This window comes from Populus trichocarpa, chromosome 5 (assembly GCF_000002775.5).
Source record: "Populus trichocarpa isolate Nisqually-1 chromosome 5, P.trichocarpa_v4.1, whole genome shotgun sequence".
NCBI lineage: Eukaryota > Viridiplantae > Streptophyta > Magnoliopsida > Malpighiales > Salicaceae > Populus > Populus trichocarpa.
This window is the reverse complement of record NC_037289.2, coordinates 11304712-11376800: the sequence shown is the minus strand read 5'-3', so window position 1 is coordinate 11376800 and position 72089 is coordinate 11304712. Positions and strand designations below refer to the sequence as shown.

The 72089-nt window shown below is 31.6% G+C and overlaps 5 protein-coding genes across 6 annotated transcripts; 3 read left to right on the top strand and 2 right to left on the bottom strand.

The window, feature by feature from the left end:
- Nucleotides 1-12491: 12491 nt before the first annotated feature.
- LOC7476400 (F-box protein SKIP2) lies at nucleotides 12492-14442 on the top strand. Its single transcript, XM_002307246.4, has one exon. It carries the CDS (start codon nucleotides 12690-12692, stop codon nucleotides 14262-14264), a length of 1575 nt encoding a protein of 524 aa, XP_002307282.4. The 5' UTR covers nucleotides 12492-12689; the 3' UTR covers nucleotides 14265-14442.
- Nucleotides 14443-30908: 16466 nt separating this feature from the next.
- Nucleotides 30909-32387, top strand: LOC7489750 (protein RER1A). The gene is made up of 4 exons (XM_002307245.4): nucleotides 30909-31405; nucleotides 31618-31798; nucleotides 31902-31967; nucleotides 32065-32387. The coding sequence occupies exons 1-3, from the start codon at nucleotides 31029-31031 to the stop codon at nucleotides 31956-31958; spliced, it is 615 nt and encodes a 204-aa protein (XP_002307281.1). The 5' UTR covers nucleotides 30909-31028; the 3' UTR covers nucleotides 31959-31967; nucleotides 32065-32387.
- Nucleotides 32388-34607: 2220 nt separating this feature from the next.
- Nucleotides 34608-36996, bottom strand: LOC7489749 (cysteine proteinase COT44). The gene is made up of 4 exons (XM_024601662.2): nucleotides 36382-36996; nucleotides 35564-35799; nucleotides 35319-35459; nucleotides 34608-35212 (listed from the first exon to the last, which is right to left on the bottom strand). The coding sequence occupies exons 1-4, from the start codon at nucleotides 36854-36856 to the stop codon at nucleotides 34916-34918; spliced, it is 1149 nt and encodes a 382-aa protein (XP_024457430.1). The 5' UTR covers nucleotides 36857-36996; the 3' UTR covers nucleotides 34608-34915.
- Nucleotides 36997-37570: 574 nt separating this feature from the next.
- Nucleotides 37571-41994, bottom strand: LOC7476399 (probable beta-1,4-xylosyltransferase IRX14H). Its single transcript, XM_002306449.4, has 3 exons — nucleotides 41113-41994; nucleotides 40407-40967; nucleotides 37571-38313 (listed from the first exon to the last, which is right to left on the bottom strand). The coding sequence occupies exons 1-3, from the start codon at nucleotides 41835-41837 to the stop codon at nucleotides 38085-38087; spliced, it is 1515 nt and encodes a 504-aa protein (XP_002306485.4). The 5' UTR covers nucleotides 41838-41994; the 3' UTR covers nucleotides 37571-38084.
- A 20578-nt stretch (nucleotides 41995-62572) lies between these two features.
- LOC18099553 (probable WRKY transcription factor 7) lies at nucleotides 62573-64459 on the top strand. Of its 2 annotated transcripts, none has more exons than XM_024600511.2 (3): nucleotides 62573-63536; nucleotides 63624-63752; nucleotides 64018-64459. In XM_024600511.2, exons 1-3 carry the CDS (start codon nucleotides 62827-62829, stop codon nucleotides 64175-64177), a joined length of 999 nt encoding a protein of 332 aa, XP_024456279.2. In that variant the 5' UTR covers nucleotides 62573-62826; the 3' UTR covers nucleotides 64178-64459. The 2 variants fall into 2 exon arrangements, with proteins under 2 accessions (XP_024456279.2, XP_006383530.2); XM_006383468.3 differs by having other exon boundaries at nucleotides 62582-63536; nucleotides 63627-63752.
- The last annotated feature ends 7630 nt before the right edge of the window (nucleotides 64460-72089 follow it).

Here is a 72089-nt window from a genome sequence, read left to right as displayed (position 1 = left end):
ATTTTTTTTTACAACCCGTCTTAATCATTTTTTTAAAATTTAATTCAATTGATTTACTGTGATCATTTATTTTTGTTATCAAACAATTAAATAAAAAATAATTTGAAAAGCAAACATGAGTTGCAGGTTTGATAGATTGACTTTGATCGCTTAAATATATAACCACCTCAGTATTAAAAAAAAATATTATCTTAAAATATTTTTAGTCAAACCATATTTTTTTACCCGTCTTTTGCATTTTCTTTTAACCTTTCAAGTTGATCGGGTCACGTCAGGTCAACCTCATGGTTTAATTTAAAACCTAGGCTAAACAAAGATTTGGATCGAAAAGTTTCAAGATTGACAAATTAAAATTGGTTTGATGATACTTTCAAAGAGTTTCTGACGATAACACATACAGGTGTTGTATTACTCTTATGTTTTTTTAATACATCTACATTTAAATTATTAGGGTTTTACCTTTTTAGAATTAATATTTGCTTTTGAAATAGTAATAGAATGTTTTCTAAGAAACAAATATTTCAATGAAAAATGAGATAAAGAGGTTTTAGTTTGAGAGGTATCTTTTTATCTTTTTTTTTTATTTTTTTTTATGTCTTATGAATATTTTTGGTTTTTGTCAAATGAATGACATATAAAGAATATTAGATCTTCATGTTTATATTAAAGATATTAATAAGAATATCTAGTGATGAACAATTATCTAGTGAAAAATAAGAATATCATTTTGTCTTATGAACAATTATCTAGTGATGAACAATTTCAAGTGGCCATATGCAGCTAAGATAGCTACCTCATGGCTGATACAGCCTGCCTCTTAGTGAAGTGATGAATGAAGATGTATGACTGTGTTTAATGTCGCTCTGAATATATGAAGAGTCGAAGTGCATGTTCATACTAACCAACCAAGTGATCCTAAGAAAAAGAAATCATATGCTATAGAAAAACAATAACTTTTTCAGGTAATATTTCAACTCTAGGGGAAGGATTACTAATTTACAAGCACTAATTTGAGAAGAGAAAACAATAATAGTGCTCTGTTTTTTTTTTTTTTAATTTTTTAAAAAATTTATCTTTTAATATTAGATTTATTGGGGAATGAACTTTATAATTTATTTCGGTTTATTTTTTTTGAGGTTATCACGGTCTCATGATCCGGGCCACAAGTTTTGCGGAACCTGATTGACTTTGTTTTTTTAGTTCTTTTTTATAATTGAATTTTATTTTTCAATTTCATCCTTCATCATTTGAATTGATTGAGAATTAAGCTTCATAATTTGTTTTAGCTTGCTTTCTTTGAGGTTATCTCAGTTTCATGACCTAAGTAAAGAGTTTGACAAGTTAATATGGGTTGACTTGAGTTTTTTTTTCTCGATCTTATCCTAGAATGTTGGACTTGAGAATTGAGTTTCATAATTTTTTTTGATTTGCTTTCTACTGAGTTATAATGGTCTTGTGATTTAGGTTTGATAAATTAACCCGGGTTGACTCATTTTTTTTATTCTTTTTAATTGATTTTTTTTTAATTTCATTTTTCAAACATGCAGTTGATTAAGAATTGGTTTTCAACATGTTTTTTTATTTGTTTTGTATGAGGATATCATAATCTCATGAGATGGGTCATAAATTTTACTTCTTAACATGGATTGACCCGGGTCGATCTAATATATTGTCGTCCTGAATTTTTTTAGTCAAACTATTTTTTTTTCTTATTATCTAGGTTATCTTTTGACTTGCTAAGTTGACCACATTGGATCAATTTCTACATGGTTTTTTTCCTTCTTGGAAACACATCATCAATGTCTAGATATTTTTTTTATTTTTTTAATCAATCAAATCTACACTGTAACACGGGTGGCCACAAGATTTCAACTCTAAAGGATAATCATAACCCACTAATTTAAAGTCATGTTTGACATTGCAGTCTAATAATTTAAAGTCATTTTTAAATTATTTTAATAAATTAATATTAAAAATAAATTTTAAAAAATAAAATAAATTATCTTAACATATTTTCAAACCAAAAATAAAAAGTAATCACGTGACATACAATCAGTTAAGCATTAGGTAAAACTGTTGCCTCATCACCGTTAATTCAAACAAAAGCAACAAAAAAAGGTCACCTCATAAAACTCTCGGCTGGGCCTCCGAATCCTGCATAGAAGTGAAAAAAGCAAAAGCCGAAACTATTATTCTTTCTTTATTTAATTTCGTGTTATAGTATTATCATCACTTTTCAGGTTAAAGAGAGATTATTTCTACACTTTCCGTCGTTTCCAATGTCTTTTTAGTATTCATGGGAGCCTGCTTGGATTCGAAAAAGAACCTGTCTACGAGAATACTTCTCTCTCTGATCTTTTTCCAGCTTGATGTTTGTATCAACTTGTTTCGCACTGTGTTTTACTCTTCCAATATTGTATTGCACGTTAAATTGACTATGTTTGCCAGCCACTACGTCAAGAAAGACAGTAAAAACTTGTTTCTTCTTTGCCAGAGAGAGGCTCTTTTAGGAGACTGCATGCACCCAATTATTTTTGAGCCTCCTGGCCCTCTTTCTCTTCTTTATCTTTTCTCACTTTCATGGCTCGAGCTGCGAGGTAGAGAAAGAGAGAGAGAGATAGATGCAGGGAATCAATGGAAGTTGGATGCAAAAGAGGAGTGTGATCCAGCGAATACCAACTCCCAACCTACTGTTTAATTTATTTACTGTGAATTCTTTTTTGGCATGCCTTTTTCTCTTCTTGAATTCCTAAAAACTAACACCAGCAACAAATTACGTGCATCATTTCAGTCAAATGTCAAATATTTTCATTCATTAAACTAATTAGCTTGTACAGTTAGCTGTACATACAGCTTAAGGGCATACACTTTGAAGTCTACAGAACTCTTCGTGAAAATCAATCCATGGATCCTGCAATCTCAACCTAGTGGTTTCGACGACTCCATTCTTATCAGACTTACCGTATGTGTTGCGCGCGCAATACTTCATGCTGAAACAGCAATATTGCCTTTCCCGTCGTTAACTCATCGAATTTAGCAGATTAAAAGAGTGTTCTAGCTAGAAAAATCTACGCAATTGATGACAAAACACTGGGATATAAATGGCCATTGATTATTTCCCACTCCACTAGCTATTGTGTTGATCAGTAATTACATACCTGTTATTTTCACAATGCCCACGATGCAGAATCAATGACAAAAAACACACCATGAGAATGTTTTACCTTGCCATCCACTCTAGCAACACAAACACTTATTCGAAAAAACAAAAATCCTTACAAATCATGGCATCCATGGCTTTGACTAATCTTGAGAAAAAAGCACACCGCAAACATGAATCGGTGCCCGGTATGACCCTTCCAATCCACGCCTCACTTTAGTGATCAATCGATTTGGAAAAAGGTTAGAATCATTGCGAGGGTGGTAGCTAGTGGGACATCCACTCCATTGTTGTTCGATTACACTATTACGAAGCCTATATATATATATATATATATATATAGCTGACCATCTCAAGACAATATGATCAACACCCATGTATGTACACATAATAATTATGCATGTGCTCGGCATGAAGCTGGCACTCAAGGCTTGGAAATCATGCAAACAAAAGATCGATGGTCAATTGGGAATCGCATTTAAGAACAAACAAGGCTGCTAAAATTAAGGAGAGATGTAAGAGAGGGAAAAAATCATCATGGTAGGAAGAAACGAGATGGTGTGTTAGCTAGCTATAGGAAGGATGGCTAATTGCGTTGCAACAAGGTGAAAATTAAAAATAATCTGAAGACAGAGGCTTGTTTATTGGGCGAACAGTTTCTCTTTTATTTGGGTCATTGACCCACATCGATCGAGCCCTTTTCATACTTTAATTCGAGCCTGACCACATGCCATCAAGATCTTAAAAGGAAAGAAAAGCCCAATTTCCACCAGTAGTGTTCAAAAGGGGCAGAGAAAATGGAAATGGAAATGCCACAAGACCATTGACGGGGTTCAAAAAATGGTCCAGTCAGTCGAGTCGAAGGTGGCAGGAGCTTCTTCTTCTTCTTCTTTCTGGCAGTTGAATCTGCTCATATATAGAAAGTTGGAATCCTGCTGAATTATTAGTTGCTCTAACGTATATGACCTAGGATTGAATTAAATGTTGACCGCTGACTTTGATTTGTTGTCTATGAAAATACTCCACTTAATCTGACTTTTTCTCAGCGATTGAATTATTGATATGAGGGTTTTGCTGATGAATGCTTTTCAAATCTCTCTCTCTCTCTCAAAAAAGTACTGCCAAATTGTAGCAAAAAAAAAGCATTGAGTAAATGACTGGACTTCACATCCAAAGCCCACTCACGCCTCATCATTTCCCCCCAAAAACAACGTGCTTTAATTATTACAATTATAAATTGCATCACAGTTACAAATTAAAAAAAAAAAAACCTAAAACTTATGGCAAAAAAACTGTGGACTCTGAACTGGAACACTGCTTTATTTTTTTCTTGTTCTTTTGGGATCACTGACCGCAGAACTTTTTTTCTTGTTCTTTTGGGATTATTTTTTTCAATCACAACTTTATTTATTTTTTAATTATATTTTTCAATATTATCTGATATTAAAAATTAAAATGCATACTTTATTTTAGTTTACTTTATTTGAGAGTATTCTAATTTTATTACATGGGTTACGAGTTTGACAAATTAAATTAGGTTGACCAAGGTTATTTTTTGTTCCTTTTAAATTGAAATTTTTTATCCAATTTTATCCTTCAATATTGAAAATTAAACTTTATAATTTGTTTTGATTTTTTTTTCTATAGGATTATCACAGATTAATGATATGGATCGTGAGTATGACAAGTTAACTCGAGTTGAGTGAGTCATTTTTTTTTTAAAAAAAAAATGTCATCTTGAATTTTTTTTAGTTAAACTGTGTTTTTTTTTTTTTTATCTTCCAAGTTAGTTTTAGACCTGCCAAGTTAACAAAGTCACATCAAGTTAACTCTTACACAATTTAAATTTTTTTCTATTAGAAAACATGTTAGCAATGTCTATATATATTTTTTGTATGTTCAAAATAATTTTGATTTGACCTGCAACATAACATGGGCCTATGATCTAGTACAAACTAAGAATAATACTCAACAATAAGATTTCCCTTAGTTAATTGTCTAAATAAAATGATTTTAAGGCTATTTTTGCTTTAAGAAATGGATAATTACAAAAAACCTTTTATAGTTTGATTGTGTTTTCACTTTCTCTTTATACTTTTAAAAATTACATTTTACATCTTGGGTTTTACATGTTAAATAATAGTTTACATCCTTAACCTTGCATGCCAAAATAAAAAAGTACAAAAAAAATTGTTTAAATATTTACAAGTTTGTTATTATATTTCTTTTAATGACTAAAGGCTATTGGAACCTCAAAATAATGAAAGTGTCATCCCTTGAGCAAAGATAGACTATAATTTTTAATATATTGTTTATAATTTATATGAGTTACATTATACTCATGCATCAAATTTGAATTCTTCAATCTTTATATGATGTGTTTCTATACTAGTTTTATGTGTTATAATGAATTAAATCAGATTTATTTTCTAGATCTCAATCCCTAATTCTTTGTACCAATCTAATTATAACTGAATTGGATAGGTAGGCAAATCATTAGCAAGATCTTCAAGCCTCCTCTCCTAGTAAATTCTCCAAAAAAAAAATATTAAAACATGTAGCAATACACAAACCTTCAACAAAGAAACTTTAGAACTCTCTGTTCTTAACCAATACCACCATAAACAAAAGAAACCCAATGAAAAATAAAAGCACCCAAAAAAGGAGGTTTAGATAAGAGTTGGTCATATGGTGTTAAACCTTTAAGCTTTGTAGCTATTTCAATGTGGTGTGGGAACAATGGATTTGAGAAAAAGAATGGTTAACAAACAAGAAGGAGAATGGAATAAAAAAAGAAAAAAAAAGCATGCGAACCGTAGAGAAGGAAACAAAATTATATTTCTCTTTTTTCGTATCTTTTGTTCTGTTACAACTGCCTTTATATATAGGCACAAGTAGAAGATGGAAGTAAGTTATCGTGTCATTTTAATTTTAATTATTAAAATGGTGCGTATTAAAGATGGGTTAAACGATGTGTGTTGCTTGCAACGGTAACTTCTACTTTAATTGATTTCCCTCTATTGAAACCTTCAAACAGAGCTCACCTATGACAATTCTCCTCCCTTCATAACCACCTTGTCCTCAAGGTTGAAAGTCAAAAATCTAAGTTTTTCTTCATCCATGAACTCCCATGTAGCCTCCGTAGGAGACAACCCTTGCCAGTGGACTAAGACATATGTAGCAGCTTATTGACCTCTTTTGACCATCCTTCGATCCATGATCTTTTAGGGTTGTAACAAGGGTTTTTTTGGGCCGTCAGGTAAGCTTTTATGCACCACCCTATTTCTCACGCTCCTTTTCAATAGGGATATGAAAAATCAAATGGATGGTGGGCGAGGATGGAAGATTTAACTTGTATGTGACTTCCCCTATCCTCTTGATCACGGTGTACGAACCATAGTATTTAGCTGCTAGCTTGTGGTGGTGTTGAAGCATTGATCTCTGTTTGTAAGACTGTAATTTTAAGTAAACCGAATCGCCCACTTTCAGGACCCTGTCGCTTCTTTTTTTCTTAGCCAATTGCCTCATTCTATTCTGGGATTTGACTAAGTTTTGCCGAACCGTCTGCAGCATTTGCTCCCATGTGTTGAGTTAATGATCGACTGCCTCAATTGGTGAATCTTTGGGAAAATATGAAATGTGTATGGGAGGTGAAAAACCATATAGTATTTCGTAGGGAGTAGATTTGGTAGCGGTGTGAAAGCTTGTATTGTACCACCATTGCTACGCATGAAATTTTGATGCCAATAAAGTGTCATGTCATCCAGACAATAGGATGCTCACTTGAGTTTTTCAGCTTCTTGGACCTCTTCTATCTCAAAGTATTGGTTGCATTTATACAACCATTTGTGGACGTCTTCCCCTTCAAATGATGGAAAATCACGCATAGGCTTATAGTACTCATAATGTCCACCGTAATGCCAGTCGCTCTTTATGGTCCTTCATGGCTGGAGTGTTGTTGATCATGGTTAGAGCTGGTCTCCCCTATAGGTAACTGCAGTTTCTACACCAATGTCTTTTGCTAAAGGGAAATGCCAGAGATGAGCTCCTCCGGCCTCAAGAGTCTATTGTCGCCGGCCAACCGTTGTTGTCCTTATTGTTCCAACATTCTTGCCATTTTATCATTCCATTGAGCTTGTTCCTTATTAGATGTTTCTATCACCCATTCTAATTTCTTAATATTTTAGGACTTAGTGTCAGGAGCCATTGTTAAGGTCTGAAGATACTACCTTTGATACCACTTGGTATGGGAACAATGGATTTGAGAAAAAGAATGGCTAACAAACAAGAATGAGAATGGAATAAAACAAGGAATTGAGAAAAACATGCGAACCGCAGAGAGGGAAACAAAATTATATTTCTCTTTTTTTGTATCCCTTGTTCTGTTACAACTGCCTTCATATATAGGCATAAGTAGAAGGTGAGAGTAAGTTCTCGTGCCTTCTTTATTACAATTATTAAAACGGTTTGTATTGCTTGCAACAATAACTTCTACTTTATTTGATTTTTTTATGTTGAAACATTCAAATAGAGCTCACCTGTAACACAATGTCATGACCAAACACAATACCCTACTTTTTTAAATGTGTGATCTTGAAAAAATAAGGCTTTGTTTGTTTGACGTAAAGTGGTTTTTTGAAAATCACTTTCCAAACTTTCCCGTGTTTGTTTGTTATTGGAAAATTGGTCAACGGAAAACACTTTTCAATCAAAGGAAAATTTAGCTTAGTTTTCAGAAAAGTGTTTTCCTTTTATTTTGGGCAGAAAACACTTTCCGGAAGTTGTGAAAAATTTAGAAATGTCATATTATTTGCTGATTATATTAAATTTGATCCTCAAACTTTTGATTGCTATATATATATATATATTGAATATTCTTTTTCAATTTCATCCCTTAGAATTTGATTTTTATATTAACCTTGGTCCTCATTTTTATAATTGTTATTTACTTTTCCTTTATCATTTTTTAATTGAAATTTTTTTTATCTATCAAATTTGGTCATCTTTCTTTTGATTGTTACTTATTTTATTTGAAATAATTTATGAAATGGTAATTATTATTATTTTAATTTCTTCATCTTTCAATTTTTTTTATTTGTTAGATATGATCTCTATTATTTTGATTATTATTTATTTTATTTGAGATAATTTATGAAATTATATTTTTTCACAATTTTATTCTCATTCAACTTCTTAATTTGTAAGATTTGTTCTTCATTATTTTAATAAACTTGAAAAAAAATAAAAAATTAATAAGTTATTTTTCAACTCATTTTCCATGACATAAGCAAACACTGAAAAATGTTTTCTAATTTATTTTTCATTACACTACCAAACATCGAAAAATAATTCACTTTCCTGAAATTCATTTTTCCGGAATTCACTTTCCAAAAAGAATCAACCAAAAATGAAAAGGGCAAATGAATCCTTTCTAAATTTTTTGTTTGAGCAATAATATAAAATATAATTTTTTAAAGTATAAAAAGAAAGTAAAAACACAATCAAAGAATTTTTTTTTTTTTTTGATAATTATCCTTAAAAAAATGTACTCCATGATTTCCGAAAGGTGGATAAGCTAGCAAATTATATCGTTACATGCTCATGAAGACTATTATTTGATAGACAAAAAAACTGGATCATTTCATGTTCCTAAGAGAATATGATTTATCATATTTCAAGCCTCATCATTAGTTTTGAATTCAATATTTTAAATTAAAGGAAACAATAAAGATAAATACATAGTTAATTTATTTTCATTTTTTATTGTATAATAGTACATTCAATTTAAATTTAATATATAGTTTATATTTGAAGAACATAAATGAATAGAAAAGGATCTCAATTTGAAAAAGATATATATGTGATTTTATATAGTAATCAAATAAAATGAAAGCGATTAAATCTCTTATGTTCTCTTCCATCATCTTTTGTCATGTTCAATACATTCAAATTAAATATAGATGATTTGATGTATGATAAAATTTGAAAAAAAAATTTAACTTTTATTATTGTATTTCTCATATCAAATCCAAATTACTGAATTTTAAGTCAATGATAAAGATTTTAGAATCATAGGATCCAAATCAAAACAATACTAAATAGTTAAATAGTTAAATCTTCCATCATCTTTCTAAAAGTTACGAAAAATTAAAAAATATTTTTTTATTTTTTTATTATACCAAATTTGATCCTAAATCTTGTAACAGTTATATATTTTATTTTGAATTTTATTTTTATTTTCTTTTCAATTTGAACCCTTAGAATTTTATTTAATTTTATTTTTATATCAACTTCGGTATTCATTTTTTTTATTGTTATTTTTTTTCTCTTATCCTTTTCTTAATTGAAATTTTTTTATCTATCAAAATTGATCCTCATTCTTTTGATTGCAATTTATTTTATTTAAAATAACTTATGAAATTAAAATTTTATTTTTAATTTCATCATCTTTCAAACTTTTTATCTGTCAGATTTGATTTTTTTTTAATTGCTATTTATTTTATTTAAAATAATTTTTTAAATTTAATTTTTTTAATCTTATTCTTCTTCAATTTTTTTTATCTGTCAGATTTGGTTTCTATTCTTTTAATAAAACTTGAAAAAAATATTAATAAGCTATTTTCCAATTTGTTTTTCATAATATAGCAAAACATTGAAAAATACTTGTCAATTTATTTTTTATAACACTATAAAATATCAAAAAAAATAATTTAATTTTTAAAAATTTATTTTTCATGAAAACTATTTTTTTTTTAAAAAAACAACTTTCTCTGTAAACAAGCATGTCCTATGTATATTTGTTGATGGGCGTATAATTACTTATATTGGCGCACAAACTTTAAAACCTATCGTTTTCCTGGCCAAAATCATAAGAAAGTACAACTCCTTGCTAATTTCTCAATTTTGATACCACCAAGTTGCTTTTATAATACTCTCTACTTGCAACACAAAAACAATTATCAAATATATCTTTACCTTTTCATTCTTATTTTAACTTCTTTTTTTATAATTTCAATTATTAACACCGATTCTCGATATTTTTCCGAGCCCCCATGTTGTGACTTCAACTTTAAAGGTATTTGAAATAGTTTTTACTTCTATATTTAGATATATTTTTTAAAAAAATTATTAAGTTAATGTTTTTTAGTGTATTTTGATGATTTTAATATGTTAATATTAAAAATAAAAAAAAATAAAAAAAAAATTTATTTTGATATATTCTCAAACAAAAAAACTATTTCAAAAAATTTCGTATATCATTATCTTAAACACTTCCTTTACAAAAAGATGAAGGAGAAAGATCTTTTTTATATATAAATCCCTTTATATACAACTAAAAAATTAATATATATTTTATATTAAAAGGAATGAAGCAGCAACAAGAAAAAAACTCATAAAAATAGAGAAGATTTATAGTATTAAAAGCTCTACTCTAATAATGGTTATATTGAACTCATTTGAATACTAATTAAAAAAATAGATAGAATTGCCTATATTAATTATTTTTTATTAAAAAAATATTTTTTTTCAAGATATTAATCTAATTAAATTTGAATTGAATTTGACTAGATAAAAATTTACAAAGAAACACAACAAATCAACTAAAAAACCTTGTATGAATTAGGCTTCAAATATCAAATTTTCCGAGGTAACTTGTTTGGTCGGATTGAATCTAGAAATAATGAACCTAACTAAAAAAACCAAGCGGTCTTCAAATAGCAGAAGACCGGTTCACGGGTTGATCGTGTAAAAAGGTGGTCCTGGCTTTATCCCTCCTCCGACTAGTGCGCTGACGGCCTTCAATTTCTGCTGTTCAAAGCAAGCTCTTGGGGTCAAAGACAACGTGCCCTTTTTCTTTTCTGCTGCCTTTCTTAAAAAAATAAAATAAAAATAAAAGGGCCTAAATTATGATTATAGTGCTTCAAACAAAACAAACAGCACCTTCCTTCCTTCAAGTTGTTCCACTCATCCATGTCCCTTATAATATAATATTAATCCCTTCTCCAAATTTCATCCATTTTTGAAAATTAACAATTAAAAAATAATTGATAAAATAACATAATTTAATTTTTTTTAGCATAATATCACAATTGTAAATCTCGAGATTGTGAAATGCAATATTTAACCTTGTTGCTATTAGAAATTATGAAATAAATTGCACAAATTATGATAAGAAAAAAAAAAGAAATAAAGAAATAAAGAAAGAGATTTTGAAGGCATACCAAAATTTTGATTATGACACCACTGATACAATAAAAAAATCTCGATGAGACGAATCCAACTATATTAAATAAGATCACTAATAGTGATCGGAGTGAGCCACACTTGTCACCCAAAGATGACAGGTGGCTCACTTGTTCTTGAAGGCAAGTGTGACCAATTCCAGTCATCATTGATGACATTTTTTGATGTTGTTAAATTCATCTTGTCGAGATTTTTCTGATGATAATAGTAATGTCGTAATATGAGCTTTGATGTGCCTTCAATGTCTTTTTCTTTTCTTTTCTCTCTCTCCTATTCTCATTGTAATTTGTGAAGCGAAAGATCTCAGAGGCACAAAGAAATTTCGATTACAACACCACTAGCACTATAAAAAAATTTCGACGAGATGAATCCAATGACATCAAAAAAGGTTACCAACAGTGACCGGACTGGGTTATATTTGACGCTCAAAGATGGCAAGTGGCTTATTTGTTTTTGGTGACAAGTATAACCTACTCCAGTCACTGTTGGTGACATTCCTTGGTGTATTTAGATTTATCTCATTGAGATTTTTTTAATGATATTGATGATGTTGTAACCGAAGCTTCGACGTGTCTCCAAGATCTCCTTCTTTATCTTTTCTCTCTTTTATTCTCATCGTAATTTATGAAACACATTTCACAATTTCTTTGAAATGTTGTATTTTTTGAATAACAATAAGGTTGAATGTCATGTTTTCTAATTACAACATGTATAAATTGTACTATTTTATCAATTTGTATTTAAACTATACTAGTTTTTTATTTTTTTTAAAAAAACTTGCTAATAAATAAAAATACTTTATTTTTCCTAACATTCAGAGGTGTTTGAGATTGTGGTGTATAATATTTTTTAAAATAATTTTTTATTTAAAAATGTATTAAAACAAAAAAAAACACTAAAAATAAATTAATTTAATATTTTTTTAAATAAAAAACAATTTTAAAAAACAAATGAAAATAGAAGCATAAGTTGTGAAAAATACGTCGAACATGACTCGCTCACACGCAATCTCCACGCCCACCAGATTATAACTTTGTATCTATCTAGTCGGTCCGTGGCGATTACGACGAGGACACGCACCCCCCTCGCTCCCTCCCTCCTCCTTTGCTTTGACTGCCCAAGAGCAGTTTCAACCAAATAATTATTAATTATCCTCTTCGTATTTATAACCTAGCACACCTGCTCCCTCTCCTCTCAATCTCTGCAAAGCAAAACTCCAAATCCTAACACGACGGGACCTCCTCTGGAACCAGCTGCTCCAGTGGCTCGTTTTCTCACTCACCAAATGGGCCAATCATCTTCCACCACTAATTATTCAATCAACCGATTCTTAACCCCCGCGACCATCTTATCCGAATCCTCAGATTTAGCCGACGAAATCAATATCGGACCTCTCAGAGACCACACGGAGGACATACCAGACGATTGTTTAGCTTACATATTCCAGCTTCTCAAAGCCGGTGACCGCAAAAGCTCATCCCTTGTCTGCAAACGATGGCTACGCGTCGATGCTCAAAGTCGCCGCCGGCTTTCTCTGATTGCGCAATCGGAGATTATTTCCTATGTACCTACGATCTTTACTCGATTCGATTCGGTTGCTAAACTATCTCTCCGGTGTGGTCGGAAATCTGTTAGCTTAAATGACGATGCGTTGCTGATGATTTCTATCCGGTGCGAGAATCTCACGCGACTCAAGCTCCGTGGATGTCGTGAACTGACTGAGTTAGGTATGGCTAACTTTGCTAAAAATTGTAAGAACCTGACGAAATTTTCGTGCGGTTCGTGCAATTTCGGGGTTGAAGGAATTAATTGGATGTTAAAGTATTGTACTGATCTTGAAGAGTTGACTATTAAGCGGCTTAGAAGTGTCAATAATGGGAACGAATTGGTCATCGTTCCCGGCGCGGCCGCATTAAGTTTAAAATCCATTTGTTTGAAGGAGTTGGTTAATGGGCAATGCTTTGAACCGCTTGTGGTTGAATGCAAGAAGCTTAAGACCTTGAAAGTGATTCGTTGTTTAGGTGATTGGGATAGTGTGCTTGTAAAAATTGGGAATGGAAATGGGATTTTGAGTGATGTTCACTTAGAGAGGTTGCAAGTGAGTGATATTGGACTTGGAGCAATTGCCAAATGTGTAAATATAGATAGTTTGCATATTGTGAGGAATCCTGACTGTTCAAATTTAGGGCTTGTTTCTGTGGCAGAGAATTGTAGGAAGTTGAGGAAGCTTCATATTGATGGGTGGAATATTAATCGGATTGGAGATGAGGGTTTAATAGCTGTAGCGAAACAGTGCCCGGAGTTACAAGAGCTTGTTTTGATTTGTGTTCATGTTACGCATTTGAGTATGGCAGCAATTGCTGTTAACTGTCAGAGATTGGAGCGATTGGCATTGTGCGGGATTGGAGCTATTGGTGATGCGGAGATTGCTTGCATTGCAGCTAAATGTGTGGAGTTAAAGAAGCTTTGCATCAAGGGCTGTGCTATTTCTGATACTGCCATTGAAGCTCTTGCTTGGGGATGTCCGAATTTGGTTAAGGTTAAGATCAAGAAATGCAGAGGAGTTAGTAGTGAAGTTGTGAATTGGTTGTTGCGGCGCAAGGGGTCACTTGTTGTTAGTTTCGATGCTGCTGAAAGTGAAGGGTTGGATGCCAGTGGTAGTGATGTTGGAGGTCAAGAAAGTGGTGTGGAATTCCCGGTGATGGGTGACCGAGTAGTTGTCGGTGATGGCCCTTCAGTCAGCATTGGGAGATTGGCTTTGCTTAGGGCGAAGCTAGGGTTTTTTGCCAGCAGGAATTTAGTGCCCTGTGCGTTTAACAAGTCATCAAATCACGGGGATAGTTCAAGTAGCAATCTGTGAATGATTTTTGTAGGAGTCGGTAAAATGAGAAACCAACTCTTGATGATCCACTCGCCCTCTTCTTTTTCAATTGGTTGCGCTAATTACTTGATTCTTATATTTCACAGTATATGTTGTCTCTTTCTGAATTGTTCAATTTTGTTAGCAGTTAAATTAAAACAAGAACTTCCGTTTATCAGCCAGTCTGTCTCTATTTCTTTCTTATCACACTTGTATTTGGGTTTTTTTCTTCCATAACTTGAAGTAACCATTACTTCAGTTGAATTTCTTTATTGTAACTAAATTGTTTAGAAAGAAATACTTTTTATTGTTCTGTAACACAAAAAGTGAAGTAACCATTAGAGCATCTCCCATTTTAAAATGGCTTTGTATATATATATATATATATATATACAAAGCCATTTTAAAATGGGAGATGCTCTAAAAATAATTTAAGTTAATTTAGATGAAGTCGTTAAATTCATCACATGTGTAATTGAGAAAAGAATAATGTTATATTTTATAACACGTAGAAATAACATTTGTAGAGGAAAAAAAGAGTAAAGTAGCATTTTGTTTATCACTTCCGAATGTTACTTCTCAAAAAATCTCATGTGTTCATCACGATGCCTGTGGTTTCTTGAATGCTGCGTAGCTTCTTGCAGCACAGCAGTCTGTGTAAACAGAGCAGCCTTGTGGTCAGGTCCTAATTTTGTGGTTCATACTGGCAACTGAGTCTTCCATGGACTTTAAACTAAAGATCCAGTTCTTCTCTCTTTTTCAAAACCGTGTTGTTGCAAATGATAGCCAATTCAAAGACAAGCTGCCTGAGACACATTTCATGGTCCAGTTCTGTTATTTTAGCATGATTGATATATTGGTCTCCGAATGTTTTGGCATACAATATTTGGTTAGCCTTTGTTAGCTGTCTTTTATATTGATGTCGACTTCAGCCTTTGAACTAAATTTTGTCTTCTTAGTGGCAATGTTTTTTTTTTTTATATATAAAAAAAAAGCTTCTGTTCATGATGATACAGTACCATGCGGGTTCTAAGGAGCTACTGGGAAGTTATGATGCTTGAATTCTAATTGCTACTGGGAATAATTTCATAGAAGTACAGGAGCGTAGGAAGTATCTTAGCTTGTAGCCTGTAGGGCATGGTTGAGGCGCACAATTCAGAAAAACCAAGCGAGAAATCGTGATGGTGACTCGACAATGATATATAGACTCGAAAATTCAAAGTCATTGTTTATTACCGTCTCGGTGGTGTTCATTGAACAATACACGCCGATTTTCTTTTTTATGATTTTTCTCAATCAAATGTTCTAGGATGACTCTGTGCTTTTCTAGGATGAAGGGATCAAGTTGTTTCTTCTGTGATTATTTCCTATTTTTGACATTATTAATAACGATTGTTTTTTAAAGTGTTTTTGGTTTGAAAATGCATTAAAATAATATTTATTTTTTATTTTTTAAAAATTATTTTTGATATCAGCACATTAAAACGACATGAAAACACCAAAAATAATTAATTTGAGGTAAGGAAAAAAAATTTTTAATTTTTTTCAAAAACTTTTGAAACACAAAAACTAACAAGGATAATATATGAAAACCAATTTCAATCTTTTGCTTTTATGATTAGTTAATGTGAAATTACATGGTAAAGATATTTAATTACTTGATTGACCTGCTTTGAGTAGACTGTTTAAACTATGAATAAGACCCTAATCCATGCTTGCCAACAAAGTTGAAAAAAACTTCTCTTTCCACAACTGTATAATGGGCTTGAGTTTTTTTTTTTTTTGAGTTAGACTTGGATTGATAGTCCACGTTCTCATACGAAACAAGTTCCTTTTGCAAAATAAGGGATCCTTTTATGCCTAAATTAACAAAGCGTAGAAGAAAAATAGTATATAAAAGAAAAAGAATGAAAATATAGGAGAATATATGTTGTGGTCTATGTATATGGATCAAAAGAAAAAGAATGAAAATATAGGAGAATATATGTTGTGGTCTATGTATATGGATCAATTGTGTTGTTATCTCTATACCTTATGATCCTTGGGTATTTATATACCTCAGATCACATATATTTGCTTTGCAGGTCGTAGGGTCGCGAATCTACTCGTATTAGTAACCATGAAAAATATTTGATTTGTGTGAACGACTATACCATTAACCTCTTAGAATGAGTTATTTGTGTAAGCATCCATCCTATTAATTTGTGAGACAAGGTCTCAGGTATGCACCATACTGACAATTTGTAATACAATGATTTAGGTGTGCGCTTGCATTGATAACTTGTTAAACAAAGAATTAAGGATGGTGGTAGCATATGGGGTATGTCTTCAAACTTGTTACACATATGCTTTGAGATTGTTTAACATGAAAAGAATCAATGTGCTTTCCCATTTAGGTTAGCCAACTGTTTTCTCTTTTTCTCTTTTTCCCCCCCTCCTCCTCCTTCACTTTCTTTATGGGTTTGATTGGATCAAGGTTGTTACGCCTGGTGGGGCCATTTTTCTCTTTCTCTTTCTTTTTATTTCTTCTCCTCTCTCTTATTAAGCTCCATTGTCTGAGTTGAGACTGAATTAAAGAGTTATTGAAGAATTAGTGATTGACATAGAAAAAAAAAATTTGGCACATGTATGACATTCGTCGGCGAGTGAACAAGCCTGCCAATTTCTAGCTATGTGTGTAGTAATTTTTAGCCTTTGATGGCAGTCTTTCTTGGTGGATTTGGTTTCGTCTTAACGAGGGGAATCCTCTTATATAATACGTGTCTATGAGAAATCTTCAACAACCTATTTTCTTTTTTTCTAACTTTTTCTCCCTTGTTTTCCACACTTTTTCTTCTTCTTTTCTCCTTATTTTCTAAAAATTAGTGATTGACATAGAAAAAATTAAAAAAAAAGTTTTTGGGCACATATATGACATGCGTCTACGAGTGAACAAGCCTACCAATTTCTAGCTATGTGTGTAATAATTTTTGGCCTTTGATGAAGTCTTTCTTGGTGGATTTAATTTCATCTTGACAGGGGAAATCCTCCTATATAGTACGTATCTATAACAATCTTTTTCCTTTTCTTTTCCCCCTTTCTATTCTTTTCCTTTTCATTTATGAGCCTAATTGATATTGTTTTTCCTTTTCCCTTTTTTTTTCTCTCATTCGGACTTGGTCAAGCCCTTTTCTATTTTTCTCTAATTTTATCCTCTCATCTTCTTTTATCTTCTCCTCTCTTTATTTTCTCCCCTTCTTCTTATTGGGCTTGGCTGAGCCTCTCTCTCTCTCTCTCTCTCTCTCTATTTTTTTCTTCTTCTTTCGCCTCTTCTTGCGCCTGGTTGGGCTTATTTCTCCTGCCTTATTAATTTCCCCATCTAGTTTTTGAAACTATGTGAAGTTTCAAAAACTCTACTTTTTACTTGTAGGGGCATTTTGATTCGGAAATGGGAGGTGGAGTTAGGATAAATTATGAGAGTGCGAATCAAAATCATATAATGTCAATTATCCTTTGTATGCATGAGTGAAAGAAGACAATGAACTTTTTAGGCGAGTTATCCTGAGAGCAGTGTTATTAAACCCGGACCGGCCCGGCGGGTCGACCCGGGGCCTGGACCGGTCCGGGCAACATAAAAGACCGGTGCAAGGAAAAAACCGGCCAGACCCGAGTGACCCGGCCTAACCAGGGTGAGACCCAGAATATATATACTAACTCACTTGTCTCGGAAAATTTGGGAAAGCAAAAGGAAAGCTAAATTTTTACCCTAATTTCTTTCTTTGCAGTTCGAACAATCAAGTTATCTTTTTTGCTGGTATCTTCTACTGGTAGCTCTACTGGATCTCTCTTTTTTTTTTTCTTTGAATATTCTAGCCCCTTACTGGATCTTGTCATGATCTTGTAGAACTCTGCAGTCTGCACCAGTGGTCCGAAAGAGAAGCTAGATTCCACTGTTATAAGCCAGGTACTTCCTCTTTCTGCTTCGCAATGTTTTATTTTGGGTTTAATTGTGCTGGCAATAATCTACCATTTCTGCTTCTGCAAGTTGATGTTTTATAATTTTATTACTGAGTTGGTTCTTTTGCAATATTGCAGCTTCTAAATTGAGTTAACTATTGTTCCTTTCAACAGTTAACTCTTGTTCCTTCCTTCTTATTAAAGAAATAAGCTTTAATTTAATAGATTCACATCCCATTTCTCTATTTTAATTCTTCTTTTCTACAATGATATCTAGAGTAAATATGAAGAGAAAAAAATAATATCTAGTTCTTTTTTGTCCTAGAAAATTAAGATTTGTCTCTTGGAGATATAAGAATTTGTTAATGGAATCGCTAGTACGTTCGGATCTTGAGTGGACAATGTTCATTTTTTAAGAACTATTTCAAGTTTGGGTTATATTAGATTGCATCGACTTTAATCTCAGGTTTGTTGTAATCTATTATGAATTTTGGTTAAATTTAGCGGTAACCATTTGAAGAGTTTGTACTGTTTCATAGAAATCTAATGGTATTTTTTTTTCTATTAATGATTTCCATTTCAATTCCCAGAAACTAACTAAACAATTGTAGAGAAGATCATTATACAGTTCAGACGAACAACATAATCAAAAGATTACCTTGTTTTTCATTTAGACCTTTTAAAACAGGTAGAGTTTGTTTGTTTAGAACTTTTTAATTCTGAGTAGAAATGAGTGATTGGATTATGAGTTAAAACCACAAACAAGTAAAAGGATTTGTTTAAATATATATTTACATCAAATTTGTTTCTTGATTTTTTTGTTCCTTCATTTTGCAATGACTGTAAACTTTTACAGACTTGTTCATCAATAATGTTTAGTGTGTGTAGCTATTCATCATATGATATATTAATTGTTCTTTGGTATTTAATTTAAATTTTGCTCCTATGAACACTGAAGAACTCAATGCCTATATTCAACCAAAGTAAAGATGTTGTGTAGAAAAAGTGTGGTTATTCCAATGAGGTCTTGTACTTTACCATTCTTTTTTTTTGTAATTATATTAGTGTTAAGTGTTCAACATATTCTAAAATCTTTTGTTTTCTTTATGCAGTTGAAGATGTTGATTTATGGATTCTAATGCAAAATGGAGTTAAAATGTTGATTTATGGATTCTAATGCAAACTAGAGTTTGAATGTTGTCACCTTATATCTATTATGTTAAATTATATATCTCTAGAATAACTTGTTATTTTATTATCCTTATCTTTAATATCTTTAAATTATGTTAAATGTTTGTTTATTTGAAGATAAATGCACCTTTTAATCTATTGATGCTGATTAATTATACTAGTACATATGTTAATGTGATATTTTCTTGTTAATTATGCTAGCATATATATTAATGTGATATTTTATGTTAAAAGAACCATATTAATGTGTGTTTTTGTTCTTGACCCGGGTCAACCCACAAGACCCGTGACTCGGTCATTTTACCGGGTCAACTACCGGGTCGGGTCTGATAACTATGCCTGAGAGGAGTAAGCATGCTTGTGTCCGAGTCAAATAAAGGTTATTCATAAAATATAGCTAGAGAGAGCTCACATAGGGTGTTTTGGCATTTAAGCTCCATTGGAGATTGTTTTGTACTTAGGTGAAGAGAAAGTTTCATGGAGACCATTTTCATGGTAGAGAATGCCTTGTGCTTGGGCAAAGTTATGTTGTAGTAAGTGTTATGCTATCACACATAGAAGTGCTCTTTATTATATTTGGGCTATGTTATTTCTTGGTGACTTCACTGTGTTGGGGATAAGTGTTGTTTTGAGCCCGACGAGAAAAAATCCTACACAGATAGAGAATCTTATGGAGAAAATACCACAATGACTTTTTTAGAAAGATTATTATATGGAATTATAGAGATTTTATATGAAGATTTCATTTGGATACATGTGTATTTTATATATATAATAATAAAGATGAGTAATCTTATGGATAACAACATAACAAAGAATCATGAAGAAAATACCACTTTCGTGAAATAAAAGTTTAAAATACATTTTAAGTAATCTAAATGCTAGAAGGAAAGGAAAGATTGACATTAAAATGATCAGATGCCACTTTAAGGATTTTTTCTCTAGGATTAAAAGTAGACCTAATTCTACTAGTAAGGTGTCTCTTTATTTATAAATATTCATTTTTTTGCAATCTTATACATCTTTACTTAGTACTGGTTGATTGATCTATAATGACTTCTTACCTATAAGGAAAGTAAAGGTACATTCCATAAACATTATTTGATTTCATCTCACCATAGTCATTCACATTTCAGTAAGGAACCTCATGGCTAAGTATATAGTACTAATCAAAGTATTTATTTAATAGAGAAAAGGTCCCTTAAAGATAGTGTTTTAAGATAGTTCTATCTTTATCACCATGAAGGTTTGTGAGAGTATGCAACATTTGGGATAGTTACCAATAGTTACTAATACATTTATGATCCTCAACTAGCACATTATTATTTTCTATGTTACTGATACATTTATGATTTCCTCAACTAGCACATTATTATTTTCTATCCCTATCAGAGGAGTTTTTACTAGAGTCAACTTGAAAGGGTGTATGCCTACTTGTGCCATCATTTATCTAGAGATGATGTTGATAGCGCTCTCATCATCTATGATTACCCTATGTACCTTATGATTGGATATGATAATGATGATTACTATGACATCTTTATAGGGAAATGTTATCCCTTTTTCATCTTTATAGATTAAGATGATATAGTAATGCCATGAATTTGGGAGTCATAAGGCAACCAAAACTTGCTATGCGTATGCTTTTTTAGCCCGACTATAGTCATTCAAAACAAAAAAGTTTTCAAGGATCACTTTAATTTTAGGAAAAAGTTTTAGAGGCACATTGGTCTTTATTTTTTTTCTTTTTCAAGTTGTGACTTCTTCATGATGAATTGTTGAAGGTAACCTTTAACAATCACCTTTTCTATTTTCTTTTTAGTATGTAACAATACTCAATATCATGACCCTTATCTTTATGAAAAAAGATAGTACTTATTAAGGTTGTATGCGTTGGTGTCGTTTTTCATTGGGGGTACTATAAAAATTTTGTTTATTAATGATAGTGAATACCTCATTTTAGGTGGCATTCAATGGTGTGGTCTTGAGCTTGAAAAACACCAACAAACTACAAATGAAGCTTTTTAGTTTTTTTTTTTTTGCTGCTTTAGGGATATTATAAGTAGAGATCAACGATGCTTAAGATGCTTTTCTTTTTGTATTTAGAACTGAGGATATCCTTGTCTTGCCACACTAGCTTTCTTTTTATAATTATGGTTTTTTACTAAATGTCTAAATTTGAGGAGAGTTTAATCTAAGAGTGTATAGTCATTCCCATAAACTATATTTTCATAAACTCCATTAACTAAGATTTTAGTGGCAATGGGTTCAAATAAACCTTCCCTTTAAACGCCCTATTGTAAAATCTCTTCATACACGTTTTAGAGCTTTTGTTTTCTAATTGTGTAATGGTGAAGAGCTTAGTCCAGCTCTTTTTAGCTGTTATGCTTGTGCTGAAGTGAAAAATGAGTTTAAAAAAAAGATCACTAAGGTCAGGAATATAATTGAGCTTTAGGCTATGATACCATACCTGTGTAGACTTGCAAAAAGTTATTGAAAGAATTTTACATATAACATCACTATCTTATATCACTAATTCTAGGTTATTTCATACATTTTATACTTGTTCCTTAGGTTTGTAAGTCCAATATAATTATGTAAATTTATCTTTATGGATACATAATCCTTAGATAAATTGGTATCCAACACTCATTTGTAAAGTGGAGAACCACCCACCTAGTGGGGGTTGTATTCATTCTCTAAAGCTTACATGATAATATATCTAACCACATACCATGACCTTTTTTGCTCAGGACTACCCAAGTTAGATTCTCATAAAGTGATGTTGATGACCACTCTTATGTTGTGACTAGATGATGTTCTATTTTTTATTTTTTACTTTAAGAGTTTGTATCTATAGTAACTAGTTTAAGAACATTCACCGAGGTAGTTATAGCCTTTTATAGGTTAAGTTGGAGTATGATGATGTTCTGACTTACTTTACTGTACATCATTTTATCCTATTTCTCTTAAAAATTAAAGTTGTCTATATACTGAAGGTAGTGAAACTAGTGATTGCGCCAATATCTAAGGGAGAGGCAAGGTTCTAAACTACTATTGTATGGATCGAACAACCTCTACGCAGACCTTTATTTGTTGGGCTATTTGTTAGAGATCTAAATGGGCCAATTAACGTGTGGTGAAGAGGTTATTACTCTCATATGCCCTAGCATTTCTAAGTTTTCAATCATGAATTTGTTTTAAAAAATATGAATACATAAGAAGAGGAGGGAACAAACTGGCTTTTATTCTGTTTATACAAATATCACCACTAACAAAGTTGATAAAACTTTAAAAGGATCTTGGAATTTTCTCTATTTTCTCCCATGTTTTATGCACCTTCTTTCCTTTATGTTTTCTCTATTTTCTCATTATGCTTTGTTGGGCATGTTGGACTTGATTGGATCCTTCCCCTTTATCTCATTTTATTTTCTTGTTCTCCTTCTCTTCTTATGTATTCATATTTTTAAAAAAACTTAGAAATGTTGGACTTGATTGTCTTTTTACTTTTCTTTTCTTGGTCCGACTAGGTTTTTCTTCCCCCCCCCCTTTTTTTTAAATCTTTTCCTCATATCTTTTTTTCTCCTAAAAGCCTCGTTGGGCCCTTCTTCATTTTTTTTTCTCTCCTTTCCTCTTCTCTTTCCTTCTCTTTTTATTTTCTCTTCCCCTATCTTTATTTTCTCTCCTACTCTCCATGTGGCTTAAGTGGGCCTCTTTTTTTTTTTTTTTTTTTTTTTTTTTTTATCTCTTCTTCCCTTTCTTTTTGAGTTGCTTAAGCTTGTTATTGCCTCATCACCCATTATGTGACTTTTGTGAATTTTATTTTGTTACACAATGAATATGTCATTAATCAGGTTTAATGACACTTATTCCATATGGTATTTATTGTGACAAGAAAAGCAATGTGATTTGAGCTATTCATTCTATTTTGAGCTCTTCTACACCAACTACTAGGAGAAGGTAGGGGTGAGCAAAAAAACCGGAAAACCGATTAAACCGAGAAAACCGGAAAAAAATAACCGAAAAAACCGAACCGAAAAAAAAACTGATTAAACCGATTAAATTTTTGAAAAAACCGGCCGGTTCAGTTCGGTTTCGGTTTTATAAAAAAAAACCGAACCGAACCGAACCGAAACCGACAAAAAACCGGGAAAAAAACCGGGCCAAAACTGAGCCAAACCGAAAAAAACCGGAAAAAACCGAGCCAAAACTGAGAAAACCGAGCCAAATTGGTTTGAACCGGTTTTTGCCCTAAAAAAACCGAACCAAACCGAACCGAATTTGACCCGGTTTCGGTTCGGTTTCGGTTTTTTTTCAAAAAAAAATTTTTGGTTTGGTTACTTTTTTTGATAAAAACCGAACCGAACCGAAAATAATCACCCCTAGGAGAAGGGATTCGTGCGAGAGACAAAATTTAGGAAGATTTTGAGCTCTCAAAACATTAATGGAAGTCTAATTCCTGATGCGAGAATAACCTGCCAAAGATTTGCAAGGCTTGGAGATTAGTAACGATTAAATGATGATATTTAGATGATGGGTTTGAGTTATATGCCGATGGGCTTGAATTGATGAAGGCCTGAGATAGTTCTCATTTATATTTTCCTGCATCATACATTATAAAAAAAAAAAAAATTCTTTACATTACAGATAATAAAGAGCAAGCCATATTTTCCTTGCTTCAATTCTCTTTCTTTATTCTCTTGCTCCTTCTGCTACATGGTGACACCAATAATCTATCATATGGTCAACATGTTGGCACTAGAATTCTTTACTATTAATTTTTTTTAATAAATGAAAAGAATTTAAGTGAAGAAAAAATTATGAAATTCTCTAACATGAAAATTTCAAATATGATCAACCATTAAAATAATTGAAATTTAGAAACTCTTGGCTATTTTCTTTGAGAAAAATTAAGATTTTAGAAAAGAAAGAAATTTCTTAGACTTTTCAAAGTATTTTGATCATTTGAAATATTTTAATAAAGCCATTTTTTTTATCATTTATAAAGATTTAATATTGTTTAGAATATTAAATTACTCCTTATACATTTTTGCAAATTCATTTTTTTTTATGAAAAGTAGTTTACTTTTTTTTTCTTAGAATTTTACAAAATTTGAATTTATATTCATCTTATAATTTAATTTAATTTAGTCCAATTATAATGGTTTGATTGATTTAAAAAAAAACATGGTAAATTTTAAAGCTAATATACCTTTAAACTGCTTTTATAAAAACACATTCTACTTTCAAAAGTTAAGCATTGATTTTCAAAAAACAAGATCAAACTTTTAGAAAGAATGGATCACAACTAAATCTAATTTGAAGTTTTATTGATGAATAATTATCTTCTAATAGTCTCAATAAACAAAAGTCCATATTATAACTTTTAAGGATGTTTATATACTAAAAACAAATATTCTATACAAAGTTGAAAATAATAATTCAAGAGCTTTAAACTAAATAAAAAAAATTCCTAAATTAACTAAAAAATTATGACAACTCTAACTTATAGATTTTATTTGGGGATCTTATCGACCTCAAATGGCTACAAAATTTTAATTTTATAAGAAATATACTTTTTAGAATTTCTTAAAAAACTTTTATCATAATTAAACAGTTGAATTAAAAATTATATTTGTTATCATAAATCTATGTGTTTGATCAAGATCTTCTGTATCATTTAATAATGATTTACAAACAAATGTTTTTATTTTTTTATTTTTCTGGTTTAAATTTAATGGGGAATTTTCTCCCTGTTGTATATAATTGGATCCTTATCATTCATTTGGATGGAGGTAAAACATTAATTCTAAATGTTAAAAAATATGATAAGAATTTTTTTTTAAAAAAATACAATTGAAACTTCAAGAAAGAAAATGGATTCGCCCAAATTCTTGGAGAGTGAATTAAAATTAACCTCAATGAAAACAAGAATAAATTTGGAAGGACGAAATCCTAATTGCTCTTTAAGATTATATTAAGCTATAAAAAAGAAGCACAACATCATGTTATCTATCTTTAATTTACTGTTAAAATTCATTATCTGTATATTTATTATTATTATTATTATTATTATTGCAAAAGTAACTTAACCCTCATCTCTTCATTCAAATCTAATTATTGTTGTCACCTCAATTTTAATGAATTATTTTAAATAATAACTAGATAATTAGCTCGTACAACATTTATATGCAGTGTAGATAAAAACAAAATTCAACATAAAAAGTGAAAGTCTAAGTATTTCTAATGTGTTTTTTAATAGTAAAAAAATTTTAAAAGTGAATGTCTAAGAAAATAATAATCATTAATTCAAAACCAGCTTAGGTGGTCAATTTTAAAATTTAAAACCTTTAAATATAAATTTATAGCCATGGTCTCAAATTAAACCATGTATGGGTGAGTTAGTGTGACCTAATTAATCTAACGGGTCTAAAGATAATTTAAATAATTAATAAAAACATGGTTTGATTTAAAATATATTTTAAGATTTTTTTTAATACTAAAAAAAAACAAATTGAATCGATCTAGTTGACCTGTCAAACTTGCCACGCGGGTCATGAACTCAAGTGAATTTAATAACTTTATTTTTTTGAAATTATTTTTTATCTAATTGCATAATAACAAATATAGATGATAATAGTAAACAACTCATTTAAATTAAAAAAAAATACAATTGATTGTAAATTTTTTTTTCTAATATTACAAAAAGATTTTCATTATCTTATTTGAGAACAAAGTAAAAATTAATTGGAATTTAATAAAATAATATCTAAAATACATTCTTCATCAAATTAAGAATTCTAAAAAATAAAAAATAATATATTCTAGATTAATTAATCTTTAAGAAATTACTTTTTGAGAAAAACAATTAAAAAATATTCTTATAAAAAAAACTCAGGCCCACGTGTGTGGGTTTCTCTAATTATTTGTTTTTGCCTAATTAAAAAGAGGACGATGCATTCACCCTTGTTTTGAAAAAAATAATCAAATATAGCATCATCTACTAGTGAAAAATTAGCCACGTTAGCTGGGAGTAAAGAGGAGTTGCTAACTTCTAGGAATTACCCAACCCATTTCACTTACTTTTTGAACTTAAACCATAAAAGAAATACCTTAACTATCTTAATAAACCTATTTTTTTAATCTTAAATTAACATTTGATTTGTTTAAAAATAAAAAATCAACTTAAATTTAAAAATAAAAAATCAATCCAAATTTAAAAAATTTCTTGAGGCTTGATCTATCTTTTTTTTGCAATATAAAAAAGAAGAAAACCTAAATAGAACTCCTCTCACTAAATGAAACACATTGACATGAAGAATGACTAGTTTTGTCACCGTAAACAAGCTATTCGTCAACTCTCTCTATCTCCCTCCTTCATCATAATCTAGGAACTCACACTCCTCTTTGAAATTCAAGGACTAAATTGTAAATAAAATAAAGTTTTAAACTAAATAGTTTAATTTCCAAACTAAAAGGACCAAAAAGAAAATCTGACAAATTCCCAAGGCACAAAGGTGTTGACACGTTTTTTTTTTTTAGACCTTCCATTTTTTTGTATTGTAATTTTGGTCTCCACTTTTTTAATCTTTCTCAAACAATAAAATTGGATTTTTTTTCATGAAATTAATAACAAATCTAATGGTGGAAGGTTTTTTTTTATATCGAGATAGTCATATAAAAAATAGATCGAAACAAATTATCAACCTAAAATACAATCAATACAACATGGAAGGATCAAATTCAAAAGAAAAAATAAACTTGATGCTCGAAGGGGAAAAAAGAATAAGGAGTACAGTTGACATTATATTTTTTTTAAATAAAAGGCTTGCCATTTTTTTTCTGTTTTAATTTTGGTTCCCTCTTTTTAATTTCTTTCAAAAAATAAAATCAAATTATTTTTCATGAAATCAAGTTCCAACTTGATGTCGGGATGCCTTTTCAAGACCGTGATAATTACATAAAAAGTAAAGAAAAATAAACTACCAACCCCAAATCAAAATAAATACATCATTGAATAATAAAATTAAAAGGAACAAAAAGTTGATAATAAAAAATAAAAATAAAAAATAATAATAAATGAAACACCATGTGAATCCATAATAAATCACCGCACGTGATAAGCTTATCTCTTTATATTTTTGTTAATAATTATAAAAATTATTATAATTTTTAATACCTGGTTAGAAATCAAGATATTATCAAGTTTCCTGTTATAAAAATTGTAAATAAACTTCACACTATTATTTATATTTTATTTAATAAGACCTCTTAAGATAACATTGCCATTCATTGATGGCTTTCATGTACATTATCTTCATAAGAAAATAATACACTAAATATTTATTTTAAAAGGGTGGAAGTAATTATTGATATGTTAATGTTTAAGTTTAATATGTAAATACTTTTTTTTATTTGAGGGATATCTTCGAGTTAATCGACATTAAGCCTTTTTTTATATAAAAAAACCTCCTACATTAAAAAGAAATTTACTTACATATTTTGCATTACTCGTGATAAAAAGTAGTCCTTCTATTTAACTCTACTAGCTTTAGTCTTAACTAGATACTAGATCCATAGTTTGCAATGAGTTATATATTTTTTTCAAATAAAAAATTATATATTCAACATGTTTTTGTAGTTAAAAAACTTTAAGTGAAAATAAACAAATTTATGCATCCATGTAATCAAATAAATCAAGAACTATATGTGTTAATAAATGAAGAAAAACCCATAAGTGATAACTAAAAAAAAAAACTTAAAAGATAGATGTAGATCAAAATATTTAATCTCACAGGTCGGGACATGTACCTAGTTGTGTTTGCTAAATTTGTTTATTAAAATAGTCTTTTTGTTCAAGCAAATGATTATAGAAAAAAAGACACAAATTAAATTGATTAAATAAAATAAAAGGGGGAAAAACACTATGAAAAGCTGTATATATTAAAAATATTATTTAAAAATAATTTTCTTTTTATTTTCAATATTATTTAGAATCAACAATATTAGGACAGTAGCCTCCCTACACTAGCCTTCTCCTTCTTACTAATTCCTCCTCTTGGCCACAACCACCTGAAGAAGAATTAAAATTGAAAGGAAGAAAGAATCAAATCTAACAAAAAACAAAAGTAAAAGTAATTGTTTGTGTGCTTTTCTTTGTTTTACAAGTGATGGTGTGTGACATTGCTAGTATAGAACTGAAGAGGAAAAAAAGATCTACCCAATCCACCCATTTTTGCTTCACCGACAATGGCGCGTGAGACCCACACGCCATCATTGTTCCTACAATTCCAGAGGCTTTCCAGCACCGTTTTGAATTCTTGCAACTTCCCCATATTATTTCATGAATTTCACGATGTCCATTTTACAGATATTTTATGCGTGTTTCAGTTTTAAATTTTGAGTTCGTACTGTGTATATACATATAATTGTGGGGTGTGTGAGTAAAACATAGTAAAAAAGAAGAATGTGTATGTGTTTTCTTTTTATTATTTTGTGTTAATAAATGATGAAAAAATAAAAAACATAAAAAGATAATAATTTAATTAACCCAAATGTATTAATTGCATGTGACCAGATTTTAAAAACTTTTCATGCATACTTTCTAAGAAAACAAAATATATTTTTATCATGTTTTAAAAATACAAAATAGATATCATAGCTCTTTTAGTAACATGTGTTTTGTACTTTAGTCCTTTGTCTTGCAATTCGACCCTCACTCCTAAAAAATATTCAATTGAGCTGGAATTTGGGCTTAAAAAGACTCAATTATACAAAATAAAAGTTTGAGGATCAAATTAAATTTTTTAAAAATAGACTATTGAAATCCATAGTGAAATAAAAAAGGATGAACAATAATGAATAGGGAAAATTGCTACAGGAAAACCTCTAGCTCTTTTAGTTTGAACTATTAGCTATGTGACGCGGGTCTACCACATGTTAGATATTTGTTTTATATAAAAAAATTATACATACAAGTTTTTTCGAGTATTTTTGTGCATAAAAAAGATTTAAGGGTAAACTGAAAAGCTCATACTTACATGTAATTAAATAAATCGAGAACTATGTGTGTTAATAAACAGAAAAAAGTTATTAATGATAACTAAAAATAAAATTAGACAAATCAAGAGACAAGTACAGATCAAGATATTTAATCTTGCAAGATAGGACATTAAATTGATTCGATATTAAAAATAGACACACATTAAATTGATTAAATAAAATAAAAGTGAAAAAAATATCATGCAAGACTGAACATATTAAAAATATTATTTGAAAATAAATATTTTTTATTTTCATAAATAAAATTCTTGTATAATAAAGATAAAAAAATTATAGATGATACAGAATAATCTTTTCAAAAAGTAAATATGCACAACACCATAAAAAAACAATCTTTATCCGAAAAAAAGTTAAATAAGCAAAAAACAAATAATAGATGACGAATATTATTCGAAAAATAAATTTAAAAATTACTTTAAAAAAAGATATATTAAAAAAGATATCAGTTAAAAAAAGCAATATATAAAAAAATTAATAGTCCGGGTGCAGTGACTTAACTCGTCAAACCTATGACCCGGAGCATGAACTCAACCGAGTTCAATAATGTTTTCCCCTTAAATTTATACTCAACCTAAAAAAAATAATAAAAAAGGCTAAAAAAAGCCTAGACATGCGGGCCCATGGCCCAACTTGTATGTGTCATTGCGATGAAGAGCTTAGGAGTGTTGGTGGGCCTTTAAGCCTATATCCGCGAGCTTGAGCTTGTTTTTTTGAAAAAAAAATTGAAGGGGATTGTCTATCCTTATTTTTTAAAATAAAAATAAATAGATAACGTGTCGTCTGTAAATCCAGATTTCAGCCACTACTGTGGTAATCGAAAAATCAGGGTAGGGACTCTTTTAGCCAAAAAAACACAATTTTTAAACTATTTCAACCCAAAAACACCTCACCTGCACCTTTATAACACTATAAAATCATTTCATCAACTCCAAATACCTGAAAACTAGTCCTAAAACTCGAAATCAAATCGAGTTAGTTTTAGCTTTCTCGACTTAGATCTGTTTTTTATAGAACCCGTGAACACCAAAAAAATCAATTTTGGTGGCTGGAAATGCAGTGAATGATGACTCTCTCATTACTAAAATCCGATAACCTTTCTTTCTCTTCTATTTTTATTTAGAAATTAAAAAATAACACAACTAAACTTATGTACGAAAAATGATTTTTTAAAATTTAAAGGATTGTATAAATTACATTATATTTAAAAATTGAATACCTACGTATATTTTTTATGCAATCTATAACAATCCGACATCTTTTTGGTTTCGGACTTTTTTATTTCAATATCATCGTTAACTAAAAAATAAAAAATAATTGGTTTTCAATCAGATCGTCCAAAATAAAAATTAAAGATCAAATTAAATTATTAAAAAATAAATAGAAAATCCACGGTGTCAAGTGAGGGCGTAAACAATGCCCCTGTAGTATTCTATAATAATAATAATTCAAGAAATTTATCCAGAGAAAGAGATATTAACCCACAAAAACTCTCCCCGAAGTCCGAAATCAGAGGCGCACAAGGACTGAACTTATAAAAACCCAGAACCCCAACAGTAAACCAGGAAAAAAGCAGAAATGGAAACCGGTCAGCCAAGCGGGACTCTCTCAGGAGACGATCTTTCCTCTCTGTCATCAACCCCGGCAACCACCATCTCACGGTGGTCCTTCGCTGTCTCACGGCGGTACCAACACTTTCTTGACAAAACGGTCCCTCACATCCTCTACCGTTGGATCTCCTGCTTAGTCGTAGTATTGATTTATGCAATCCGCGTCTACCTTGTTCAAGGCTTCTACATAGTCACATACGGTCTTGGTATTTACTTGCTTAATCTCTTGATTGGATTTTTGTCCCCCCAAATTGACCCTGAGATCCATGACGGCCCCACTCTTCCTACTCGCGGATCCGATGAGTTTCGTCCTTTCGTTCGCCGGTTGCCCGAATTCAAGTTCTGGTAAGGCAGCATCCAATTCGTTATTTTGTTTGGACTTTTTCATTTTGACCGTTTCTAGGGTTTCTTGATTTGTAGTGAAATTGCTTTTTTTTTTTTTTTTTAATGAGAAATGTTAAATAATTGGATAATTTATTTTTTTGGGTAGTGTTTAACGAAAGCGGAAGGTTCACGTGGGATGGAATTACTGAATTTGATTGGAATTATGAATGTAGGTATTCAATTACGAAGGCGTGTTGTATTGCCTTTGTAATGACATTTTTCTTCGTGTTTGATGTGCCGGTGTTTTGGCCGATATTACTTATTTACTGGGTCATGCTATTCCTTCTTACTATGAGGAGACAGATTTCCCATATGATCAAGTATAGATATGTTCCATTCTCTACTGGTAAACAGGTATCATTGTACCTGACATCCTGTTTTATTTATTTATTATTATTTTTTTTTTGCGGCAGTGATTGTTTGGTTTTAATTCTGGTTATTTGCTCTTGTTTATCAGCGATATGATGGAAAGAAGGGACCTTCCACCGAAACTGCTGATCTATCTAAGGAATGAATTTAATAGGTAGTCTGAAACTAATGTGTGCATGTTTGTTATTTGTTTTGTTGAAGTTGTTTGAGTACACGCAGTCTGATTGCTTTTGGCTATATTATGTTGACAGGCTGAGCGTTTTGAAGGCTATGGTGGTTGTAGAATTGTTTTGAAGGCCAATTTTGATTCATTCAATGATTGTTTCTTCTTACTAAGATTCCCCATATATTACTCAGCTAGCTTGGCCTGTGGAAAGCCAAGTGGTTCATGATGCTCATTTTTCACAAGGATTACTTTTGTATAGAAGTGGGCATGCCGCATTTCTTTTGCTAAATTATTACTTTACTGACTTGTAGTCTACTGAGGGACATGCCAGTCGGTGCATTAGGATTATGCTTAGTCTAGTTATAAATTGTTCGTTTCTCATCAATGGAAAATGCCATTTTTCACCCAGTGATGCCTTTTTACCTGAGATAATTGCTATTTTTCATGTTCTTCTGAATCATACCTTTCTATACTAATGATGCTGCAAGGGTGCATGTTTATACTAGTTTCAATGGACCTTGTAAAATCCTTGTATTGGGATTGGAGTTGATGCTGTCAGTGGTTTGAGCATGCACAAAGTTCCGAGTTTTGGCAGGTGGTTTCCACGTTCAGGTACTTTTAGAGAAGCTTGCTTGAATGTAACCTGTGTACTTGCTGGCCAGTGGTGATGCAGATTGAGAACATTGTATAACATATTGCTAAAGAATAATGCTAATTTATCATGGAAGTGTCGGAGTGAGTAGCACTTGGCTGGAGACATGGCAGAGCTTGAATTGAGCACAACTTTGTGATTTCATTTGTGCTATTTGTGATCAAACATTTGTGACAAATATAGCCTTTTTCATTGCAAAATAGATGTTAAAGCGAGAATAGACAAGATTTTTAGGCTGCCTATTTTACTTGGTACTCTGACTAATCATCTAATGTAAGTGTTGGTGCAGATGTAGTTCTCTCAATGGATACAACTTCATTACCAGTACAGTAACCGATTATCAGATATAACATGCCCTAATTCATTCTCATCAGGGTGTTGCAAGGAGTTCATTTTAGACAACAGGGGTTCTACAAACTCCACGGTTTGAGCATTAGCAGTTTATATTTTCCTTTTTTCGGTATGATGTGCTTAATTGACTTTTACATGTACTGGTCTCATGATATCAAACACAAACATTGGCATCCTGCTTGATCTGCGCATCCTTCATCAAAGCACCACTTGCCATTTGAAATCATAGGACCAAGGAAATAGTGGTGATGTCATTTGGAGCAATCATTGACGTTTTTCATTGAAATATAGCATAAAGTACGGTTGTCCTTGGCCATTGTTAGATTTGGGTTTTATAAGTTTTTCATTAGTGCTCGCATTACAATTCTGCAGAAATTTAGCATTCAATTAGTATACCGAGTTGAAGGCTATTACGCAATTAGGAATCGTACTTTTGAAGTTGAACGCTACTGTGATAACCTCCCAACAAGCATCCAGAGCTATGACGGAAGTGCATTACCGTCGTGTAGGTGGGAGCCTAAATCTTTCTCAGAATCGACCAGTCTTCCGTTTCCTGAGCTTGATACCAGCCTCTCTGATCTCTGTGACAAAACGGATTAATTGCTGGCGTCGCTTATCAGCAACACGATTAGCATTTGACCACCGCCTGATCCAATTTCTGGGCACAGGTTTGGCCCTGTTCGCAACAGACTTCTCCGAAAAACATCACGCCAATGCAGGCCTCCTTGATCAGACAAGGGGTCAAAAGTAGTGGCATGTCCCAGAGAGGACTCCAATCTGTTCCTATCACTTTTAGTCAGCGGCTCATCTGTTGGCATCAATAGATCGAAGAATATGAGTGCGCGATGGGCTTCTAATCCTTTCTGATCAGGATTATTAAACTCAAGTCCCAGTAGTCGATCGAGTACGAAGAGTGGAAGCTGGTTCTGTAGCATTATCATGTCTCTCTGAATAGAATGCATCGAACCACGCATTGCAAAAACAGGATCATTTCTAGGATTTTTTTAGCAATAACATAACATTCCTTACCATTAACCATAAAACCCTCCAGCTATCTCATACTCATATAGATAGATATCTTCCTCTAATTCTCCATGTTAGAATATAGTCTTGATATCAAGTTGCTCTGACTTCAAGTCTTGAACAGAAACCAAAGACAATACAATTCTAATTTGAGAGCTTTTTAATGTCGTGCTTTCATGTAGATGGTGGAAAGTCTATTAGAATTATATTATAATTCTAATATATAGCCTAGTAGCCTTTCATATTGCAATTAAAATTCATATAGAAACCAAATGCTATATTTTATCAGGAGTTTGAAACATATTCGAGGCTTTTTTCATGGGCTGAAAGTTGAAACCGAAGTGATTTTTTTTCATTGGCTCAAGGTCAAAACCTCCATAGTTTTTTTTTTTTTTTCATGGGATTAACAAAACCTAAGTGACCTTTTTCACTAGCTCAAGGTCCAAACCTACACGATATTTTTTATGGGATTAAGATTAAAACCTAAACACAAGAGCTCGCATAAAAGCTCACAACCGAATACCCAAGTGCTTATTACCACTTACATTTAACAAGATTTTTCACTCACAAATAATGAAAACACCACTCACTGAAAAGAGTAATAATCAAATAGTAAGCTCAAAGCAGTAAGAATATAATTCTCAAGATAGTAATCATTATTCAATGGTTACAGCAAGTTGTTAGGGTGAAAGGTAAGATTTATAACTCAAATCTCATGTTTTTATTTTTTTAAAATACACTTGCGATAGCTAAACAAGAATAGTGAAAAACTATATATACAATACAACGATAATCATGCATGGAATTAGAAACGAACATGAACAGCTCGCCTGATTGTCCTTTCGGTAAACTTAGACCAAGAAGGATATAAAAGCGTCGTCTATTCAGCTCGATAAATCAACACGGAATCTCACCAATCATCCAGCTTTACACCTTCAATCACCTTCCCTTCTTGTTTTGCTTCAGCCAAGTTAGGTTTAGCAGTGTTCTCGCCATTCTTGACTGGGTAAGAAGATTCCATTGCAATTCCACATCTGCCAGTGTATGTGTCGCCGACGTTACGCTGCATCTTGATGTATCCATGCTCCCCCCATTCTGTGCCCCATGAGTTCCTAACAAGCCAGTAATCCAAGCCATTCTCCGAGGCATATCCAACAACAACCACACCATGGTCTAGGGCTGTCCCACATTCACCGGTGAACACTCCCTGAGTAGATCAAAAGAGAACGAAAAGGTTCACAAATCACAAGTATTCCAAATTGACGTGTTAAGAGCAAGATGAGGCACGAAGATTAAAGAATGAGTCGACTTACAGACTGGTAGAATTGTAAAGCCATGCCACTGGCTTCAATGGCGACGCTAACTGGCTGATGAGCCACAGCTTTCTGTAATGCTTTCTCATCGTACGGCAAAACATCCTCAAACCCATCAATGCTAACAGCCTTAGTTTTCATCTGCGAAGATCCAAAACAGGCAAGAACCCCAAGAGCGTGAACCACAAAACCCAACAATCTGGTGTTGATTATAATTTAAATGTGCATTTATATATGATACTGACCTTGTCTTTGTCACATTTATCATCATCTCCTACGTACGGATAGTCCTTTTCGGTGTCCAGGCCGCCGTTATTGATAATGAATTGGAATGCATAGTCCATGAGGCCTCCATTGCAGCCTGCGTTATAGGTCCTGTCACAATCTACAAGTTCTTGCTCTGATAGAGAGATTAACTCCCCCGTTACTATCTGGTTTATTCCTTCCACAGCAGCAACTGTTGAAAAAGCCCAGCAACTACCTGCATCGGCAATATCATTAGAGTTTTAGGCCTAGCCCAACTCTAACAAGAGTGGAGGCAAGTGGCAAACTTGCTGACTTTGCCTCGAAACTGGGCCATAACTCATAATTTTATAGATATTATTTGGGTTGTGATAAGGATGGACTGGCCCATTTCATGTGATTTGTCTATTCAGTGACGACATTTTGCAAGTTGAACGGAAACGAGACGCCCTGTGCCACCCAAAAGGTGCAAAAACTACCATTTTGCAAGTCTAGAAAGATAACTACCAGTCTACCAGCTCCTGCTAATTCAAGAACACTATTTTCTTTCTTATGAGAAATTAAACGATGCTGCTGTGCTCAACACCATATGACATCTTCAATCCAAACCTCGAGAGTTCAAACAGCAAAATGCTTGGTTTTAGAATCCAGATGAGCATGGGTGGACGATTATCATTGTAAATAGGCCAAGACACCTCCCCCCTTGTACTGAAAATGATATTTATTACAACGAAAAACTAGCCCAGTTGTTGGTTGTTTTTTTTTTTAAAAAAAAAAACAGTTAGATTGTTTCAGGAAACAAAAGGAAATGAATTATTACCACAACTTCCTTGATCTTTGATCGGGTTAACTGCTCCTTTTGCTCTCCAATCCACGGATTCCGGCAGCTTGTCACCAGCCTTGAAAGCATATCTTTCACTCGGGCTTTTAGACTTCATTAATCTACGCTTAGCGTCACTCCTCGTGCCCAGAAACATGGCACGGTACTCTTCATTGGTAAGATCTGCAAACTTAGTCAACCCAACTTTGTACGTATGGTTTTGGGAGTTATGTTCATCAATGAACCTCAAATTATTCTTAAAGATTTCAAACCTCTCTGCTTCCTCTCCTAGCCCGTTGTATGCTTTACCATGCTTTGCAAGCCACCATTTGTACATACTCATCACCTCATCATCGCTTCTCCAGCTTGATCGATCATGGTTTAGTTGATTGTCATTAGAGGTAAGGATTGACATGTCCAAGGCAGATGACATGGTGAAGAGAAGGAAGAGAAGGGCTGATATGGCAAGCGCCATGCTTGGTTTGAGAAGAGAGCGGTGGTGGATGGAGAGAGTAGTTGTGAAGAGGAGAGAGCTCTGTGAGTTTTATAAAGGCAACGAAATAATGCATGATCGAGAGTAAAACTGTCACATACAAGTCTTCTTACAAGATAAAAGACCAATCCGAGCCCTTCGGTTGGCAATCAGTAGCAGTAATTCTTTCTACCTTAAAAGTCCCTTGGTCATCGCATATTAGGTTTTGCCACATTGAGTCATCTTCAGAGGTTGCTTAGAGGCATGGTTTTCTCTTACCAGACAGTCAATGTGCAACAAGGCTCCCGAGAATTTGGTAGATACTTAACATCCACTTGCTTGAGACAATTAACCTAAATTCTATGTTCGTCTTGTCATATACGCAAGAAAATCTCCCCTTATCCATCGACAGAAGAAGACGATGAAGAGGCTGCTCGATCTATACAAGTTTCTCGCTTCTTCGGCCACAGATTTCAATGGTCTAATATAACACATTAAATTTTATCCTCTCTTCTGTATTGTTGGTGTAGCTAACGGTCCATATCACCTAACAAACAATCCTTGCGCTGCTGAGTCTTGGTCACAGCCATATTCCACCATGGCATCAAGTAAAATTGTGCTTTATTCAAATTTCCGTGCAAGATACTATAATTTAAACACAATTATTGCATTCCCTTGATGGAATACTATCATTTCTTGTCATATTCGGCAAACCAATTTCCGATTTGGCCATAATCTTTGACGTTCAGGCCATTATTTTGTATAATTCAAAATAGGCGAAGTACACGGTCCATTATCATCTTTGCAAGCAATGAAAGAATTACAACGGGTTTCATTTCTGCTGAATCCAACAGCTACACAGACTCTATATTCCTATTTAGAAGATTTGTATATATAATTTGACACATATCAGACACAAGATCCTGGCATTTCTTGGCAGCAGAGGTAAGGAGCCTATGATGACATACCTTTCCCACAGAATATCAACCAATCAACATGCAGGACCAAAAAAAAAAAAAGAGGAAAGGAAAGCAAAATAATGTGAAACAGTGGTGGACTCAAACTCAGACGAAAAATTTCAACTGGCATTAGCTCTAATGAACTTTTTTTCAGATGGAACTGCCACCCACCTGGTAATTAAGTTCATTTGCCTTTTGCTTTATCAATGAAATCTCTTCATGCTGAAGGCCAGCAGTTAAATTCACAAGGCAGTATCTCTGATTTGTCCTTATCAATTTTGTTCAGAATGCCTTGTAGAAACCTGTGTCTCCACCAACTTTGCTTCATGCTTTCTCTTACTTCTGCGTTTTGATCGGGGTGATCGAGTCTTTGGAGAACGCTTAATAGTCTGCTCTTGGTTAATTGTTAACTTTTTGTTGGAAGGGAGTTCAGGAGGAGCATCTGGCCATGGTGTTCGTTTTGATGGCACAGTAATTTCCAACGGTGGGTCAATTATCCATCTGTAAGAAGACATGGTAGAATTAAGCTTTCTGGAAATTAACCCAGTTGCCAAATTGGTAAGAGAAGATAACAACCATCTGTCTGCAGCACAAATGAATACAACAGATTCTTGTTGAAAATACCATGTTGAAAATAACTAAGGGGAGAAGGAAGGGAACTCTTACATTACATTACTCTCCTAAGAGAGGGCTTGAACTTGTACTAGTTACATGCATACACCTAGGAGAACTAAAAGACACTTTGAATGATTCAAAATTAATTCCAACACTCCCCTTTAATTATGTTACTCTCCTAAGAGAGGAAGCCATAGACCTGGACTTAGATTTACAATACTATGAACACATGTTTATACTAGTCTAGGATAATTCAAGAGACTTAAAAGATAAATACATCTTTAATAGTTACATGCATACAACTAGGAGACACCTAGAAGAACTAAAAAAACACTTTGAAGCATATTACCTTGATTTTGGAGTATAAAGGACCACAACTTGATGGCCTATGCAAGGAAAATTGCAATGCAAGGCCCAGCCTATTCTCATTAAGAGTCTAAGACCATCTTGAGCAATGCCCAGCCAAACAAGCACAAATCATGAGGGTCAAAGTATTTTGATGAAATTCCCTCACTAATCATGAAAGCCTAAGCAAATGAGATTTAGGAAAAGGAGGAGAAGTTTTCAACATATCAAAAAGCACATGCAAATTATGAAAGCCTGTCTACAAAATAAATGAGGCAGGCCCTGCAGCTCCTGAAATTCTGAAGATAATGGAATTTGCATCAACAACATATGCAACAGAGTTTGACATCTCTGATCCTCTGGGCCATTAAAGAAGAAAGAAAGGTGAGTGTCGGGCTTCAAAAGTCTATTCATTACAATGAAGAAAAGGTCAATTCTTTCAGTGTTTCCCAAGTCCTCACCAACTAATATTGACCTCATAGTGAGCTCAGGTACCACCAATCTCTTTCGGTAGAAATAAAAGATGCATGCCATCCATTTCATCTACATGTAACAAACGGTCTTTCCAAAGCTTATACTCCAGAAATCTAGTAGTTGTTCACATTTTCCAGTAGGCTTGAGTCTATTTTCTCACCCAAAAGCTAATGACTATTCTCTCTGTCCCATAGTGTCCAATTTGACTTTTCAGACAGTTTAAGAAAACTAAATTAAAACAGCGCCACCTCATTTTTTCCACGGATTTTCTACAACTACCCCTTAATTCTTTCAATAAGAAACAGTTCTACATAGAACTTTAAGGGTTATACCCCTTTAATTCTCTGGCTACATATGCATGTTGGGACAACTAAAAATAGTAAGATGGACGCTCTTTGTGGGATGAAGAGAGCAATGAATTACCTAAATTGTGGATAGAAAATATTAACTTTCCGAAAAATACAGAAACCTTACTTTAACAAAAGGGAGTCATGAGATCATGAAATAATTGTGGTATGGTATCAATGGAACAATGCACCTGTAAGCATTGATAAGTGAATTTTTCATACAAATCAGCATCCCTAAAAATGGTTCATCAACATTTGTTACACCAGCCAATATAAAACCAAGAGCTAGCTAGTTCATCAACACCATTGACGCAATATCAAGGAGGAGAGTTTTTCAGTATATCATGCAGGGCGCCAATTTTCTTCTCAGTTTTATTTCTTTTGTTCCTGGTACATCATGTCATGCTATAGCACAGTTCCATGAACCAAAAACATGCTACCTAAGATGCATAAGTTCAAGACATGCCAACAACTGTCTTGGGGGACAGGAGTCGCAGTTCAACCTATCATCCAGCAATTTCTTTTCTTCCTTTTTTTCTTTTCTCTGTTTTTTTCTTTTTTAAAAAAAATATCCTTACCTGCTACGACACTTGGGGCAGAACTCGATGACTAACTGTAGCCTCAAAAGTACACAAGAGCAGTACAATAGTAGTTCACACAAGAATTCTTATCTATATGCTCCTACAATTAAAATGATAGGCAATGCTAAAGATAATGAAAACTTACTCCAATAGCTATTATCTAAATCAAGATAGGAAGCGCAATGCAATACTGAAGATTTTAGCAATACAAGGGAAAAAAAGAGAAACTCACCCTGGAGGGAATTTGCTATCAGCACGAGCTTCAACACGAAGCCACCACAGCAAAACTTGTCGCCCACAGCTCCCAAGTGGCTCTACCATAGAAGGATCCTTCAGCAAAGCTAAAGGACTCTCTATATTCTCATCAACCAAATCAAGATCCTTAACCCATTCAGGCTTATCCTGAGCTTCCTTCAAAAGCAACCTTGAATTCAACACAAACCCAGCCCACTCAAGCTTTCTAGGCAACACTGTAGCTCTATCATCGATATAAACGGCACTCTTCCCCTCATACGGCAATGAATTAAACGTATGCCAACCAACCAATTTGTTAGAAGCATTACAAGCTGGTCCCTGAACAGGCATTGCTGGATTAGACAAATTCGGTTTCACATCCTTCTCAGCCACAGCTGAAGACGACTCACCACCACCACCACCAGAATGAGCCAGAATCCCAACCGAAACCGCACCAAACCATTTCACATTTTGTATCTCATCAAATAGTTCCATACTATGCATGTTACTATCATCCGCAAACATCACTATTCCATCCATCATCTCCTCTCTCACAACTCTGCTCCACACAACATAATTTACATTAATAATAATAATAATAATAATAATAATAATAATAATAATAATAATAATCAGTTCCAATCGAAACTTGACTGCAAACTAAACTAAACTAGAAATTATTTAAAAAGAAAAGGAAGATTAACCTCAAAGCTCGAAGTCGCATTTTAGTCTCCAATTTGTGCCTTCCTTCCCAAGAATTCGGCATTTTCTGAGTAAATCCAATATGAAAAGTCTTGATACTCGATTTGGCGATAATGGAAGCAGTTTCATTGGTGGCACCACCGGCCTCCACCACGATCCAGACGACGTCGTAGGGGACCAACATCAGAGAATGCATAACGCCAGTCAAATGTAAAGTTTGGAAAGTCCGTACATAAGTGGGCGTGACTACAATAAGGGTCCTAGGACTCTTCACACCGAATTGAGTCCTTTGCTCTCTCTGAACAGTCTCTATTATCTGATGCGCCTTCATTACTTCACTCGGGTTCGGGTGCGGCCATGGCCGGATCCGGATCCCGTGACGCCCGACCACAACTCTGGAACTCGAACTCAGCGTTTTGTTGATAACCGGGATTTCAAGGGGGAGATCATTGATGTTATTATTCGTTTTGGTGAGATGGGGGAGCGGTGTCGCTATGTAGAGAGTTGTAGTGGTGGAGGTGGAGAAGAGGAAGAAGAAAACGAGACGAGAGAAGCGAAAGCCGAGGACAAGACTGATGAGACAGCAGAAGCCATGTAGAAGGAGCCAAAAGATCGCGGCTGGTGATTTGATTGTGTTGTCTGTGGATGAATCTAAGGGTGCTGATGATCCTCTAAAACTTGCGCTTCGGCGGTTCATGTAGCTCTGCTGTAGCATGGAGAGTTTCATTCTTCTCTCTCTCTCTCTCTCTCTCTCTCTCTAAGAGTTTAGTTTGTAGAGAGAAGGTGGGTGGGATATGAGAGAGGAGATGGAGAGGAGAGGTGCTTGCTTCAAGTTCGTTGAGGTCTTTTTTTTTTTTTAATTCTTTATTTTTTATTTACTGTTTAAAAAGAAGGAGGAGGGATTTATTTTTTTCCCACTGTCCTGCTGTGGCTGTTTGTAAGGGCATAAGACAGGGATGAGAGGAAGGGGGGAGGAGGGTAGAGGCACGAGTTCATGTCTGGGTGGATTTGTTAATTAATTCATTTAGGACATCAATTATTTTTTGGATTGAGCAAATAAATACCTAATTCCTCATTTTTCTTAATTTGTGACTAATTACTTAACAACTAAAAATAATTACATATTGTGCAAATTAGTATTAATAGATTTTTGAAGCACAGAGCTCTTGTTATTATTACAAATTAGTATTAATTTAGTTAACCCTTGAAATAAAAAGCTGCGGCAAAGTTTTTATTTTATATATTCATTTACTCGAGCTTTAGTTGAAATTACGCTCTCTCATATTTTATGGACCGTATCGTACATTAGCTGCCATCATAGTTCGTTGTAAGAAGCCAGACGTTTTTATTTTATATATTCATTTATATATATTCTTTGACAAAGACTTTGATACAATTATAACAAACCTTGAATGAGACTTCACGAGTTGCTATTCATTTGTTTTCTTTAATTTAGTTCTTCTTTTCATATTGAGTTTGCTCTATTTTAAGTTTTATAAATTATTTTAATTTTTTTATGAGATAATTATATTGTCACGAAACGAATTTGACTTGTTAGTTAGATTAATTTATATTTTTTTATTTTTTTTAATTAAATCTTTTTACAATTTCATCTTTCAACTTTCGGTTAATTGAGAATTGTTCTTTGTAATTTATTTCATTTTGTTTTCTATCAGATTATACTAACCGCATGACCCGAGTCACGGGTTTAGTAGGTTTAACGTGGTTAACTCGAGTCATTTTCTATCCTTTTTTTAATAAGTTATTTTTTTAATTTCATCCTTCAACATTTTGGTAGTTTAAGAATTAGGTTTCATGATTTATTTTGATTTATTTTCTTTAAAGTTATCACAATCTCATAACCCGGGTTATGAGTTTGGCAAGTTAACTTAAGTCGACTCTGAATTTTTTTGTGTCTTTTTTTAATTATTTTTTTTAATTTCATTCTTCAACATTGAATTTTTTTATAACTAAGGTGCATAATTTGTTTCAATTTGCTTTCTATGAGGTTATCCGGATCTCATAACCCGGGTCATGTGTTTGGAAAGTTAATTCGAGTTGAGACGAGTTATTTTTTTATTTGATTTTTTCAATTTCATCATTTAACTTTGAATTAATTGGGGATTGATATTCATAATTTGTATCAATTTGTTTTCTATGGAGTAATCATGGTCTCATGACCCAGGTTTTGAATTTGAAAAATTAACTCGAGTTGACCCAGATCGATCTAATATATTGTCATTTCAATATTTTTTAAAAATTAAAAGATGTTATTTTAAATTTTTTTAGACAAATCATGTTTTTATCAGTCATAAATATTATTTTTAGATCCATTAAGTCAATTAAATCATATCTAAATAATCCTCACATTATTTATTTTTTCATATTAAAAAATATATTGGCAATTCATGAATTTTTTTTTTATATTAAAAAACTATGATCAAAATCCGCTGGCACAATTGCATGTTTTGACAATATTTATCTACTCCTATATATATATATATATTATTTTTATAGGCTCATCAACTTGTACTCCATCTAATTATTTGAAGAAGTCAATGGCGGTGTGCCGGTGGTCAACGTTTGGTAGGAAAGGTGAGCCATCGGATTAAGATTGGTAAGCATGTGGAAAAGGCTACGGAGGCAGAGTTCATATCCAGTGCAAAAGCGTGTACAAGTAATGGCATAACCTACCTGATGATTAGCATTAAAGAAATGGACTCACTAATCATGCGATTAGCACTTGATTAGTTTATTTCTAGGGTGAGATTTTTTGTTTGTTTCCTTGATATTATTTATTTACATCATACTTAATGAATAAATCAATTTGATGATAGTTAATTACTAGCTCCATTTGAGCTGGTCGTTATAAACAAGAGGTGTTATTGAATAAAGATAACGTTCAAAACGAATTAATTAATTAATTAAGGGTACATTTGCCACTTTACTTCAAGAAACAAGGCATGAAATTGAAACTATAAAATGCCACGTGGCAATTATATGATTGGATTTGTTAGGATTCTAAATATTTTGTGCAAGATGCAAATTAATTAATTAGAATGTTGTTCTTTGTGATATGCCTACCATGAGGCCAAACAAGCCAGCAAGCATCTCTCTCTCTCTCTCTCTCTCTCTCTCTCTCTCTCTCTCTCTCTCTGTGTGTGGGTGTGTGTGTGTGTGTGTGTGTGTAAAAAACACACAGATGGTACCATTCCATCAAGAAGAAGTTGATGCTTCCTTTCTTTGTGTTTAAGTAAACAGTGTCCCTTTAGGGATGGCAATGAATGGATATGAACATCACAACAACATCTCTTGTAATTTTTGTTTGTTTCTACTTATCATCCTTATGAGTCAACTTGTAAAATAATTCTATCAATTTAGCCACATTTCTGGCAACGATGTTGATTGCAGAGCATATAGCAAATAGAGCAAGAAGGGGAAGGGATAGATTTGTGTACACCCTTTTATCTCCTTTGTGTATTCTACTCCGAGGGCGTTTGTGATAAAACAAACAACACTTCACCGCATTTTTAATCCAAACACGTTTAAGAGGGTGTTTGAGAATGTGGTAGTGATTGTTTTTTTAAGTGTTTTTTGCTCGAAAATACATCAAGATAATATCTTTTTTATCTTCAAAAAATTATTTTTAACATCAGCACATTTAAAAAATCCCAAAACATAAAAAAAACATTAATTCTAAGCAAAAAAAAATTAAAATTTTCATGAAACACCATTTGTAACACAATTTCAAACCGCGCCTTAATAGTTATATTAGTCTTTTCAAGAATTGGTGTGCAAACCGTGCTTAATAGTTATATGTATTTGGTATTGTGGTAGCTGTTGTGGTTGTGGTTTGAAAAAAGTTGTTTTATAAAAAGTACTTTTGGTTGACGTTGATTTTGTATTTATGTATGTTTGGTTAAAACTGTGGTTGAAATTGAGGTTGAACAAAAAGTAATTTAATGTATTTGGTTAATAATGCTTTTGAAATTGAGGTTATAAAATAATTTTTAAAAATATATATTAATATTGATGGCTTTTAATTGAAATATTATAGATTTAACTATTGTTATTACATCATGAAATAAATAATACTTTATATACAATATTTTTTATTGTTCTATTAAACTATCTATAATTCCATCACATATGAAATACATCCGACAAGGACTACATTTTTTTTTTGTTTCTTAAGCGCGCAACAACATCAGGTAAAATATAATCAGGAACAAAATTGGGATTGCGATCAAATTCTGCAAATGTTACGTCATCAAGCGATCTCTGTCTAATTTATATAGTGTCATTGAATAATGTTAAACACTAGTTTTTCGAATAAAACACAATTAAAAAATAAAAAATAATTTTTATTTTTATTTTACTGGGTCGGACCTGATTCAATGCATTTTGAGCTTTGAACCGGAACCGGAACAATGGAGCTAGCTACACTGTTCATGCTAATTAATTAGCATGAACAGTGCGCAAGAAGCAGCAATTGCTTGCTTTTGCGTTTCGGACGCAAAAACACCATGGGACCCATAAACAGTAAACTGTGTTTTTTCCTTTACCAAACAGGTTGCATCTGCATTTTAAACAAAACACCGACGCAACCTCATTACCGAACGACCTCTTTAGTCTTTTCAAGAATTGGTGTGCAAACCAAGGCCAGAGGTATCTATGTTATTGTTTTAGCAAGGTCTCATAAATGCTTTTGTTTAAATTGAAATATCAACAATAATATATATATATATATATATATATATATATATATATATATATATATATATATATATAATGATCGGTTGATGGATATAGTCTCCACATCCTCGAGCCTGGATTACCCATGATTGATAGGTGTGGTATAAGCTATCCTGAGCTCATCTCACCAAGGTGAAGACTTGGGCTTGGGGTCAAGGGGTCTCACCATCCCTATCCTATCTCACCAGGGTTAGGCTAGGGATGGTGATGCCCAAACCTAACTCCACCATATTGCCAAGTGGTTAGGCTCGGGATGCCGATGTCCAAATCAAACTCCACCATATTTCCAAGTGGTTAGGCTTAATATGCTTATGTTCGAATCCAACTACTAGGCCTACTTGTGCTTGCCAACCTTTTGTAGGGTTGGTATTTAGCATTTAACATAAATGCGATCTACTTACCATCATGAAATCCATAAAATATCGTTAAATCATGCCCATACCTAGAGTCTAGTCATTATGTCTATATCATTTCATACTCAATAGTGTAACCACTCACCATTAGAGGCTATCATTTAATATGATTACCCATATAATAAACTATATAGTTTATTCCCACATTTACCCTTTTATTTATGCAAGTTGATGTGATTCATGGGTATATAAACGCTTATAAATCACCACCTAAAAGGATTCAACTCATTACTTCACTAGGTATATAAACGCCCGCATCTCCTACATTCATCATCTTTATTTGCTATATTTGTAACATATAACTTTAAGGTTTCATTCCCCATACATGCTCACTAACTTAAATATAAAAGGTCTTTTACACTACACAAGAAACTTGTTTTTATATGATTTCATGGACTACCAACTAAGATATTCATTAACGGCCTTCAAAGCCCAATAATAAGACGTCGAAAGGCCTGTAATAACCTAGTTTTGGATCCTCTAAAATTTAAATTTTATTTTTTTATATTTTTAATAAAAAATCCAAAAATATTAAGAAAAGTTCAAATTTTAAAAATATATTCTTCTTGGGTCAACTGCTTTTCCCCCCTATAAAAACTTGAGTTTGTTGAGTCAAAACAAATCAAACTATGTTGATTGGGGTAAAAAAAAAAAGGAGTTTTCTAACTGTTTTAGGTCAAAACAGGGTCCACCAGGTTAAAACTGATTGAAAAATATTTTTTGGTGTTTGAAATTATTTTTTTTATAAACAAAGTTAATTTTTGGCAGTTGAAACTAGTTATTCTAATACTGATTTGAGTTTTTTTTAGTTTTTGCTTGTATATATTTTTATTATTAAATATATAAATAATAACAACAAAGCAAAATAATAATAGTAGTAGTAGTGATGCAGAAGTTTTTCAATAGAGTAGACAAAGATTTTTTCTTCAAACACATCTTGTCTTTTGTTGTGTCCCTTGTTATGTCTCCTGCTTGCACTAGTTATTAAAGTCATTGCAAAGTCTTAAGAAGGGAGGGGGAGGAGAAAGATGAGCATAATTGTTAAGAGCTGAAAGTACTGTACACTGTACTATTCACCTAATTATTTCTTTTTCTTCACCCTAATAAGATATTATTTTTAAAAAAATTTAAAAAGGTACCAAAAATATCCCAACCGTTAGATCAAATATTAATTAGATCTGAACCCTTGATTTAATCTGATCTAAATAGGGCTTACCATACTGGATTAAAACCCAAACGCATCTCAACCCTTAAAAAAATTGGTCATTTGATCTTTGCCTGCCATGTTATCAGATGCACCAGATCTCCTTACACTTGTCCGCACTATAGCATAACTCGGAGCCTTTCTCTCCTCTCGTCGATGTTCTCTCTCTCCCCTTAAATCTCACAACACTAGCCACCTTATGACTCCAGACCACCACAAAAAAAAAATCCTTTCCTCCTCGTGAGCCTTGGTGGTCCTCGTCGTCATTGGTGCCTTAATCACTAGAAAAAGCAAGCAAAAACTTTGGTTTCTCGAAGCTTCAAACACTCGATTCTCTCTCCTTGGTCGTCACTGGTCAACACCACCACCACCATTGAAAATCTCTCACCAAGATCTCATAGGAAAATTTCACCCCCTCCAACAGTGGTTGCGCCTGAGATATACGCATCAACAAGGGCATTTCTATAATTTATAATGAAATCCAAAGTTGTTTGGTCTTTTACCTAGCTAGTGGCACTCATGTAATTTAAAGGACTTCTAGGGGTATTTGTTTTTTACATATATCTGTATTTTATTTTTGTATTGTAAAATACATAAAATTAATTAAAAAAATGATGACACATGTCAAACGCCCCTTTTTTATTTAATTTAATAAAGTTAAAACAAAAAAATAAAAAACAAATAATTTTATGGCCAAGTTTTTTTTAGTACCATGTTTAAACATTAAAAAAAAATAAACAAATAAAAAAATCATTTTGCATGTTGTAGCATTGTAAAAAAAAAAAAAATTAGCATTTAAAAATTTGTATTTATGTTGCATGCATTTTAGGCTTGATAACAAGTTTATCAAGCCCATTAAAGCTTAGCCCAAATAAATTAGCTTCTGAGCCTACATAGATAAGAAAAACAAAAAAAAATCATTACTTTTAAATAAACAATTGTGAAAATTCACTAGATAACAAGAGTTTTGAATAAAAGGGTACAAAGCCCATTTTTAGCATTCTCGTGGGTCTAATAACCATTGTAAAACTCAACCTAGGATTATTCAAGGTAAGTGGATTCACAATGAATATCAACCCGGTATATACTAACACCAGAGTTAGAAATATCAACCCCAGTATTTATAGACATCATAGTGAGAAATATTATAGTCAAACCTTTGATAACATAGCACAACAACCCTTAGCAATTTAAGACAAAACCAACAATGTAGTCCACCTCAAGTATGACGCTTTAGGGGTAATAATATCTTTGTTCTAACATAATCAATCCCTTGTTATGGAATCTCTGAAGACCAGCTAGGGTTCCTAGTGACCATAATACTAGATGACGACTCCAAAAATAAGACTCCCCCCCCCAAAAGCTAGACATCAAAAAAGCTTATTCTTTTTACTCTTTTTCTTTAAAGGTCGTCGTGACGTCTACCGAGGTCCAATAGAATGACAACTCCATTGGAAACTTTTGAACTAAGCTTTGCTCTTATGTCTATAATAGCCATGTTTGTTATGTTGAGTTTGTATATCATTTATTTTTTTATATCTTTAACATTTATTTTCATTCATGTTATCATGCATATATTAGATATGGACTTATGCCTTTACACACTATTCATTACACTTTAAATGCACACAAAATTAACTTTAGGATAGGTGAGGGAATAACAGTACCCCCAATGACTTTAGCTTATGCAAGACTCGTCAACCCATCCAACTCTCGTATGATTGTTTACTTAAAAGTGATTTGTATGCCGATCTAATATTATTCACAGTTTTTATCTTCACGCTCATTGTAAGCCTTATATCAGCCTTTCAAAGACAATCATTGAGCATTCAAAAGACCCTTGTGGCTAGATAGTAACTTATCCCTCAGTATCTAATGGTTAGAACTTACTCCTAGGTTGTACCTTACATAAAATTCACTAAGGCAAGCCTAACATATATCGTCTTGATTTCAGGTCCTATGGGTGACATAATAGATGCTAATTAAGAAATAATTATTATTGAGCACGAGCTTGAATCCAAATCAATACAATTGACAGAAAGAGACTGCCCTATACTAGACGTTAGTGGGATACCACTATTTAGAAACATAAAATGTATGGTGAATGATGCAAACAAGATGTTCCAGCTCTCAAAATACATAAAGGATAAGACATAATTTACTAGAATGTATGAAAGGGTTCTACACCTTTTGAAGGTTCCAGTGCAACCATTAGCTATAAAAGCCTTGATACACTTTTTGGATCCCAAATACCATTGCCTTACATTTGGAGATGTGGATATGGTGCCTATTATTGAAGAGTATGATGTATTGACAGATTTTTCTAGGTATGTTCATAAGGTATAATTTTAGTAAAGAATTGGCAATACTTTAGAAGAGCTTGCTATGCTATTAAGGATCGGTCAACTAAACAATTATAGAGAAAAGAACTATAGGGGTTTGAGATGGAAGTCACTAGAGGAGCTATTGATTGCTAGAACATTTGGTCTTGAGAGGTGCAGAATATTGGCTTAAGAGATATTTAGGCTGGTGTTATGCCTCTCTATTGCTAGAATTATTAGTCTAGAATTGATCAATTTGTTTGTTGAATATGAGAATACTAAAATTGACCATTTAGCTACAATCTTAGTTGAGACTATTCTATCACTCAACCATTATAGAAAGAATAGAAAAGGTTTTATGAGATGTTTTGCTTCATTATTGTTTATTTGGTTTGTGAATCTCATAAAAGCTGAGACACTAGTATTTAGGGATTTATGGTGGTTCGATCAAAATCCATTTGAGTTGTTTGTGTCAAAAAAGTGGCAGAACATTTTTTAGAATAAATGTATTTTAAAAATGTAAGGACTTCCTCAAAGTTAATATAATTGGAAAGCTAATTGGATGAAGGATGTTGCATGCTTAATGAGTTATGAAAAAAAGCCTTGGGTTTCATTAATCAAAGTAACTTCATGCATCAGTTATCCACCTACTTTGATGGCAAGACAACATGGGGTCATACAATGCATTCCTAGAATAGTTGGTTTGACTAAGTCTTAAGGAGCTTATAAAGATGTTGTTGTAAGTATGTTAGAAAACATCATGTAGATTAGAAATCCTTGGTACTGATTCAAAAAGAAATGGGTGTCAGAAATCCCACTACTAATAAGGCTTATCCAAGATGGCATAATGGAGAAACTATTATTGAAGTCGAAACCTTTGAAGTTAAGGGCAATTAAAAACAACTAGACAACACTAAGATTAGAAGATGGAAAGACTTAGTGGAGACCTTTATTAGGTAATACAAATTTAATATGGATGTTGCACCGGACAGGTCAAGCCTATAACTTTTAGAGAAAAGAAACAAGGAATCTATCTAAAAATATGTCTAGAAGTGGTGTGAGGTAGCTGCTCAAGTTAATCCTTCTTTGATGGATAAAGAGATGGTCCTTTATTCTCAAATAATTTCAAAGCCTTATATTTTGAGCATTTAGTTAGAAGCACCACACAACATTTCGCCGATTTAGTAATTGTTGCTGAAAGAATTGAATAAGCCATTAGAGCTGGAAATATTGTTGACCCATCTCAGAAGAGGGGTTTTATTGGAAAAAGAAAAAGGTTGTAATATATAATGTCAAAAGTAAAGATTATAAAAGAAAAAAGAAAAACTAATATGACAATCACCGCAACATGTATAATTTTCAAACACTTACCCCTGCTACAACCAACTTGAATTTTACCTCATATTTTCTTGGGAATCAATCCAAAATTCAAAACAACCCGCCAAACTAATAATTACCCACGTAAGAACTTTAAAAGAACCCAAGAATAGTTACCACCACTATTAATACCTCTAAGTGAAATGTACTAAAGGTTGTTGAGTATTGGTCAGATTGTCCATGTTGCGGGCCATAATATTGACAAATGTCTAGCCTTTAAGAAAAATCTCCTGTAACTTATGAAGGCATGGTGGACCACCTTTAATGAAGCCCCAAATGTAAACTTAAATATGCTTTTGAATCATGCCTTTAAAACTGAAGGAGTCAATGCTATTGAAAAAGGAAAAGAGATGAAAGAGTTTTAAAGGCAACCATGGAAAAGCTCTATAAAATAATGATACAAGCAAATTGCTTTAGTACACCACTCAAGACACAACTTGTAAGAGATCTGGGTCAGCTTTGCAAATACCATCAGCAAATTGGTTATGATATTGATCGTTGTGAGGAGTTTGATTATGAGGTTAAAAGAGTGATGATCCTAGGTATGTTAAGGCAAAAAGGTTCAAAGAAAGATGTTGTAATTGGAATGATAACTTGTCAAGATAAGAAGTTTGAAGTTTGTAGATACCAACCAACTATGCAAGAACCATCAAATATGATCTTGATTAAGCCAACCTACATAAATAGTAAGAATTAAAATGCTATACACCATAATTATAGGTACTAGTTCCATATTAAAACTACCTGCTCTTATTTTTCATACCGAGGTAGGAGGACTAACTTAAAATGGAAGATGTTTTACTCTTGAAGAATTGGAGAGGCAAAGAAAAGACAAAGGGAAAGATATGGTTGAGTTGGAAAAAAATAACGATGTCAATAAACAAGTAAGTGATAAAAAGGCCATAAAATACCTCAAAATTAATGAAACACAATGAGCATAGTGTGGTGGACCAATTAAAAAAGACACATATTTGAATCTCATTGTTATCATTGATCCTTAGTTCAAAGTTATACCAGAATGCCCTGTAAAAAGTATTTAATGAAGCTTATGCCCCTCGAGATATTACACAAGACTCCAAAGAGCATCTGATAGGCAAAATCCAATCTGCCAACTACTTATTCTTCATTGAGGATGAACTTGACTCTAAAGGAACTGGTCATAAGAAGCCACTGTACATCATAGTGAAATAGAAAGACTATGTAGTTGCAAAGGTGCTTATAGATAATGGCTTTGTTTTGAATGTGCTCCTAATACATATGCTAAATAAGATGCATATGGATGCTTCCCAATGAGACCAAGCACCATGACTATTAGAGTTTATGATATTAAGAAAAATTATGGAAAAACATTAAAATTGATCTAATCATCGGCCCACAACCATTCCAAGTAACTTTTTAAGTAATGGATATCAATCCTTCCTATAGCATGCTACTGGGGAGACCTTGGATTTATGCTACTAGAGTTGTGGTATCACCACTGCACCAAAGAGTCAACTTTATCATCAATGGAAGCTTGATTACTATGATTAAAGAAACATTATCAATGATAAAGAATGTGGTAGTTTCTTATGTTGAGACCAAGGATAATGCTAACAGGAATCTTCATGTATTTAAGGTTGTAAATATCAAGTGGGTACCAAAGAATACCATGAGAAGGAAGCCTAAAATTTCTAAAGCCTCTAATATGGTTGCAAAGTGATTCTTAAAGCATGGATTATCATTCCATCATAACCCAACAACTGGGATGCTGAAAAGGATCAATATAATGAAGATGAAATGCGCTGATTAGAGGTTTGGTTTGGGATACAAGCCTATGAGGATATATTATAAAAAGTTGTTGAAATGAAAAGAAAAAGGAAATTGGCTCAAATTGAGAAGTGTAGGCCTAATAAAAAAAAGATAGAGATCCCACTTATCCATATAACTTTTCCACATCCTGTTTATGTGATTCGACCTGAGGGTAAGCTAGAGGATTTAAAGAAGAAGTTTGATGATGCTATCATTAACCATTTAGGAGAAGCTAAAAAAAGATTGTGATGGATATCTCAAGAATAAAGATAAGTCTCATGAACTACTGCTTCAATTAACAATCAACACCCTGAAATATGCCCCAACTGAATTTGTGAGGAGGTTGGTTGAAGGGGAAGAGCTGGACAATTGAGAGATCTAAGAGGTCTCAATTGTTTTTAAAAAATAATCTTAAAAAATGTTATACAATTTATCTTATTCTAGGTATTTATTATTAGTTTGATAACTAAGATTTCCCTGCTTTCAAACTTGGAGAAAGGACCTCTATATTACAATTTATAACTTAGAAAATATACATAAGTAATTAAGCTGTAAATGATCAATATCACAATCACACATCCATCAATGGGGTTTTAGGTTTTGGGTGCAGTCACTGCATATATGAATTTTGGATGCAATCGATAATGTTTTTGCTAAAAATATCTAGGATTAATTTTGATTTCTTATAAGTGATTCTACCATAAAGAATAGATAGAAACAAAGTTACAAGAATAGAAAACAAAAATTGATAACCCTAATAAAGTTTTTTTTAACAATAAGTGAAAACATAAAGGTACTAGTAATTCTTAAAAGTATTTAAAACCTCTGATCTTAGATATTACCTTATCTAAAAAAGAATATTTTAGGGCTTTTATGGCCACCTAGATTGGAAGCCACTTACACTTTCTATGTTGACATTTCCTCAAATGTCATAGCTTTGAAGAACAGTTCATCAAACATATATCTTTATGCTTGCCTGTAGCATCCTTTTTAGGCTATTCTTAAAACACTTAATAGCATGGATTGAGATGGCATACATTACATAGGTACAAAGGTTTAGCTCATGTCTCCATAAATACATATCTCTCGTGATCCTTTCCTCTATAGCCATTATGCATATGTTGAATGTGAGTTATATTGGACTCTTGTTAAGAGAAAATGATGAAAAATAAACCTTTCTATATTAGTGAAAATGAAAGTTGAGGTGTTCTTAATTAGCTTTGAAATTAGAGATAATGTTACCATTCAAATTACTTAAGCTTTAGCTAAATCAATGGTATAAATTCAATTATAGATAATGATATGCATTGTTTCATAAAATGCTATGATGAATTATGATAACAATTATGTTAATGGATGCATTTTTAATATATGAACTTCTTATTATATGCTATATAGCTTGTAGACAACCTTAAGAGAGAAAGACTTTGATTAAAAGTGTAATTTAGCCTAAAAATACCTAGTAATCATGTTCTTAATTTTTTTTTCCAATTCATCTAGTATCTCTAAAACAGGAAACATGTGTTGCATTCCTATAAAAACAACTAACATACTAGACTGATTTTGAAAATTGGTTGTTGATTGCATGGAACAAATCATATTGCTATTGATTTAAAGGATCTAATACCAAGTTAAATTATTAATATAATTAAGTAGAAGATAAAAAGAGAGGTCAAAAGGTATTGCTACAATCCTTAGCTGGTACATTTGGCAAAACCTATGATATATTTATCATTAATATTTATACTATATATGAGATATGTACAATTTGTAAGTAGATGTAATAGTTGTACAAGTATACTAGATATTTACTATGTGTATATTAATATGAGAAAACCTATAGTCTTTGTCGCAATAGTCTCAGTATTATAATAGTTTCACTGGGCTTAGATTTCTAATTTTGATTTTGACTTTAGTGTATGTAAGACTCGAACTTATGCTTTTCATAAGTTGTGTTTTGATTTGTTGATTGTAGGCACTTATTCTTAATAAGTGGCTCTGAAAAATCAATGCTCTACAAAGATATAACATCTATAGAATACGGTGAAGACATAACAAACATGAACCAAACTTTGATGAAAATATGTATACCACGTGATTTTTTTCATTGATGATTGATACTATGAAAGTTTCCTAACATAGAATAAAGGATGTGTTAGAACCCTTGGTAACGAATTTGTAAGGGAATCTATTATTCAATTTGGAATTAGGAGCCAAAAGTAACTAAAATTTCATGAAAATACAAGTTTAAATGTAGATGATATGCTAAAATATAATTTGTTCAAAACACCGCTAGAAAATTAGAAAAAAATAATGAAAATGCCGACGAAATATATTTCATTGCAGTTTACCAATGGAAAATACTATGGAATATTTTTGTCATTAATTCCTAACAAAAAATGAAATTAAAGGAAAAAATTTCATTGGCACTTTTTATTTGTCAAATAACCGATGGAAATGCTAATGAAAATTTTGTGTGTGATTTGAAGGGAAAATTAAACCCGACGTCTCTTTCAAAGACAAACTTAACAAATCAATTTTTTCCTTCTTTCAATTTTGTAGTTGACACAACACCTCTCTGAAGACCTAAGTTTCTCTCCCACTATTCTTTTACTTGTCAAGCTTCACTTTGTTGAGTAAGCAAACCCTTTTATTTATGTCTGGGATTTAGATAAAATAGATTTAATTTATAATTTAATGAAAATATAAATTTATAATTTAATTTATAAAATAGATTTAAAGCTTGCAAGTTTAGTATGGAAAATATTTTGTTCCTTTGGCATCTTGTTTATTTGATTCAAGTCTGACCCTTAGCATCTACATACATTTGTTAACGTCTAATGGGAAATGTTTCTAATTTATGTTCATTGTTTCAATTTTTTTGAGATGTTTTTTTGTTGTGATTGTGGATTTGTTGTGAGTAATTATTAGCTTGGAGATCATAATAAACTAAAAAAAATAAATTGAAAACACCGAAGAAATCGCTGATAATTTCTAATTTTTTTAAAAAAATTTATTTCGTTAGCAAATCTATCGGCAATTTTCAATGCGTGCTTCACCATTTGATGCGTGCTTCACTATTTTTTAATAAAAAAATTTCAGCAAACAAAAATGAATATGGATGTTTTTCCAACATATTTTTTGAAAACAAAAATCATGATTATAAACCGAAAACTTTATGCATATATTTAATTAAATAAATTGAGAACCATCTCTCCTCGTAAATGCAAAAAACAATTGTCAACACATCTATTTGACTAGCTTCTCTATGGGTCGGATATGTTGTTAATGTGATTTTTAACATAAAAAAATATAAGTGTGAATCGAAAAACCAATAAATAAATAAATAAATATATATATATATATATATATATATATATATATATATATATATATAAAACGAGGATCATATACATTAATAAATACAAAAAAGAGTTGTTAACGCAACACCACATGTAAGATCAAGTTAATGTTTAACATAGTAGAAAAATAGAACAACGTAGCGAGTGTGTTTCACTGTATTATGATACTCTAAACTAAAAAAAATAAATACGTTGTTTACACTACACAATTTTTTTTTAATGTATGAACCAATAAAATTAGAAAGAGCTGCTAACTCCAATCAAATTCTAAAATAAAAGGACAATTATTCTCATAAAAGTAAAAGATAGACAAGGATAATATTTAATCCCTGCTTTTCGCTTTAATGCATACTTTTTTTCTTTTTTCTTTTTTATCTTAAAGGTCACTTTTTATTACCTATTAAAAATAATTTTTCTTTATATAAAACATAAAAAAAAAATTTATAGATGAATTTCAATAATCTCTTCGAAACATTAAATACATATAAAATAATTTAAAAAAACAACCACTATTTAAAAAGGATAAATAAACAATCTAAAAAAATAAGAGAGAAGTGATATTAATTTAAATATAAAATAAAAAATCATTTAAAAAATACATATAAAAAAGTATCAATTAAAAAAATAAAAAAGAAAGAGACTAGGAGCTGCTAGAACTAGCAAGTCAGGTCCACACGCCTAATCCATTTAAAAAATGATCGCCTAACTGGATTATGCTAGTCGATGAATTCATTGTCAAATCCACGATCTAGGTCATACACTTAACTAGATCTAATAAATTTTTTATTTCTAAAAATAGTTTTTATTCAATTAAATATAACTAAAAGGGATCAGTGTTTTACTGTATAGTGAATTACTATGGACTGTGAGTGATTTCACTGTGAATTGCACTATTTAGAATTACTGTAAGGTGTGAGTGATTTCACTATGGATTGCACTGTTTGGTGGGGCATAATAAGATTGTAGACCACATGCACCTAGCTGTAGATCTAGGCGAGCGGGTCTGCAGACCCGCGCCCCTAGGGTTTGCAGACCCACTTGCAGTTTGGAGACCTTTGCCCCTAGGTCTGCAAACCTACTTGCTTGGGTCTGTAGAACCCCGTGCATGGGGTGTGCAGAACCGTGCACTGGTGCAAACCCGCCTACCTGGGTCTTTTCTAACCTGTGCCTGGGGTCTGCAGACCCCCCTAGGGGTTGCAAACCCCGCAGAGAAGAAGTAGAGTAAATTACTGTGGACAGTGAGTAATTTCATTGTGAATTGCACTGTTTGGAATTACTGTGGACTGTGAATGATTTCACTATGGATTGCAGTGTCTGGTGGGGCATGGTATGGCTGCAGACTCTAGACGTCTGGCTCCAAACCCAGGCCCGCGAGTTTGAATTACTGTAGACTATGAGTGATTTCACTATGAATTGCACTGTTTGGTGCAAAAACTAAAAAAGATTAGTGAATTATTATAGGCTGTGAGTGATTTCAGTGTGGATTGCACTGTTTGGTGGGGCATGATAAGACTGCAAACCCCAGGCGCCTGGTTGCAAACCCAGGCGAGCAGGTATGCAGACCCGCACCCCGGGAGTCTGTAGACCTGAGCGCTGGCTCTGCAAACCCGCTGGCTTAAGCCTACAGACCCCTGCGCCTAGGGTGTGCAGAACCTCGTGCTGGGCGCAAACCTGCCCATCTGGGTCTCTTCTGACTCGCGCCTAGATCTGCAAACCCACACGGCTGGGTCTGCAGACCCGTAGAAAAGAACAAATTTGAAAAAAAATAAAAAAAACAATTATTAGTATTGTTGTTATTATTATCGTTAATAAATTTTTTTAAAAAAATATTACTATATAAACTTGGACTAGACAAGTTTAATATTATTATTACTATGATAAATTCTATTATTTTTATTATAATTAAAAGTATTAATATTAAAAATATTATTATTATTATTATTATTTTTATTAGAAATATTAAAAATACTATTATTTGTATTATAAATATTATTATTTTGATTATAATTAATATTACTAATATAATAATTAATAAATTTGAAATAAATATTATTAATATTGAAAAACAATAATATATTTGATTTGAAGGGTAAAATTAAGAATTATTATTATTATTATTTATTTTTATCATTAGTAAATTAAAAAAAAAATTATTATTACCATTGAAAAATAACCATATATTATTTTTTAAATAAAAATATAAGAATTTGGACAGACAAGTTAAATATTATTATTAATATTATAAACATTATTAAATTCATTAATATTATTAAATTTACAATAAATATTAACACTATAAAAAAAAAAATTTGATTTGAGAGGTAAAATCAATTATTATTATTATTATTATTATTATTATTATTATGAACTTGTGTCCGGCATCCCCTTCCAGACCCAAGAAACTTGGAGCTGAAAAGAGACACCTGATTCAAGTTGCTTGGGAGTGGCAGGAGCGCAGACTCAAATCCCTTGAGTCTTGTAGCACTACCTGGTCCAAGACACTTCAGTCAGACGTCCGAAACCAAGGCAAATGAGTCCGACGTTGTAGCCAGATCCAGGGCTCTTAGGTCCGGTGTTGCAGCCAGACCCACGGCTCATTGGTCTGGCATTTAAGAGAAGCCTAAAGCTCTTGGACCATGTGATCAGCTAGACCCACTTAAACTTGGGTAAGTTTAATATTATTATTAATATTAAAAATATTATTTTTTTAATTATAATTAATGTTATTGATATTAAAAATATTATTATTTGTATTATAAAGATTATTATTTTTTATTATAATTAATGTTATTAATATAATAATTAATATATTTGTAAACAATATCATTAATATTGAAAAATCAACCATAGATTTGATTTGAAGGGTAAAATTAATAATAATAATAATAATAATAATAATAATAATAATAATAATAATAATAATTATTATTATTATTATTATTATTATTATTATTATTAAATTTTTAAAAAAATATTATTACTATCAAAGAAAATCAATAAAGTTTATTTGAAGGGATTAAAAACTATAAAAACTTGGGCCAGACAAATTTAATATTATTATAAATATTATCAAATTCATTAATATTATTAAATTTGAAATAAATTTTATTACTATCGAAAAAAACACAAATTTGATTTGAAGGGTAAAATTAATTATTATTATTATTATTAACTTACATGAATCAGGCTGTCTGTAACGCCGAGCCCCGGGCTTTTGGGTTTTCCTTTATAGACAAATCCAATACTCTTGGGTCTTAGATTTTTTGATATTTTTTATATATATAAAAAAAGAGATTGGCCTACAGTGTAGCGCGGGCCACCTAACTAGTTATACGTTAACAAGGTGTGTGAAATTTTTTGATAGACAAAACAACAAAAAACAATATTTTCTCGAAGAAAAAAAAAACATGGGTAGATTGTGAGACTAAAATAAAAAATAGGCCTATTTTTTAAAAGTTAGATTACGAAGAGGCCTTCTTTTATGCCAAATAAAAAATAAAAATTTAAAATATTAAAAAAGGGATGAAATAATATTTTATTTTTTTAAGTTTAAGGGGTTGAAAATACCATAGCTATAAAATTTGGACTGACATACCAAGTTGAACCGTAACCCGGTCAACCCAGGACCAAGGCCAGGTCAAGTTTAGAAAAAATAAAGGGAGTAATTGACCTTACATGATCCGTTTAAAAGCTTGGGTTGACCCTGTACTCGATCAAAGCCTGGTCTGAAACCTGTTAACCTTTAAAAGAAATACAATATGATTTCATTTTGATCTTTTATAAAAAAAAAAAAATGAGTTTTTTTTCTTGGTTAAACTGCTTCTCTCATTCCTGAGTCCTTGTCTTGGGTCAAGTTTAATAACTATGAAGAACATATATATATATATAAAGAGAGAGAGAGAGAGAGAGGTCTAGACCCCCCAGGAGGCAAGCAGGGGCCCGGGCCCTCCCTCAAGACATTTTAATTTTTATAGACGGAGAGTCATATTTTTTTATTTCAAAGAGATGGGTTTTATTAGAGTAATCAATTGTGGCTTTATTTTTTATTTTCTAATTTACTCTTAACCTACGTGGAAAAAAAATATAAAAGCATTATTTTGTGAAATAAAAAACAGAACCATTAATTTATCCTAATATAAATCCTACAAGCTGCAGCTAATCAATTTACCCTAATATAAATCTTGCAAGCTGCAGCCAATCAAACAGAGAAATAAAAATACAAATCACGAGCAAAATTTTTCTACAAAAAAATTGAAGCAGAGTCACCAATTAATTTATCTTTCATTAAACAAAATAAAGTAATTTAAATTTAAAATCTATTTTTCTTTTATTTTGAGATGTTTGCTAATAATTTGATGAGGTTTTTTTATAATTCTACTATTTTAGCTCATTTTTTTCTCAAATCTACTAGTTCTACCAATTGTTTTTTAAATTCTTGTTATAGTGATTTGTTTTCTAATTAATTAGATATATTTTATTGATTTGTTTTGATTATGCTTGAATTTTTTTTATGTTTTGTTTTTAGCAGAGCCACCAAAATTATCAATTTTTTCTTACAATATATGTTTTGATTTTAGGTTAAACGATAAACAAATTAAGAAAAATTGGTTCTTTATTATTTTTTGCTTTATTTCAAAATTTATCAAACATAAATAATGCTTTGTTCTAGCTAATGTTTCTTATATACTTTGTATGTTTATATTTGATAGGTATAAAGACCAACAACATTAAAGTGATTGATACATTAGGAAGATAAAATTAACTTCATTGCTTTGACTCAATATAGTATTACTTTAAACATTTTACCTTATACAAAGGTTATTAATTATGCAGATTTTGTTTTACAACTCATGTACAATAAATTAAAACAAATATTATATCTTGTTATATTAATTTTGGTCCCCCTAATAAATAATTCCCCCCTCTCTCTCTCTCATATATATATATATATATATATATATATGGGAGAGAGAGAGGGGGGGTTAGGCCCGCAAGTGAACCCATGCTCTTAGGCCATACAAATAAGGTACGTACAACATGTGCATGGCCACCCCCTTAATACAAAAAGATTAAAATAAAGTAGGGTCAAGCTCGCGGGTCTAGCCTTTTGTGTTATTTTTTTTCTTGTTTTTCTTTGGTTTTTTACATTCTAAAATGTTTTTATTAGATTCACTTGCTTTTTAGTTTTGATACGATTCTTAAATATTATTATTAGTTTTTATTTAAATTCTAATAATTTTTTAAAATAATAATACTAATAATAAACTGTTAATGAAAATTTGGTTGAAATTGATTTTTATTATTAAATATTTTAAATAGATTTTTAACATGGTTTTATCATATTTGTGATTTTTTCAATTTTCAATCACACAAAAATATAATACTATTTTGAGATTGTTTGTTAACTTGATTTAATAATTATAAATTTTTTTTTGAAAAAAAAAAATGAGTTCAATTAAAAACATTAGTTGATTAAGTTAAACAAGAAACATATTAATAGAAAAAAATTATCTTAATAAAAAAAAAACTTTTAAATTTGATAATAGTGTTACAAAATCTCCCGAAAACTGTATATTTTTTATATTTTTTTTAAAAAATTGAGTCCCCAGCAGCACAACACTAATATACAAACTAATTACACCAAATTAACCATTTAGTAATCCAAGAAGGAGGCTAGCGGGTCCTACACAAGGTTATCAATTCCATTTTGGTAAGTGTTTTGTTTTTTCAATTGGAATGAAATGTTTCAGTTTCGGAGTGTTTCGGCGTGCCGTTTCGGAGTTGTACTGTTCATATATATATATTCAACAAACATAATTCAAATTCAAGATAAATTAATTATAAATTATGAAATATAAACACAATGTCAAACAAATATAATTTCAAAATTAAAAATATTTCTAAATAGTCAAGATTAAATAGATCTTTAACTTAAAGTAATTCAACTTAAACAAAATATCAAAATATTATGAAAATATAATGTTTTAACACAAATATTTTAAATATAAAGTTAGGTCAATGTTATCAAAGCTAATGGAATCTAAAGCATCCTTTATTTTGCTCAAATTCCTATAAAGTATAAACATGAAAAAAACAACATGAATATAAACTATATATATTAGTGATAAATTTAATTTTAAAAAATTAATATCATTATTAATATTATTACTATCATTATTATTGAAAATAGTAATGAAAAACGATTCACTTTTCCATTTTATATTAAAAATTGTACCGCCAACCCGACCCGATACATGCACACCGCTAATCCTAATACCTATCGTTCCGGCGATAAAAGAAAAGGAAGAACACGAAAAAATTCGTGTTCCTATATAATTTTGAGAGCCGAGTTCAAGTAATTTTGACCACACTGAATAGACACTCCATATTTCCCTCATCCTTTATCTACAGTCCTCACATTTTCATCTCACTCGCCTTTTCTTTTCTTTTCTTGTCTTTCTCTCTGTTCTCCTTCTATGGTGTGGTTTCAGTGATCATGGCTGTGGAACTCATGATGGCTTACAGGAACAGTGGTTTTTTAGTAACTAAGATGGAAGAAAACGCCGTCGAAGAAGAGGCTTCAGGACTCGAGAGTGTTAACAAGCTAATTAGATTATTATCCCAACAGAATCAAGAAAATCTTCATCAGTCATCAACTCCAACCTCGAGAACTTCCATGGATGTGGAAATGGATTGCAAGGCTGTTGCAGATGTTGCCGTTCCTAAATTCAAGAAAGTCGTTTCTCTTCTGCCTCGTAACAGAACTGGCCATGCGCGCTTTAGAAGAGCCCCTGTGTCTACTCCTCCAGTTAACCAAAGACAAGAACAAGATTATCAAGTTCTTGAAGCTAATCAGCTTTATTATGCCACACCAATCCAGCAGATTCCACCTCCAGTTCATAACCAAAATCATTATCCTATTGTAGAGCCAAAGAACGGGGAGATTGAGAGGAAAGATTCGGCAACTACTATAAACTTCTCTTGTTCTTCAGCTGGGAACTCTTTTGTGTCTTCATTGACTGGTGATACTGATAGCAAACAGCCATCGTCTTCATCATCTTTTCATATCACAAATGTTTCTCGGGTTTCTTCAGCGGGGAAGCCACCTTTATCTACTTCTTCTTTGAAAAGAAAGTGTAGCTCTGAAAATTCGGATTCTTCTGGCAAGTGTGCCTCTTCTGGTCGTTGCCGTTGCTCCAAGAAAAGGTACAAATCATAACTCTCTTTCAAGATTAGGGTTTACGCCTAATTATCATGGATTTTGTACTTAGTAGTAGTGGATTTCTTGCATAGCAGAAAGATGAGATTGAAAAGAGTGGTGAGGGTTCCAGCAATCAGCTTGAAGATGTCTGATATTCCACCTGATGACTACTCATGGAGAAAGTATGGTCAAAAGCCCATTAAAGGATCTCCACATCCAAGGCATGCTTCTTTCTTTTTTGTATGGTTGTATTGAATTTTCAGTTCTGTGCATGAGTTTCCAAACAATAGACCATTGATTTCCTATGATTTACCCTAAAAATCCGTATGAATCAATGTCTACATTAAAAATATAATTGAGGCAGACAAGAAAGTTTAGATTCTTGTGCAGATACCAGATGATACAAGTAATTTTTTCTTTTTTAAAAAACAAATACTGGGTTTCTGGAGATATATAGTGCTGATAATATTTCGATTTGTTCCACAGAGGTTACTACAAGTGCAGTAGTGTGAGAGGATGTCCAGCTCGCAAGCATGTGGAGAGAGCTTTAGATGATCCATCAATGCTTGTAGTTACCTATGAAGGAGAGCACAGCCACACTATCTCTGTTGCGGAGACATCCAATCTCATCCTAGAATCCTCTTAACCAGATCATCGCCATCAACAAGAACGAAAAAGTGTAACAAACAGTACTTCTTCTAAACAGCAGCGGTAGCGGCCAGGAGCTGTACTGGAATCAGATGATTAGCTCAGCTTTTTCTTGAAAGAGATTAGAGGGTCAGTCCATTTGTTCATTTGCATGTAAACTATGGGATTCTTGCTGCCTTCTTCTTCCCCACTCTACCTAGAACAACTGTGAACCCGTATGATGTTAGTTAAATTGAAAATCTAAAAGAGAAAGGATTAAAAGATGGTGGATTTGGTAGTAGATCTCAATCGATCTAAAAGAAAGCTAGGTATCTTTGATTTTTTTTTCCATGGCTTGCTTTAAGCTCTGGGTTCATGTTTTTGGACGCCTACTTCTCACTTTTCTTGCATCAAGCTCGTAGTTTGATTAAATTAAAGAAAGAAAGAAAAAGGTGAAGAAAAGGACACAGTCAAACAGTAGCAAAATAAGTGGACGAACATGTCGTTTTTGGGACGGTTGACCACAAGAAAGAGGTCGGCAGATTTTAGTTGGGACGGCTAAAATGTCAGTGATTGATTCTGCGGTGTCACCGATATTTCTAAGAAAAATATTTTTTTATTTTAAATTAATTTTTTATATATTTTTAAATTATTTTAATGTTTAGATATAAAAATAATAAAAATATTATTTTAATATATTTTCAAATAAAACACTTTAAAAATAATTATTACTACAACAAAAAATTTTCATTCGTTTATTATTTACAATATTGTTTTTAAAAATATATTAAAATAGTATTTTTTATTTAAAAAAAATATATTTTTAACAGTAAAAATATATAAAAAAAACTCTTTAAATGTTACGAAATTCAATATTGGTGGTTGGTGGAATTGATGATTTTGTGGTCAAGAAAAAGGGGCCCTACAATGTTTACTAATTTGTTCCTTGCTTTGCTTTGCCTTTGCTAAACGCCAACGTAGCAGTGCTAAAGGGTCCCCTGAAGTAATTGATCATTATCAAAATTCGCGCGCGCACAAATGTTAGTTAGCCTTATAAGTTGATAGCTAAAAGCTAATTAGATCCTGGGAGTGTCCCCGGCGATGGGAGTACAGAGAATCTCATGGCCCTATCCGGCCATCACCGGAAAGCGGGAACTTGGCCGTACTTACATCAGAAAGCAAAATCCTATTATAGTATAAAGATTTCAAAAGAAAAACATTAAGCAGGTGATGTCCTGGCCTTCTGCGTGAGATGAAATATTCATCAAATTTTGTGTTATTTATTTAATTTGAATATGACACGAGGCAATATCTTCACTATTTTTAAAATAATTATATTTATTATATTACTTTCTTTATTATTAAGATTTTCTAGATTTTGAAGAAATTCGATTTACATTCTAACAAAAACAAGCATATAGGGAATTTTTTATCGGGCTAAGATTATCATTCTAAAGGCGTATTTTATATGGCTAGCTTGCCACCCATCTTCATTTAAATACCCGGAAGCTATTGTTTCAATATTTTCTTAGTTATTTTTTAATTTAGATTAGAATTTTCAATCTAATTAAAATTTTATTAAATACAATTTTTTTATTGTATTTAAACATCACTGGTATATTTAGAAGACAAGATTATGTTGTATACATAATTTATTCTGTATTCATTGGTTCTTGTTATTTAACTCAGCAATTTTTTTAAAAGAAGAATCTTTGAATTATCATCTCTTTTTTTTTTCTTTCACTAAATACAATGACATAATATAGCATATGATGAGTTAAGTTTTAGTTAAAATTTTTATTTATAAAAAATCTTCTTAAATAAAATAATATGTCAGCTACAAAGTATTTGGACTTGGTAGTCAACCAAACCCACGATAACTTGGGTCTGGCAAACATGTCAGACCCAAATAACTTGGACATTACTAAGTTTTAAAATTATATATCTGATCATAGATGATCTTCTACAATATAAATATTAAAGATGTGATAAGTCATCATGTCTCTCTATCTATAATAATCGTTCATATTAAGGTAATAATTTCCCTATATTTCTAGGTCTATACAAGATCTTTTAATGGACTTACTATCTCATTAATTACATGTAAGAGATATTTGCCTCTTATTAATGTCGCTGAAAATAAAGAACTTTGTAGTCTTTGAATTATCAACATAATGCATTATCCTCTCTTAGTAATTAGGCCAAATTTTTATTGTTTCTCATTCAAAACTAAATACTATAGGTCTAGTGAACATGATGAGTTAATTTTTTTTGTTAAGATTTTTATTTATAAAAAATCTTCTTGAATAAAGTGGATCTAGCAATCATGCCAGACCCAAAGAATTTGAGCTTGACAGTCAACCAAATCCAAGAAAATATAAGTCTAGTGAATATGCTAAATCCAAAGAACTTGGACTTAGCAGTTAACTAACTCTAAGGTAACGTGAATTTAGAAAACATGTCATACCCAAAAAACTTAGACATTACCAAGTTTTAAAGCTATATGCTTGATCATGAACGATCCTCTATAATATAGGTATTAAATATATTAAAACATAATCTAAATGGTGTGGGGGAATCACTGTTCCCCCACACACATTTCACTGTGGATTACAACAGTAATCCACAGTGATTCTTTTCCACTTTTTGTTTTTCCTCTAACTTTTCCCTTTTTTTTGTTTTTTTTGTTTTTTTTTTCAATTTTTTTTAAAATTACTTTTTTTTTTCAACTTTTCTAATTTTTCTTTTTTTTTCTTTTGTTTTTTTCAAAATTATTTTTGTTGATTTTACTTTTTAAATATTGACCTGGTTAAAATTTTTACTTTGTAATTTTTTCTTGAAAATACTATGGATTGCTTTGATGTTTTTCCACATAGTTTTTCTATTTTAATTTTTTATTTTTCAAAATTATATTTTTTATTATTTTTTTAATATGGAGCTAATTGAAAATTTAGTTTTGTAATTGTTTTTCTTTAAAACATTGTTTATTGCTACAATGTTTCTCCACATAGTTTTTCTTAATGATTTTCTCTGAAATTATCTTTTTTTATTTTATTTTTTAATATTGAGCTGGTTAAAAATTACAGTTACAATATGTGAGGAAAACATTTTAACTTTCCTCGAAAATTACTGCTGGTTGCTACAGTGTTTTTTCCCACATGGTTTTTTTTTCTGTTTTCGTTATGTTTTTCCCTAAAATTATCTTTGTCAATTTTATTTTTTAAATATTAAGCTGGTTAAGAATTGTAATTACAAATAAATACAAGTTTTTCCTCAAAAAACACTATGGATTGATATAGTTTTTCCTCACATTGTTTTTTTCCAGTTTCTTTTGTGTTTTCTTTTTTTATAATATTTTTTTCCAAAATCATTTTCATCGATTTTATTTTTTTAAATATTGAGTTGGTTAAAATTTAACTTTGTAATAAAGCTTAATCATGTGGGGAAAGTATTGTAGCTTTGCTCATAAAACATTGTGGATTGCTACAGTGTCTCTCCGCATAGTTTTTTGCTGTTATAATTTTTTTCAAATTATCTTTTTCAATTTTATTTTTTTAATATTGAGTTGTTTGTGAATTACAATTACAAGTCATTACAAATAAGGCTAAATCATGTGGGGAAGCACTGTAGCTTTCATCACAAAACACTGTGAATTGCTACAGTGTTTCCAACATGATTTTTTCCCTCTTTTTAGTGTTGCTTTTGTTATTTTTTTTGTTAAATTATCTCTGTTGATTTTTTTTTAATATTGAGTCGATTAAGAATTTAGCTTTATTATTTTTTTTAAAAAACACTGTAAATTGTTGCAATGTTTTCTCATGTGATTTTTTTATAATTTTTTCCAAAATTATATTTGTCAATTTTTTTTTAATATTGAGTTGGTTAAGAATTATAATTACAATAAAGCTAAATCATATGAGGAAAGCGTTGTAGTTTTTCTCACAAAACACTGTGGATTGCTATAATATTTCTCTGAATAGTTTTTTAGTTTATTTTATTGGGAAAAACGCTATAGTTTTCCTCACAAAACATTGTCAATTGCTGCAACATTTTTTCTCATGGGTTTTTTTCCTTCCAAAATTATCTTTATTGATTTTTTTTAATATTAAGTTGGTAGAGAATTTAGCTTTGTTTTTTTTTTTTTTGCTTTTTATTAACTGAAAAGCTAAATCATGTGGCGAAAGCACTGTATCTTTCCTCACAAAACACTGTAGATTGCTACAAATTATTTTGTTCAGTCTCTAAGTTTTTAATCACCAACACAACTTTTTTTTCCTTCATGAAATATTTGCTCCATCATACCTTTAATTTTTATTACTTATCTAGCGTTGGTTCACAATTATAACACCATCAAGTGCATTTGTTTTATAAGCTCGCGGCAGCGCGCGGGCAAGTCATCTCGTGATATACTGTTATGCCTCTCTATAATTAGGTGAAATTAATAAAAGAAATGTAATTTTATAGATTATTCAAAATTAAAAAAAATAATAATCAAAGGGACAAGGATCAATTGTGAAGGAAAAATGAATTGCAGAGGTTTGTCTGAATCCATATAGAGGGATAATGTTGAGTTCGAGGAGGAGAGAGACAAGAAAAAAAAGAAACGGTTGTTGGCATCAATTATAGACATGTTAGGTGCACGCGCCGCCCCATCGCAAAAGGGAGCTGAGACTTTTCAAACACCACCACAAAAGACAATGTTTGATGGTGAGATGACCCTGCATGCGTCGTCCTAAGAGCATGGAACTGCTCATTTGTTGGCGAGTATCATGCATGCACCAACAAGTTTTTTTAATAATATTTAATATATGTTAACTTACTATAATGCTCTTAAGTAACATTCAAATTAACAATAACACCAAAGTAAAATAATAAAAAAACAAAGTTTTTGTAAGAGAGTTATGCTAATTTTATCTTTAAGAGCAACAAGATAATTTTAATATTTTGAAAAAAATTAAGAAGACCATAACGTCCATGATTAAAAGGTATTATATTTTTTTATTATAAGGATAAATAAATAATTTTACTATGTAAAAAAATTAAGTATTTTTAGATTAGGAGCAATTTTATCATATAATTATTCTAATGAATATTGATTTGTTCCTGGAATTACGTAACTTGCTTTAAAAGAGGATTTGAAAGCAACCATATACCTAATATTTTCATACTTTCATGCAATAAATCTGCCATTTCATCATTAAGAAGTCTGTCTTGGAACTCGTTATCATTTTTTTTGTACAAATATTCATAAACAATCATGGATTAAAGAGCTTTAAAACAAAAATAAATTGGCAAATGCTAAAAGAAAAATATAAATCTAAATGAACCATAAATATTTTTGCGCTTTGTTTTTCTAGATCAAAAGTACAAAAGGACCTCATTGGCTCATTTCAACTCTCTTTATATTATTTCCATCAAATTTAAAACCCTAAATAAAGAATAAAGTTTTATTGCATCGTCTTCTTTTTAATTATCTTTTTAAAATTCTTTAATGGTGTCGGAGTTGTAGATTTTTTTTATATCATAAAATTTGCTAATTGAGGAATAAAAAAATAGTGTATGTGCTGATGAAATAGAAAAATTTACTGATGAAATTCCACCTTTGAAAAATTTAGATTAATTAAGATTTTCTCAACATACAGAAACGTAAAATGAAGTTTTTGGATGAAAATATAAATACCTAAAACTATAGAGACCAAATTAAAAAAAAATCAAAATATTACAAATCAATTGAACTTTCTTTTAAAATTCATGGATCAAATTGTAAGCAAAGTTCATGATCAAATCATAACCACCTAACTTACAGAGCCACAATGCAAAAAGAAAAACTTAAGGGATGAAATTAATTTGTTTTTTGCTTATCAAAGGAATAATTATTTTCCAGCTCGATGTTGTAGCTAATTATCAAAATTTATTTTTGTTTTTTTAATCAAAATAGATATTTCAATGAAAGACAATGAATTATTTTTTTTTTTATGAAAAAAATATATTTTGTTAGAAGAATTATTTTTTTATGTATTTTTTAGTGAAATATATATTTTTATTAACAATATATTTTTAAAACAAAAGATAGTGAAAACTAAATTAAAGGTTCGCTAAAATTCTCAATCAAGAAAAACATATCTCTTCAATCTAAAGTTCATTTCCTGATTAATGCATTTTTTTTTATTTTAACCAAAGCATTTTTTAAAATCAGAAGCATTATTTTTTAAAATAAAAACTAATAATGATCTCAAAAAAAAATTGAATAAAAAATATTAAAACAATGTATCAATATTTTTTATTTGATTGAAGGAAAAACAATTAGTTAATGTAGTAAAATCATGTTAAAAATGTATTAAGAATAACAAAAAAATAAATTTCATTTTTATTGAATAATCATGAACACGTTTTTAATTTCTTTTGCATACAATAATTAAAATATAAATTGTTAAAATTCTCATAAAAAACTATAATATTACTTACGAACCATAATAAAATTGAATAATAATTTAAATATCATGTTTAGTATTTTATTTATAATGCATTGCAATCAAAATCTAAAATAAATTAAAAAAGTAAAAGACTAGAAAGAGGCTAGATGCTTGGGCTAAGAAATTAGGCCCGCATGCTTTGCTTTAAAAAAAAAAAAGGTTTGGTATATGTGGCTTGCAAAGCCACGTTTGCACGCCTATCCTTTTATATATATAAAAGAACCATGATAAAATTGAATAATAAATTAAATATCATGTTTAATATTTTATTTATAATGCATTGCAATTAAAATCTAAAAATAAACTGATAAAAAAAAAGACTAGAAAAAACCTAGATGTCTGGGCTAAGAGATTAGGCTCGCATGCTTAGCCTAAAAAAAAAAGAAGCTTGGTGTATAGGCTTGCAAAGCCATGCTCGCGCGCCTATCCTTTTATATATATCTATATAAGAACCATGATAAAATTAAATAATAATTTAAATATCATATTTAATATTTTATTTATAATGCATTGCAATGATAATCTAAAAAAGAAATTGAAAGAAACATACTACAAAGAGGCTAGATGCATGGGCTAAGAGATTAGGCCCACATGATTGGCCTAACAAAAAATAAGCTTGGTGTGTGAGGGCTTGCAAAGCCATGCTCGCGTGCCTATATATATATATATATATATATATATATATATATGAACCCTGATAAAATTAAATAATAAATTAAATATCATGTTTAATATTTTATTTATAATGCATTGCAATAAAAATCTAAAAAAGAAATTGGCAAAACAAAAGACTAGAAAAAAGCTAGATGCTTGGGCTTAGAGATTAGGCCCGCATGCTTGGCCTAACAAAAAAAAAAGGCTTGGTGTGTGTGGGTTTGCAAAGCCATGCTTGCACGCCTATCCTTTATATATATATATATAATGAGGTCACATGAGAGATGACTATAAAGTTGGGTTTTAAATTTTAATATTTAAAAATTTATTTTCAATATATTTTCTCATGAAAATGACTAATAAACAACCTAAGATCTATTGAGAAAGGAGAGAAAGTGCATCTAGTGGAATAACAAAACATCATTTTATTTTAGATGTATTTTATAATTGTATAATAAGTGCATATAATAGTAAAAGACCATTATGTTTTAGATGTATGGTACGAGTTAGGTGGCTCGCAGTATGCCGCGAGCTTATCTTTTATTTTTATAAAAAATTTGGGTTCTTATGCGGGCAGCACCCATGGCTAGTTTCGATCCTGCATAACCAATGATCCAAGGCTATTTTGGGTTCTGTAGCTGCAAGACCCAAGGATAGTTGGGTCTTGACGTATTCCAAGCGCCACATGTGCATTGGGGTTTGCCCAGCACACAACAGGTAGCCCAAGCGTCACCTGTGTAATTAGTCTGCTGACACACATGCAGACAGCTCAAGCGCCACGTGTCCCCATGTGGTTTTTCTTCA

Coding starts and splice junctions, on each gene's coding strand:
- LOC7489750 (XM_002307245.4), top strand. CDS start 31,029: ATGGAAACCGGTCAGCCAAGCGGGACTCTCTCAGGAGACGATCTTTCC. Junction 31,406..31,617: donor TTGCCCGAATTCAAGTTCTG/GTAAGGCAGCAT, acceptor TTATGAATGTAG/GTATTCAATTACGAAGGCGT. Junction 31,799..31,901: donor CATTCTCTACTGGTAAACAG/GTATCATTGTAC, acceptor CTTGTTTATCAG/CGATATGATGGAAAGAAGGG.
- LOC7489749 (XM_024601662.2), bottom strand. CDS start 36,856: ATGGCGCTTGCCATATCAGCCCTTCTCTTCCTTCTCTTCACCATGTCA. Junction 35,800..36,381: donor CAAAGATCAAGGAAGTTGTG/GTAATAATTCAT, acceptor TTGCCGATGCAG/GTAGTTGCTGGGCTTTTTCA. Junction 35,213..35,318: donor CTTTACAATTCTACCAGTCT/GTAAGTCGACTC, acceptor TGATCTACTCAG/GGAGTGTTCACCGGTGAATG.
- LOC7476400 (XM_002307246.4), top strand. CDS start 12,690: ATGGGCCAATCATCTTCCACCACTAATTATTCAATCAACCGATTCTTA.
- LOC7476399 (XM_002306449.4), bottom strand. CDS start 41,837: ATGAAACTCTCCATGCTACAGCAGAGCTACATGAACCGCCGAAGCGCA. Junction 40,968..41,112: donor ATGCGACTTCGAGCTTTGAG/GTTAATCTTCCT, acceptor TGTGTGGAGCAG/AGTTGTGAGAGAGGAGATGA. Junction 38,314..40,406: donor GATAGCAAATTCCCTCCAGG/GTGAGTTTCTCT, acceptor GTCTTCTTACAG/ATGGATAATTGACCCACCGT.
- LOC18099553 (XM_024600511.2), top strand. CDS start 62,827: ATGGCTGTGGAACTCATGATGGCTTACAGGAACAGTGGTTTTTTAGTA. Junction 63,537..63,623: donor TGCCGTTGCTCCAAGAAAAG/GTACAAATCATA, acceptor TTTCTTGCATAG/CAGAAAGATGAGATTGAAAA. Junction 63,753..64,017: donor AAAGGATCTCCACATCCAAG/GCATGCTTCTTT, acceptor TTTGTTCCACAG/AGGTTACTACAAGTGCAGTA.